The sequence below is a fragment of the Populus trichocarpa genome, chromosome 8 (genome assembly GCF_000002775.5).
Source record: "Populus trichocarpa isolate Nisqually-1 chromosome 8, P.trichocarpa_v4.1, whole genome shotgun sequence".
Classification (NCBI taxonomy): domain Eukaryota; kingdom Viridiplantae; phylum Streptophyta; class Magnoliopsida; order Malpighiales; family Salicaceae; genus Populus; species Populus trichocarpa.
The window spans coordinates 7,367,953-7,436,786 of record NC_037292.2 but is presented as its reverse complement, the minus strand read 5'-3'; the positions used below and the strand labels follow the sequence as shown (position 1 = coordinate 7,436,786).

At 34.8% G+C, this 68,834-nt stretch overlaps 8 protein-coding genes, 1 long non-coding RNA gene and 1 other non-coding gene across 17 annotated transcripts; 6 read left to right on the top strand and 4 right to left on the bottom strand.

Annotated features, from left to right (window-relative positions):
* The first annotated feature begins 1,148 nt into the window (after positions 1-1,148).
* LOC7483928 (leucoanthocyanidin reductase) lies at positions 1,149-3,208 on the top strand. Its single transcript, XM_002312343.4, has 5 exons — positions 1,149-1,517; positions 1,622-1,762; positions 1,882-2,119; positions 2,485-2,688; positions 2,800-3,208. Exons 1-5 carry the CDS (start codon positions 1,314-1,316, stop codon positions 3,069-3,071), a joined length of 1,059 nt encoding a protein of 352 aa, XP_002312379.1. The 5' UTR covers positions 1,149-1,313; the 3' UTR covers positions 3,072-3,208.
* A 29-nt stretch (positions 3,209-3,237) lies between these two features.
* On the bottom strand, positions 3,238-13,662 carry LOC7483927 (uncharacterized). 2 transcript variants are annotated; one of them, XM_024607095.2, is made up of 14 exons: positions 13,156-13,662; positions 10,997-11,087; positions 10,780-10,864; positions 10,499-10,568; positions 9,122-9,191; positions 8,621-8,690; positions 8,175-8,220; positions 7,838-8,084; positions 7,529-7,734; positions 7,333-7,407; positions 5,717-5,777; positions 5,499-5,579; positions 5,301-5,380; positions 3,238-3,385 (listed from the first exon to the last, which is right to left on the bottom strand). In XM_024607095.2, exons 1-14 carry the CDS (start codon positions 13,269-13,271, stop codon positions 3,349-3,351), a joined length of 1,335 nt encoding a protein of 444 aa, XP_024462863.1. In that variant the 5' UTR covers positions 13,272-13,662; the 3' UTR covers positions 3,238-3,348. The 2 variants fall into 2 exon arrangements, with proteins under 2 accessions (XP_024462863.1, XP_024462862.1); XM_024607094.2 differs by lacking the exon at positions 3,238-3,385 and adding an exon at positions 4,695-4,965 and having other exon boundaries at positions 13,156-13,650.
* A 3,213-nt stretch (positions 13,663-16,875) lies between these two features.
* Positions 16,876-21,242, top strand: LOC18101496 (uncharacterized). 4 transcript variants are annotated; one of them, XM_052454877.1, is made up of 5 exons: positions 16,876-17,284; positions 18,988-19,242; positions 19,322-19,961; positions 20,057-20,626; positions 20,723-21,242. In XM_052454877.1, exon 3 carries the CDS (start codon positions 19,485-19,487, stop codon positions 19,941-19,943), a length of 459 nt encoding a protein of 152 aa, XP_052310837.1. In that variant the 5' UTR covers positions 16,876-17,284; positions 18,988-19,242; positions 19,322-19,484; the 3' UTR covers positions 19,944-19,961; positions 20,057-20,626; positions 20,723-21,242. The 4 variants fall into 4 exon arrangements, with proteins under 4 accessions (XP_052310837.1, XP_052310836.1, XP_052310834.1 ...); XM_052454876.1 differs by adding an exon at positions 17,849-18,224 and having other exon boundaries at positions 16,878-17,284; positions 19,322-20,626; XM_052454874.1 differs by having other exon boundaries at positions 16,878-17,284; positions 19,322-20,626.
* Positions 21,243-22,614: 1,372 nt separating this feature from the next.
* TRNAI-AAU (transfer RNA isoleucine (anticodon AAU)) lies at positions 22,615-22,688 on the top strand. Its single transcript has one exon. It is a non-coding gene; the product is annotated as a tRNA-Ile (tRNA).
* Positions 22,689-25,033: 2,345 nt separating this feature from the next.
* On the bottom strand, positions 25,034-28,011 carry LOC7483926 (transcription factor bHLH30). 2 transcript variants are annotated; one of them, XM_024606192.2, is made up of 3 exons: positions 27,618-28,011; positions 26,851-27,442; positions 25,034-25,962 (listed from the first exon to the last, which is right to left on the bottom strand). In XM_024606192.2, the coding sequence occupies exons 2-3, from the start codon at positions 27,424-27,426 to the stop codon at positions 25,480-25,482; spliced, it is 1,059 nt and encodes a 352-aa protein (XP_024461960.1). In that variant the 5' UTR covers positions 27,427-27,442; positions 27,618-28,011; the 3' UTR covers positions 25,034-25,479. The 2 variants fall into 2 exon arrangements, with proteins under 2 accessions (XP_024461960.1, XP_002311433.1); XM_002311397.4 differs by having other exon boundaries at positions 26,851-28,008.
* Positions 28,012-35,226: 7,215 nt separating this feature from the next.
* Positions 35,227-38,077, top strand: LOC112328421 (uncharacterized). Of its 3 annotated transcripts, XR_002983316.2 has the most exons (4): positions 35,253-35,434; positions 35,549-35,682; positions 36,267-36,392; positions 36,495-38,077. It is a non-coding gene; the product is annotated as an uncharacterized LOC112328421 (long non-coding RNA). The 3 variants fall into 3 exon arrangements; XR_002983315.2 differs by having other exon boundaries at positions 35,227-35,682; positions 36,112-36,392; XR_002983314.2 differs by having other exon boundaries at positions 35,264-35,682.
* Positions 38,078-43,646: 5,569 nt separating this feature from the next.
* LOC7488337 (aspartyl protease family protein 2) lies at positions 43,647-45,255 on the bottom strand. Its single transcript, XM_002311396.4, has one exon. The coding sequence runs from the start codon at positions 45,221-45,223 to the stop codon at positions 43,763-43,765; it is 1,461 nt and encodes a 486-aa protein (XP_002311432.4). The 5' UTR covers positions 45,224-45,255; the 3' UTR covers positions 43,647-43,762.
* Positions 45,256-53,842: 8,587 nt separating this feature from the next.
* Positions 53,843-55,910, top strand: LOC7483925 (transcription factor TCP12). The gene has a single exon (XM_002312342.4). The coding sequence runs from the start codon at positions 54,301-54,303 to the stop codon at positions 55,660-55,662; it is 1,362 nt and encodes a 453-aa protein (XP_002312378.2). The 5' UTR covers positions 53,843-54,300; the 3' UTR covers positions 55,663-55,910.
* Positions 55,911-58,781: 2,871 nt separating this feature from the next.
* LOC7487586 (uncharacterized) lies at positions 58,782-61,828 on the bottom strand. Its single transcript, XM_052455306.1, has 6 exons — positions 61,718-61,828; positions 61,460-61,522; positions 61,293-61,372; positions 60,465-60,573; positions 59,751-59,910; positions 58,782-59,572 (listed from the first exon to the last, which is right to left on the bottom strand). The coding sequence occupies exons 1-6, from the start codon at positions 61,718-61,720 to the stop codon at positions 59,046-59,048; spliced, it is 942 nt and encodes a 313-aa protein (XP_052311266.1). The 5' UTR covers positions 61,721-61,828; the 3' UTR covers positions 58,782-59,045.
* A 1,764-nt stretch (positions 61,829-63,592) lies between these two features.
* On the top strand, positions 63,593-66,880 carry LOC127905639 (CLAVATA3/ESR (CLE)-related protein 12-like). Its single transcript, XM_052455103.1, has 4 exons — positions 63,593-63,602; positions 65,417-65,497; positions 65,828-65,964; positions 66,340-66,880. The coding sequence occupies exons 1-4, from the start codon at positions 63,593-63,595 to the stop codon at positions 66,742-66,744; spliced, it is 633 nt and encodes a 210-aa protein (XP_052311063.1). The 3' UTR covers positions 66,745-66,880.
* Positions 66,881-68,834: the final 1,954 nt, after the last annotated feature.

Below are 68,834 nucleotides of genomic sequence, written 5' to 3'. Positions count from 1 at the left end.
TTACAAGGTTGTCTGCGCATGTTATATAATGAAATTAAAAAATAATATTTACTGTTCATGCACCCTATTGTTTATTGTGTTTCGAATGTAGGCTGAGAAGAAACAGCTCTTCGCTGTTTTTGTGAAGAGTGATTCACTCTTAACCTTTTACGTGAATAGTCAAGTCACCTTTTATTCTTCTAGCTGGATTGCCTTCGGTTTAAAACTAAATGTATTGAACCGGGTCTGATCTAATAAAATAAAATAAAAAATTTTATTTTTTATTTTTAATTGTATTTTATTCAAAAAACTAGTATTTAACATTATTTAATGACACTACATAAATTAGACGGAGATCGCTTAATGACGTAGTATTTGCAGAATTTGATCGCAATCCCAATTTTATTCCTGATGATATTTTATATGATGTTGTTGCGCGCTTAAGAAACCAAGAAAACTGTAATCCTTGTTGGATGTATTTCATACGTGATGGAATTGTAGATAGTTTAATGGAATAATAAAAAATATTTTATAAAAAATATTATTTATTTCATGATGTAATAGAAATTGTTAAATCTACAATATTTAAATTAAAAATCATCAATATTAATAAATATTTTTTTAAATTATTTTACAATTATAATTTCAACTATAATTTCAATCATGTATATATAAATACCAAACCAACCTCGAGTGAAATCCAGCCACAGATGCCAGATTAGCACATAAAAATACAACTCTTAAAAGGACGCCAGTCAATGATTGCAAACCCATTAATTACTTAAATTTTAAAATTTAATCAAAACTCGATAAAAAAAAGAAAGCTTACAATTTGGTCATGCAACCTCTGATTCTTTCTAAACTAGGCTGTCATTGATCGCATGGAAGAACCAACTTGCAGGAGACTTTGGGGTTGGAGTCCTCCTGCACGAGTTTAGCTACCCGTCAGTGTTGAGAAGAGAGCTAGGTGACGAAGCTAAGAGTCAACCATGCTTCAATAGCACTAATGGGCTTGATCTGGTGAGATGCGTATCACTTCATTAAGATAATAAAAAGTTAGGCCAGTTTGGACTGTTGAAGGGCAGCTGAATCAAAACTGCTAGGACCGCAATTAATTAATTAATATTCCCGTAACATTCCCTATATAAATGTATCGTAGTAACTGCACGATTATATCTCAAAATTGCCAATCCTTTTCTTCTTCTCAGAAACTGTGGCAATTTCTTTCTTTATTGTTTACACACAAGTCCATTAATTTTAAGCCCTCCTCTTTTATGTTTATTAATTAAATCCGGACGACAGAAAAGCAAGAAACTATTTATATAGTTGCAAGCATGACTGTTTCAGCTTCTATCCCCACAGCGAAGAGTCGAGTACTCATAGCCGGAGCAACTGGTTTTATCGGTCAATTCGTGGCCAAAGCTAGCCTAGACGCCGGTCGACCAACCTATGTTCTTGTCCGCCCTGGCCTTGCTGGCTGCCCTTCCAAGTCCAGAGTTCTCAAATCTCTTCATGACAAAGGAGCCATAATTTTACATGTATGTCTCATAAGATTACTACAATGTGAAATGTTATATTTTCTATAATCATTCAACTCCCCCCTCTAATAATTTCTGGCGTGTGTTCTTTCGATCATATATAGGGGTTGATTACTGACAGGGAAAACACGGAGAAAATACTTAAAGATCACGAGATTGACATTGTAATATCAGCAGTTGGGGGTGCAAATGTATTAGACCAAGTTGCCCTGGTAGAGGCTATCAAAGCTGTTGGAACCGTTAAGGTAGTAATAATATTTAAGTTTGTTAAGATTCTCATTTTATATGTATAGAAATAATTTCGAGTGAGGAAAATATAAGAAATCAATTTCATTAACAAAGTGGGTGTTTATTTATGTTGCAGAGATTTTTGCCATCAGAGTTTGGGCATGATGTAGTGAGGGCTGATCCTGTAGAGCCAGGGATGCAGATGTACAATGACAAGCGTGTAATCAGACGGCTGATTGAGGAGTATAGGATACCCTACAACTATATTTGTTGCAATTCAATTGCTTCTTGGCCTTACTACGACAACAAGCACCCTGCTGACGTTCTGCCTCCTTTGGATCACTTCAAAATATACGGTGATGGCACCGTTAGGGGTACGCCACTCCTGTCTGCAACACCTTTCTTCTTCTTCTTCCTCCTCCTCTCCGGCTAAACAGAGTGTTTTTAATATAGATAGATGTTATTTTTTAAAGTGATTTCTACTTGGAAATATATCGACCTATCAGCTATATTAAACCTCAATTTTTTTTTTAGAACAAACCTTAAGGGCTGGAATGGGAGCAAAGGCATAATATTAATGTTTTTTTTTTTCTTTTTGTCGTAATGATATAATTTGAAAAAGGGTTTATAATGGGGAAAAATATAATAACAATTGAAGTGAATTTCATGAAAGAAAAAAAATATAGGGGACTTGTGCTCAGTAATGAAATGGCTCTGATGTCTATCATGATCCATGCAGCTTACTTTGTTGCTGGCACTGACATTGGGAAATTTACAATGAAAATTGTGGATGATGTGAGAGCTATCAACAAATCAGTTCATTTTCGACCATCCAGCAATTTCTATAACATGAATGAGCTTGCATCTCTGTGGGAAAAGAAAATCGGAAGAACCCTCCCTAGAGTTACAGTCACTGAAGAAGACCTACTTGCTATTGCTGCAGGTCTTCCTTCTAATTCTGGTTTCTCTCTATGACATATTAATTTTTAGTTTTAAAACATATAAAACACTGCAAGTTATTTTTGTTTTTGTTTTTGTTTTCCCCGTTCGACAGAGAATAACATACCAGAAAGCATAGTTGCATCATTCACACATGATATATTCATCAAGGGTTGTCAGTCTAATTTTTCAATCAATGGCCCTGATGATGTGGAAGTTGGCACTCTATATCCCGATGAAGCTTTTCGTACCTTGGATGAATGTTTCGATGATTTTGCTCTCGAGTTGAAGGACAATAATAAGGATCTAGGCAGTAACGGAAATGCTACTCCAAATCATGTGGTCGAGTCACTGGCTCTATCAGCACCCTGTGGTTTGTTGGTGTGACAAAAAATAATCATGGCCTCTCTTTTTCTTGGACGACAAGTGCTTGAATAATGTTGCTAGGCAACACCATTTGCTTGTACGATTTACTTGGATTCCCATGATTTGTTGAAACAGTAATGGATTTTTATTTATATTCATTTTGCAGTGAATTTGCCATTGAAAGATGCCTGCATTACCATGCTCTGTGATTTTCCTGTCATTTGGTAGCAGCAACTGTAAAACCCGATTCCAATATTGAAAAAGAACTTGGATTATCGAGTCAATTAATCATGCTTTTCTAGCCCATGAGTTGATGATTAGGGCCTGACTCAAACCTGCAGGCAAAAATCGGATTATTAGGAGAAATTAGAAGACAGAAAAACCCAAACCAAATTAGTCCCGATAAGAATAAAGGAAAGCTCCAAGGACTTTTAAGAAAATACAAATAATATTGCCTCCCTCTCCCAAGACAAAGAAAACCAGGGACCTATGAGTTCCTCATAAACAAAGAAACCCTTTGCCTATGGGTTTTAAATCCGTATGTGAAGTCATGCAAGAATGCCAAGACTCTCGAAATCCATTGGTGTCAGCAATTTCTCTTGCAAAAAGCTTTCAAACATCCATGCCTTTGCAGAGATCCCTCTGGCAGTGAATCAAGTAAGTTTGCAATCGAACTTTTGGGTTTATAAATAACCAATTCTCTTCCGTTGAAGTTTCAGGAAATGAAATATGCACAGAAAGTGAAAATATTGGGAAATAATTGAAAGGTAGAGGTCAACCCATTATTGCAAAAAAATAAAAACAAAAACAAAAACCTAGGGCACTCTGCGAGGCCAATGGAGTCCTCCTGACAGCTTATGCTCCTTTGAGGAAGCAACAGAGTTATGGAGAGTGGAGCCCTACTGAAAGGGACTGCAACTGCTAAGGAAATTGCGTGGCTCAAGCACTCTCTTTTCTTAATATTTACTAGTTATTCTAACTGTAAAATTGGATGAATATATACAAAATACAAGAACAAGACTGAATTGATTGGGTCTAAAAACAATTGTGCCTTGGGCGGGCCTATGAGGAAGGGGTGTGTGTGATGGTGAAAAGTTTCAACAAAGGAAGGATACGAAGAATAACCTTAGATAGATTCAACTGGACATTTAGCAAGGAAGAATCTTGATTTCGGTGATGATTGTCAATTGGGTCTTGTTTGGAAGCTCAAGTAGAAGAGAATCAAAGCAAGCCAACTAGAACCGCCATCTAAGTCATCAAAAATCTTTATGTTTTTTTACCAAGTCAAATACTCTGAATCCTGAATTTTACAAAGCCCTATTTTACAACTATGTGCAAAAATACAAACTGATATGAATTGAAGTCTCCTTGTAACCCCCCCGCCTCCACTTAAACAAGCATCCAGGTAGTGTAGAAGTGGAATATGCAGTTGAGATTTCAATCGCAGGGCCATTCATCTGGCAGAAAACTAGAAAGATCAAGAACTGATAACACCGGACGCTCATGATCATCCAAGCTTTCTTGATGTACTTCTACTGACGATTTTCAGTTGGGGATGTTACAACTTGAGTAATTACATGTATTCAGTGTTACGGCATCCCTTTGGACCACCATATATCGCACCAACAAACAAGAAAAAAACACTAAAAGAAAAGGTACTTTCATAGTTCATCAAATTCTGTCGAGGTATATTTACAGTTCCTGGAAAATGGTACAAAACTACTGTAACATTTGAATTGAGGACACCACAATTGTAGCTTCCAGTGCGTGCTTCATCTAAAATCACAAGCAGCAAGGGAGCCTTCACTATTACACATCTTATGGATACAACTGGAACTACACATCATATACAGGCAACCGCTCTTCAATGGGGACCCGGCAGATTGGACATTTTTTACATTTCTCGCAGCAAGTGCTGAAGGCAAATTGAAGAAGATAATAACTAAAGGAATCAACACATTTAAACAGACAATTTCTACTTAATGTGAACATGGGAAAGTTACGGGGAAAGCACATTTTTATTTTATTTTTTAACAAGCAATGCTTCTTTTACTTGTACATGACATGAACAACCATTATGAAGGCAATGGGGTTAAGCGACAAGCTAGCTTTGTTCCTTGCGGCTAAGTTCCATCATCAATGAAAAGCTTCTCTCACCAATAATCTTAATTCTTTTTTATTTTTCATTCAAAGGTGTGTACTGTTCACAACATCAACAAATAACAATAAAAGAAAAGTGGATCCACATACCTGCAAAGGGCATGATGCCTGCATGGAAGCAGGACCACATTAATTTGTCCTTCAAAACATATTCTACATAGGATTTTGTCCTGATAGATACATCGAATCAGCACAGTGAGAACCAAAATAAACACTGAGAACATGACTGGTATCACAAAGATTAAAAAGAACATAAAAGACAACAAGGTTGTTCCCAGAAACTATTACATTTTGAAGCCTTTCATACTCCTCCTGGCTAAAATTTGTAATTTCTGTCTGCTCAATGAGCAAAGCATGTAATCTCCGAATCTGATATGAAAGAATTGAAGAGTAAAGTTGTATTTTTTTATTAAGAAAAGGCATAGTTCAGCAAAATAACAGTCTGGATTGATACAAATAAATCTAAAACTTGAGCCTTACTGAAAGGGCAAAACAACTGTTTGTACCTCATCAACAAGTTCAGTTTTGGGCTTCTTCTTCACAATTTCTGCTGAAAAAGTGTTGTAGCTGAGTAACAAGAGCAGAAGGAAATATTAGAAAAGATATAACTTAGCATAACTTCTGTGATCTAAAAAGAAATTATGCACAGTATGTACACTGCTCTAAATTATTCATCAACTGGAAGCACAAATTATGTTAAGGAACTTTATGGCAAGGCAGCTTCTCTAGCGAGCAAAGGCACTGCCTTCATTTTGGATGCCAGTCAAGAGTGGCCAACACTTAGTTAGGTGTGACCTGAATAGTGGCCACTCATGGCTGACATTGGGTCTAGTCCATGTCAATTTTCCACAGACAGCGCTTGAGACTGAGTTTCAGTTGACAACTGGTTGAATTTGATTGAATAGGAAGAGTGCCTTCGAAACTTTTGCAAAGGGCATTGTAGAATTTGCCAGCATGGCCAATGCACTCATGGTTTCAAGTCAGAGGTGCAGATGCAGTTGCACAGGTGTTACATAATGGTCACAAACAACGCATGGTTGCAGGGCTTGGGAAGTTGGGGAGTGACAATACCTGTGGTGATGGTTGGGTCAGGAAGGGATGGCCCTCCCAGAGCCACCCAACCCAACATAAGTATTATTCACCACCAAACGCAACCACACTTTGCTCACTTCATTGCAGCCATGAATTGTTAACATATTTTAGCAAATTGTCTTTTAATGTACACATTTTAATTGGTTTCACTAGAAATGACAGTTGAAATACTCTAAATGAATAGATGCCTTATTAGAATCAATATTTTTATGTGTCTTATCTCATCAAGTGATGTACATTTCAGCAATCTAGCATAATCATGCATAGAAGAAGAGATTGTAGCAATATTCTGTAAAAAAAAAAGATATGAATATTTTCAAGTGTAATGGTGTGATTCCAGAATCATGGCCCCATTAAACCATATGATGGAATGGAACCTTCCAATTCTGTTGCGCAACAGATGAATGCATTCTTATTGTCATAGCACAATACAGAACACTGCCACCAAAATTTGATTGGTAGGACCAACATATCCCTTGACCAACCAATGGAAATTTTGAAGCCTTGAAAGCCAGAAGAGTGGAAGATCCGTAAGATTAGGGGTTAAAGAAACTATCTCAAGACAGTGAAGCAATTAAAGTATATAACTGCCCAGCTCAGCAAAACCCTAAAGTTAAAACGCTATCAGTTTCTTTGACATTTAACTCGTCAGCAACAAGAAAATGTATGCATTAAATGTTTCTGCAATCCTCATGGCTGTGCTGTTCATAATAACACAATTGCAAATGAAATTTCTCCTCATTCTTTTTGCATATTTCAGAACCATATTTTCCAGTATCTCGAGATGTGTGTGCATGTCCAACTATGTTTGAGTGATACAAAGTGTATCTGTGTATATGATGCAACTCTGAATATGTTAAATGGAGTTTTAATAAATTCATCTCGAGACATAGAGGTAAAAGGAAGGTGAAGGCAATACTGGAAATACATATCCTTGGAACCTTCAGAGAATATTATGCCTCTGGATAGAGGAAATGAAACTAAAAAATCCAACAGAAAGGCATTGAATTTTTTAGCATAGAAAACATACCCTGGACCTCCAGCACAATAAAGTCTAGCCCGCTCTTCACTGCTACCCTCATCAATTGACCACCACCCCAGTAACCTGTCAACAGGACCCAACCATAAGAAATAATTACAGCTTCATAGTCCTAGCATTTCATTGCAGGTGGTTACTGGTTTAGCAGGGTCGTTCAAACTTTATATTTACCAAGAAAAACCTTTACCTGGATCCACGGTACAAAAATTCAAAATAATCACGAGCTTTTGAAGTGACAGCAAAGTATCTACCAGAACCAGCTCCAATACTTAGTAAAAGGACAATCTTCTCCACCAATCTATATGCAGCAAACAAAACCCCAGCTCCTTGAATCAACAAAAGCGGAGCAAAAAGAATCAGAAATGGAATATGTTCAGCACCAGGTGGAGTTCCCTGAAATTGATGGGAATAAAAAGGAAAGGTCAGTTTTACTATGAACCTAACTTGGGAAAATTTGAAAACAATCATCGCAAGGAATTGCCAACACCCATGATACCTCCAAGCGCATGAAAAGCATGATCTGGAAACCAATGAAGGGAATTTTCAAAAAGTGTCCACCGATCTCCTGAGGGTTGCATATTCCACTGCTCTGGTGGTCATCTTCATCTGATACCATCAAGCCTCTATTCCAGTCAACATATCTACTTGTTGATGATGAACTGGGTCCTCCATTACGGGAATGCCTATGAATTACTGGATTATACCACTTTGTGCAAACTAGAAAGGCAAAGCACTCTGCAATTCTGTCAGAGGAGTAATTTGATTATTTCAGCATGCACTAACATGAAAAATCAAAACCAACTTAAGTTTCTGTTTACAGAAAGGGATGATACCCATAATTTATAAACAAGTCCCACCAACCAAGAACTACCAAATCACCTGCAAGGAGCACCCGTAATTAGAGAAAAATAAAAGACAACACAGCATGATAGCTGTTAAATGCTAATGACCAAGGATATATTTGCCATATGGTGAATAGGCACCTAAATACACGCTGCCTTTTCTCTCTCTAAGAAAATTGATTCTTGAAATGGTTGAAATGGAGGAAATGGGAACAAAACAGTGAGACCAATTCCAAGTCCGAAATTAAAAATGTCCTGGGTTTCACCCCCACATCCAGGCCATGTCGTGTAGTGTTAGACAAGGGTGTCTTGAGCTAATAGTGAATAGTCTAAAAAACACAGTTTGGAAAGATTACAGAAAACTAGTTTGAAAGGTGTTGATTTTTCCTGTCACCCAGCACAGAAAATAATTTTTTGATGGACAATAAACAACTCACCACATAACTTGAGAAGAGTGAATATGGTTGCAGCAACGAAGAAGACCATAGATATTGCAACCCAGAAGTGCTAGAAACCAAAAGATAACAAATATGTCATCAGACATTCCGAGGGAAAACCAGTAACTGAAAATTCCCAAACACAAGCACAAAAAATATTCAAAAGCAAAAAAACTTCATCATATCTACCACAATATTTGACCAGGGAAGCATTCAATAACATCTACTTTATGCGAGCATTTGAGGAAACAAAAGATATTAGGTACTTTGGCCCCTTGTCTGTTTAAATCAAATTAAGATTCTGCTTGTTGCACCTTTAATAACTAGAACCTGAACAAGAATGTCATTTATTGCACCTTTACAGTCATCATTTTCTTAAAACAGCAAACTGTACATACCCTAACTGGATAAGCAGCTGCCCAGCAATGGCTAATCAATCACCATTATATGCTACATAAATCCTAAAATGATTTGTAAATTCAAAAAGAACTCTAAACTTACAGGAAGAGTCTCCCATATTGCTTCATCGCTCATGCTTTCTTCATCTCCAGGCATTAAAGCTCTACACATCCTAGAATAGAAAATTATAGAAAAAGAAATACATCAAAAAATTGCTTGCCAAGGAATACTTTCGTGTGTGCATGGACACACTAAAACTACAACTTGAAGCAACGCTATAATTTGATCCTAGAACCAACCCCTCCCATGTACCACAAAAGCTAGAATGTCTAAAACCTACCCATCATGCTCCAATTAAACATGGATTTGCAATCTGATTTTTCATGCAATAGTATTTTGGATAACCAAAAACCAGAAACATCAAAGTTCTTTTACTGGTTTTGAAGCAGGGGCGGAGTTGGGATTGAAAGATGTGGGGGGGCAAAGAAAAAGTTTCCAAGAAATGTGGGGGGTAAAATCTAAAAAGAAGAGGATAAATTTAAGCTAATAAAATTAAAAAGCATTAAAATGAATAATTTGAAAATATTAAAGGGGGCAGTTGCCCCCTTGTCCTCTATGTAACTCTGCCCCTGTTTTGAAGCATTCATAACTAACTGGATCAAGGAAGAATTTTTGGCCCAAAAGTTTAGAGCACAAAATTTATAGTTCTAACCCAAAAGGGAAAGAAAAAAATAGAAGAAGAGGGTGAGATAGTTGCTTGTCATTGCTTAATTTTCTTGAGCATGTTCATATAAATGTCTTGAAACTTGATTTCTACACGAACATGAAGTGAAAACAAGTCTTCTCATCAAAGCATAACTGCAAAGCCAGCTAGTAGCACTGCACATACGCATTCTTTTATACACATTAGCGTGCATTCACCTTCTCCTACCGTAGGGAATCCATAGTAAGATCAAGCAACAGACTGTCCTGCTGCATCCAATCACACAAATAAATACATGTGTACACCAAATGAGACAAAGCCCAAAAACCAAACACCAACTACCTGCCCTGTGAATGCTAGCATACCCCCTCTAAGTGCATGCCACCTATGACTATTGCCATCATCCCATATTCAGGCAAGGTGGCATATTCCTAAGCCAGTATTGCAAACTAAATGTGACAATGAACCACATCTCAAAATATTCTGCATGTGAAGGCAAGCAGAAAGGGAAGCAATGGAAGATGTGCGTTTGGGATATTCCTAGGTTGCTGAAGGAAAGACTTCTTAAAAATCATTTACTCTGCATTTGAACTTGCAATTAATCACAGAATTTGTACTTTCAATGATTTGTGCCATAGATATGTCCATAATAGACCTTGCAAGACTGGTGGAGCCAAAATTACAGAATACTAACATTTTTATGCATTAGCAGAATGATCCAAATAAGTACTCAGGTAAAAAAAAACAGAGAAAGTAGAGACTGAAAGATAGATTACCTGATGTTATCAATCAAAATTGCTGTTTCAAATGCTAACAATGGAAGAAAGACAATCTTCAAATTTACAACTGCAATACATTCAGAACACAAATCAAAATAATTAACTAGGTTCGGGCACTTTGAAGAAGTATTCTAACCCATGAACGCTGATAAACCTAAACCGAGGTTCATCAGATGCATAATGCAAATAAAAGATTGATGCAACAACATATCTGAATAAATGCTGGAAATCTAATAGTGTCAAAGATGATTATGTGATTAAGAATGCTTCCTTTTTACCATAAATGCTCTCGAGATGTATACAGAGTAGAATTTCAAAAGCAACAAGCAATGGCGTCGCCATGACAGCATGACATGGTGCCCACTGTCCATGAGAAAGAAGATTTTAGCACTTTTAACTACTGGTTGGTAAATCATATTCGAATTCCCCTGGGGAATCCTATAACAAATTGTCACACAATAAATATAGCTCAAGTAAGTTAAAAATATCCCATACATGGCGATCATGGGGCATTGACGGAGCAGGTAAGGAAAACCGACCACGTGCAACAACTGCATGAAATAGCCACAGAGGTGCAAATACAATCCTGCACAATATAACAAAATCCCAAGACTACTGAATAGCTTATAAGGAAAAGAAAATAAATCATTACAAGGTCAGATGCAGGGTATAACTACTAAATCCATGCACTTGAACATGGATGTCATCCAAATTCCATATGGTTACAACTGAAAATATTTTGTGGGAGATATTACATTTTCTTGTCCTCGGTGCTGTTACAATACATGCTTGAGCGTATAAATTAGTTAAAGAAAAAAATAGAGATGAAAACACAAGAACGTACTTGCATTTAAAGAATCAAAATATATAGATCTCAGGAAGTTGTAAATAATAGAATACTTGGCAAAATAACTTAAGAATGAAATTGAACATTGCAGCTCACACTTTTTAAGCACATGTAGGACCATCTTATAGGTAGTGTTTGGTATTTGTTCCAAGATAAAAACCAACAACAAAAAAGAAAAGAAAAGAAAGGAAAGGAAAAGGAATATAGGACTAAGGCGGAGTTGTGTTTGGTAATCATGTACAAGATAGAGTAAGCGTCTTTGTATCATATTTGGTTGATGGTGTACAAGACAATATAAAATGCAAAAAAAATAATATTTTACCCTTATATCATTTTTTCTTTATATAATACATTTGAAACACTAGATATTTATTTACATTTCATTATTATGCATCATTTACTTATTTAATAATTTATTAATAGTAATATTCTTTTCATTTCACATCATGCTAAAAATAAATTATTAATTTTGTAATTTTTTATTTAAATTTTGAAAAAAAATATTAATTCAATAAATTATTTATTTATTAATTATTTTTACTTTTAATGTAGTATAAAAAAAAATCATTTATCTGGTAAATGTCTAATAAATTGTAATTTACTTTGGTTAATGTTAATTTATTTTTTTATTGGTATGTGTTAGGAATTATTTATAATCTATTTTAGCTAGTTAATTTTATTCAATTTTCATTTGATTGAATGATAAATAAAGTTGTATAATAAAAATAAAGTTTTATTTGATGATAACATTGGCTGGAATTGTGACCGGATTCCATCCTATCAAAATTTTCTCTCCTTACTTTCTCTTCTCTCTCTCTCTTCTTAATATTTTTATGATTTTTATGATTTTTTCTTTTATATTTTTCTTTTTTTTTTCAAATTCAATGGTGGAAATTAAATGTTGCAAAATTAACGGTCCAGATCTTAAGTTGGGGATAGAGATGAGAATTTTCAAATGTTTTCAAGGATACTTATAGGGGAAAAAATATGACTTCTAACCTTCTTTAGGGACAAAAATCGGCTCAATTTCTATTTCGAAGACGAAGATGAAAATGAGGTTTTGTTCCATCTCTACTACCAAATAGGTTTTTATTCTAGTTGTCTCCGTCCCTTCTGTTATGTTAAAATAACCAAAGGCTTTCATAGGTTCCAGAACTGGAAACCACAGTCGTATTTCAAATTAAAAAACATTAGCAGAAGCACCATATAGCCTGTTAGGTTTCACATGGAAAATTGAAGTTTAAATTCTAAAGGAGAAACCACTATTATGGTTCTCAAGGTCAAGGTGATTATAGCTAGCGAGTAGCATTGCCTGGCGTTAATTTCATTTTTTCACTAAATTGAACAAAATACTGTTTATCCATAAATGGCAATAGCTAAATTGTTTCCACATGAATCTAGTTTACAAGCACAACATAATCCAGTAATCCACACTACACCAAGCACATACATATAAGGCAAAAATTATGCAAGCAACTGAAAACTAATTGTGAAAGCAGGACTTCATCAACATTACAAGATGTACCATTCAATGCGTGTATTCATTTGAACAGACAATAAAACGGACAAAAACCCAAAGATTTTCACAAAGTATTAATCTCAATCAAGCACTCTAAAAAGCCCCCTTTACACAGTGATTAAACCCGAGATGTTAAAACAATCACAAATTCACAAAATAGGTCATCAAGAATTCCCATAAAACACTAAAGTTTAGAGCTTTCTCAAGATATTCACTTTCTCAGCAGCCAAACACAGAGAGAAAAAATATTAAAAAAAAGGGTTACTAAAGAGGAAAAAAAAAACTGACCACCAATAGTAAGAAACAGCACGGTCTAGCTTGAAAGAAAGCAAAAGCGTGAATGAGAAAAGCAAGGCATGAGCTATAAGGCCCTGTGATGACTTGGCGACTCTCCTCCAGCTCATCACCACTCTTCTTTGAACCAGCAGAGAAGGAATTTATAAGGCAAGTTCCAATTTCCGGAGAATTGACTCCCTTTCTATTTCGGATTTAGCTTGCTTGTGTTTTCGGAAGAGGAAACTGTGAGCGAGAGAAAAGAATTCGGAAATTACAGAGTGAATGAATCATGAATGGCATCGAAACAGAGACATTTTTGTCGTCATGGCTTCACTTTCACGGCAAAACAAAGTGAAAGAGACATCTTTTATATTGACGGAAATAGACATGGTTTTTTGGTTTAATTACAGGTCTGTTTTCCGGATTCGTGGGAGAATGGTCGGGGTAGTTTGGTAACGAGTGATGAGAGAAAAGGGTAAAGAAGACAAAGTCGTTGGTTGAATTGAAAATAACCATTGCAACTCAAAAAGTTCCTGAAGTGTATTGGCAAATGGATAATTTCCCGTTTCATCTTCCGTTCGTACCAAGATAATGAAGAAATATATATATATATATATGTCAAGTTGCAAGTTTAGCACTAGGAGTGATACAAGCTAGTTGGTGATGGGAAGGGATTATCAATTTGATGATTTATTAATGGAAAGGGGAATCATTGTATGGAGTAAGGTGTAGGTGAAAAGGTGTAAGGCACCATCAGAAGTGCTTGATTGAAGGATGATGTGACAGATGAACATCTTTGATTGCTTTCAACTCCATAATGATTGCTGGATCGGTTAATGACTTTGCTTTCCATCCTATCATTTTGAATTTGATTCAAGCAGTTCATGGCAATTTCTTGAGTATTTTGACAGGACATCTCCTTATTCTTAGAGCGTTTGTGCAAGGAATAATAAGGTTGTTTTTTTAAGGCTTTTTTTTTTAAAAAAAATTATTTTTAATATTAGCACATTAAAATAATTTAAAAATACTAAAAAAATATTAATTTAAAACAAAATAAATAAATAATTTTATATTCTTTTAAAAATACTTTTAAAATATAAAAACAAACCGAACATATCTAACTTGAATGAAATTCAAAAATAAACCAGTCAATAAATTGATTTTATCAAATTCTATCAATCCCATCTATCTTGATTGAATAAACTATGAAATGTAATAAATAAATAAAAATAATATTATTTTAATTTTTATAAAAAATAAAAATAATGTTAACCCTTGTTATTTTATGGGTCGGATCCCAAACCAATAACCATATATATAAACTAGTCATGACCATTAAAAAAATCAGGAAAATCTTAAATTTCACTCTCCAGCATCAAAGATCGTAATTTCATTTTTTCTAGTCAATAATTCACTGCCATTAATGAATATTCAATAATGAAAACCAATAAACATGGCAGGTAGATTACTTTCAGTGTTCGTTTGCAGAGTTTTGGTAAGGAAATTTAATTTTTCCTGACAGTTTAATTCTAGCAGCGTTGAACATATTCCGACGCCACAGGCTCTCATTTGTAATCCAACAATGTCCGGTACGAGAGTTTCTGTGTAGCTATAAAATATCATCTTGCATTTAATATTAGCCTACGTTTTCTTAAAGGATTGTTTTTCTGAGAACATGTCGAACATGAAGGATTATACACCTAACATTCAAGGTTCTAAACGGATCAATCAAAGATGGTTGAAACTATTGGTTTACATGTAAAGGTATAAATAAGAGTAAAGTGTGATACTGTATTTGGTATAAAAAAAAATTCCAAAAATATCAGTATTTACATATTCCTAGTTTAACTGGCTGGGTTCATGATAAACTAATATTCAAAATTCTTCTATTGAAATATTTTGATTTATATTTAATTTTTATCATATATAATAGGAATGATGAGATTTAAACTCGTAATTATTTTATTAACAATACTCTAATACCATGTGATCAAAAAATAATTTTAATTCAAAAATTTTAATTTTTAAATGAGATTCTAAATTATAATTTATATTATTATCTAATAATTTCATATTCAATTAAGCTCTTTGGAAGACAATAAAATTATTTTTAAAATCTCTATAATTCTTCTAGAAAACTTAAGGCAAAATTGGCATTGGCTCGAGTTGTTTCATAAATTTATTTTCTTACTTTTTTATGTGAAGGCTCCTCATTATAGTTATATAAAGTTAGTATTTAAAAATGTAATAATAATTGTTTTTTATTTTTTAAAAAATTATTTCTATATCAATATATCAAAATAATTTAATAACATAAATTTTTTTTTTCAAATTTTACCCAATAACATCCAGAAAGGATCTACCCAGCAATCGCAAGATTATGGCCTGTCGGGCACGTCTCATCGGAAATCAACCTGACCTTTGGCAACGGGAAAAGAATAACGATATTGAATTCAACGGCGCCAAAAGCATGGGCAAATCCTGGCACGCCACCACCTATCAATTCAAATCCCGGCATCCTCTCCCGTGGTTTCTTTTTTAAAAGTACAGTACTTACAAGGATGTTATTACCACCGCATACCACGATGCTTAACTTGAAAGGTTTGGCTTAAAGTTGAAATGCAGCGTCTTAGATGCATCCAGGGGAGTTTCTTTCGCCGCGGACTCTATAAGATTCTCACTGTTAGGAGATCCGAAGGCCAAAGGGAAAAAGGAAAAGATCACACACAAACACAAGCTTTTAAATGATTTTACCAAGTCTGTAATCTTCACCATTACGTTGTGTTGGATTTGAAGTTAAAATTTGAAGGTTTAATAACTGCTAATGCATTAAAATGCAGGAAAAAAAATGAAATGTTAAGGATATTTGCTTGGTGTGGAAAAATTAAGTTTAATGATGAGATACAATAAATTTTAAAACAAAAATAAAATTTAATAAAGTTGAAAAATAATAGATAATCATAGAATGATTGGGACCTAATATTATTTTTAGAAAAAAAAAGGGAAATGAGCCAAGATTTTAAAAGAAATATTTCAAACAACATTTTGCCTTTTTTATATCTTGTTAACCTACCCCTGTTTAGGTTAACATCTCAATGTCATCAGAATAATACAAAATACTAAACATAAATAAAAGAAAAGAAATGTTAATCCATTAATAGTGATAGTTAGAAATTGGATAGTGGTTGTTTTTTTAAGTATTTTTTTATTTAAAAATATATTAAAATAATTTTACCTACATAATAACCATGAAAATTTGGAACTTCTCAGATGAAGAAAAACATCAGTACTTCTTCATCACTTATTTTACACTCGTCTTGTTTATATATATATATATATATAGTTTACATCCTCATACACGTACAATGACATCGACATAGTTACCTGACCTGCGGCAACTAGCCTCTTCCTTCTTTCATATCCTTGGCCGCAACTATAGCGATATACTCCCGTGGAGCCAGGCAGGAAGTTTCTTAGCTATAGCAGTTAGGAAGACGTCCTCCTGGGTTGCCAAAGTTTGCATACGTTAACTTCATGTGATGAACTTGAATACATAACTTATTAATTTGTTTTTATATAGAAATATAAGAACGTTGGTTTTGCGTGGATCCTCTAATGCTACAGTAACATTATAAGATACAATCTACATGAATTTATGATCTAATGCGTTGTAGTAAACACATCAATATAACACACTACCATGCTAACAAACTTGCACATGAAATAAATTGATGGTTTATATGTTAATTATCTAGCCACCCACGTATTGATGATCAATACAGATTATCTTTTATAAAAGTGATCTACAATAATATTATATCATTTTGTATCCAATGTTATCTGATTCTTGTCAAGAATCATCTTATAATTAGTCATATCCAATTTACTCTTCACGCGAACAAAAAAAAGATGGACTGAAATTACATTTATAAAATTTGAAGGTTAAGGAGAACAGTAAAATCCCCTTGGAGATGTGGCCACACTTGCTTCTCTTTTAGTTTTAAAAGCAGATGGGAATGGATGGAGATTAAACCCTGAAATCGATAAGTCCACAAAACCAAATCAGATGCTGTTGTGTGGTCGAATGAAGTTCAAATCTTGACTGAGAATGATTTTGTTGAAGATTTTTGGTGCTTTTGAGGTATGTTTTCCTCATCACTTTCTCCCTTTTAAGTTTTTTTTGTTATGGTCCGTACGTGTGTTGTAGATTTCAGGCAACGTTAAGTGTTATCCAGGGTTTGTTGTTCAAGAATAATGTTGTGTGTGGATTGTTGACGGTCCTTGTTCTTCTTCTTCTGTTTTTGCTGCTTCACCTAATTTAAAATAATTTGGTATATTTTTTACACTATAGAGGATGGATTCAAAGATTGTATGTATTGGGTTTTCATTATGGTGGGAGATTTGAGGTTACCACATCTTCTATCAATGAACGACTTTAGATTTCAATGTATCAAACTTTAAGGAAACTTGGGTATTTTAAGTTTTCGGATGAATTTAAAAAATCAATCAGGTATCAACAATGTTGGATACATGCGATATTTGATACTTAGGAAATCCTTTAAATCTGGGCTTCGTTTGTTATCTGATGATGACTGTTTTTATGAAGTCATGAGCACTCGAGGGTGTATGGACTGGTTCATATATATGCAGAGCTTGTCCCTCTACTTGTCAATGACTTAGATGGGTCTAATGATTGCCCCAACAGGGAAAAGGGTCAGTTTGGACAAAATGGTGGTGTTGGTCTTAATGAAGGTGTAGGTGAGACTTTTAGTGAGGGTTTTGAGTATGCTGAAGACTGTGAAGTATCTAATGCTACCGAGGGTATGGATGCGTCTGTCTTGGGGAATGTGTGGAACTATCTGATGTTGGTGCATGATGAGGAGATTTTAGTTATTGTGCGTCATCTTCCACTGCATCCTGTTCTTCAATCGAGTTTGTGCAGCAGAGTCATTCATCAGATGATGATGATGATGATGCAGATGTTGGTAAAGAGGGTAAAGTACCAGGATATGAGATTGACCACTCAGCATCATCTGACCCAGGCAACTATGATAGTTCTGACAGTGAAGAAGAAGATACAGGTATCAAAAGGAGTAGTAGGTCAATTACATATGATCCTGATAATCCAACATGGCTTGTCGGTATGGTTTTTAACAATGCTGATCAATTCAGAAATGTTGTGAGAAAATTTATTGTTAAAAAAGGATATGATTTAAGATTTCGAAAGAATGATTCAGAGGAAGTTAGAGCGTGGTGCAAACCAGGTTACTATTTCATGCTTTATGCAAGTAAAAATCAAGAAGAAGTTTTCCAGATCAAAACCTATAAGCCAAAACATAAATGTTTCAAGGTGAGCCATAGTAGGACAGTGACAACAAAAATATTAGCTGCACATTTCAGAGAAAGAGTGCTATCTCGGATTTCAATAACAGCTAAAAAATTGAAAGAATTAGGGGGTTTATTTGGTAGTGTAATGAGGTGTGGTTGACCACAGTTTCGAAAGTGTTTGGTTAAGCAATATTTATCACAATTTTGCATGGATACTACTGAAAACTCTATTTTGAAATCTCTTAAACCTACCTTTTCAAACTACAACCATAATACCAAACACGCACTTAGTAAAACTCAGCTAAATGTCTGTGCCTCATCGAGTATGTTGAATAGGGTTAAAAATAAGATAATAGATGAGGAGCATGGTGGTTTAAGAAATGAGCATGGTTTATTGTATGGATATGCTAAAGAGTTTGAGATGACTAATCCTGGGACAACTACTGATGTGAAAGTTGATAATACTAATTTGAAGAAAAGGCCAATATTCTCATGAGTTTTATATTTGTTCTGAAGCATGTAAGCAAGGGTGGAAGGCTGGCTGCAGACCTGTCATTGGTCCTGATGGATGTTTCTTGAAGCATTTTTTGTAAAGGACAACTGTTATATGCCATTGGGAGAGATGGGAATAATCAAATGTTCCCCATTTCTTGGGGTCTTGTGGAATTGGAGAGTGCAGGTACTTGGAAATGGTTTTTGGATCATTTGATGGCAGATCTTAATGTTGCCAATGAAGGTGAAGGGCTCACAATCTTCCCTGACGTGAAAAAGGTGATTTACGTCACATTATTATTTTGTATATAAGTTATTATTTTTTGACTTTTTATTAATGTTCTTTGGTCTTTTGCAGGGTCTTCTATCAGCTGTTCATAAAGTACTCCCAAATGTTGAACACAGACATTGCGCCAGACACGTATATGCTGCCTAGCAGAAAAAAATGGAAGCTTCAGTTCCGGGCATGTGTTAGAGCAACATCTGTAAACAATTAAAAAGAGTTTGAAGAACTTGATAAAATGGGTCATGTAATAGTGCAAGATGTCTTAAGAGTACGGAGAGCAGAGTTTTTTCAAGCCTTTTTTTTCAGCACAGCCCCACAATGTGATGATGTTGGCAATAACATTATGAAAGCTTCTAATGGATGGATTCTTGATGCAAGGGCCAAACTAACTGTAAGAATGCTAGAAGAAATCACAGTTACGATTATGAATAGGATACTTGTGAAGAGGAACTGTGCATTGAAGTGGAAAACACCAATTGCTCCAGAAGTGTTTAAGATATTTGGAAAAAACAGAGTAGAAGCAGGTGATTGGGCTCTTGAATATAATGGAGATGATGGATACGAGATTATCAAAGGTGACATGAAGCATGTTGTTGGCCTTAGAAACAAAACTTGCATGTGTAGAGCTTGGATCTTACAGGCATTCCATGCCCTCATACAATCACTGCAATGTACATGGAGATGTGGTCCCTGAAACTCAAATAGCACTTTGGTATCATAGTGAAACATGTCTAAGTACATATTCCTTCTCTTTAAAACCTGTTAGAGGTCAGACTTTTTGATCTCCCACTGAAAATGCCCCTCCAGAAATTAAGAAGAAGCTTGGATGACAGAGAAGAAATAGAAGACAAGACAAAGAGGAGCCAAGGAAGGAAGGAAAATTGTCTAGTAAGGGTGGCTACAAGACATGCAAGAATTGCGGTCAAGTTGGGCATAAAAAAGAGGAGTTGTAAACAACCTAAAAGAACTCGCCAGGTGTTATGTGCAGCTACTGGCCTTGATTTTGAGTTATCTATTTTATAAGTTACTAATTATTTTGTCTTTGGTAGGAAACTAACAGAGATAGTGGTGCAACCAGCAGTAATAAACAAAGGTCTGAAACTCCTATGAATGTTTTAAACTCAAGCACACAATCTGACGTGAATATTGTTGGAAACAAAAGTGAAGAAGAGCAAAATTCTCTATGCATCAAGTTGACCAAGAAAATGTTAAAGGTAAAAGGAAAGAAAAGGTCATTGACAATCAAACAAGACAGGAGAACGTTAAGGGAAGAAAAAGGGTAGGGCCCCTGATGTTACACCACAATTATCTAAAATGCAGAAATTGAATGGGCATGGAGTTTATGTTAGCACCAGAACTGCTGCGCGCATTGTTAATGTAAGTCCATTAGCTTAGACTCATGAAATAACTTATTAGAATAACTATTTCATAACTAACTCTTGTTTTGCAATGCCACTATTCATTTCCAAATAGGATTATAATACCAGGACCTTTAAAAATGAAAAATGCTGATACCGGTTCAACGGTCCGTCAAGCTTCTACAGCTGCAAAACTGAATCAGCCAGCACAAGGTTCAACTATGCATAAAGCTTCACAGAATGCAAGCTGGAACCAAGCATCAATTACCAAAAAGGTTCAATCTTATTTGCAAGGTGTAGCTGACCATGGATTCCAGTTATGATCCTTGTTTTTGATAGACATGAATGTAATGAATGTTACATTTTGTGGGTTTTGTCCTCTGATGATATGCCCGGTATCATCATCTCATCTACATTATACTGCCATGAAAACTTTAGATTGTTTCGGGTGCGAAACAGAAGCTTAAATTATTCTTTGTAGGTTGTTATGCTGTGACTTCACTTTTTCCTTGTTGGATTTTGTACCTGATTACCAGTTTGTGCCTTGCTACTGTGGTTTTGTTTTATTTATTTTTTGTCTAACTGTAATTTACTTGATAATTGCAGTTTTTGTCACCTGATTTTTTGTATTTAAATGTTCTTGCCAATATCATCACGTACAGAAACTTTAAAGAAATTTGACATTCTTTCCAACCAGTTCAGTTCCCACTGGTGAAATCTAGAATTCATTGGAGATTTGCAGAGCGTCCGTTACATCCAAGTCAAGCTAGGCAAGGGTGCTGGTGGAGATGCAAAGCCAATGAATGTTGTTTTCAGCGTCCACATACCCATCAATCCTTGCATTTGGAAAAGCATTACATCTACTGTTCATGGTAGGAAAAGCTAATTGTGTATCCGTACCATTTACTGCTGAGGGTGACTTGGTTATAAGGAACAGTGGATTTGACTGGACCATTTTCGACAATTTAATGACTTGATTTTGAAACACAGATGCTCTTCTTGCATCAGGTTACAAAGGTATCAATTGATTTGCAAATCATTGAAATTCATTGCTTCTCGAAATTGACAAGGATGCTTCACGTCCACGATTGCACATAAGAACTCCTGTCGTGTCCTGTCCTGTCCTGTCTTTTCTCTCGCACCCATCACCAGAACCGACATTCCGCGATGAAGATGACGAGGTTAATAGATCATTAAATATATATATCATGTTGCCTCAACTCAATTGGTTTTCCTTGTTGATTCGGGGATTTTTATCACTTGCTTCTTTTGATCTCAAAGTTTGGGAATTAGGGATTTTGCTTCTCAAAGATCCTTTCCCCTCCGTTTTTACAACTAATGGGGTTTTTGTTTGGAGTTTGGTAATAGTTATTATTCATTGTAAATTTTGTTTATAAATACAATAAAATAATATTTTTTTATTTTTAAATATTTAGTTTTAATATTACTATATCAAAACAATTAAAAACTATTAAAAAAAATTAATCAATTTTTATTTGAACCACACTTCCAAATAAGGGTTAAAGAAAAGCAAGGGTACTGTTATATGTTATACACCATAGGATTTTTATAAATCTTACTTACTAAGATAAAATATGAGAGCTCTTCATTTTACATGTATAATTTGAGAGTTATTTTATTTCATATATTAATCAAATGTAATTATCTTAAAATAAATAAAAAAATATTTGGCAAATAGAAAATTTAGTAATTGAAGAAATTTGACAGGTACAAGGATAAAATAATAAATTAAGTGCATACACATATCATAATTTTACTTTCAAAATAAAAGTACAGTCAATTTTATGATAACCTAACTATAATTTAATCAAATCAGAGTTTCTTTGTCAATGCAAACATGCCATTTGGTTGATACATAACCAACTCTCGATCATCAAGTGCTTCGTTAAACTAAGTGATACGAGAGCTGTTTGATTAGTTATTTATCTCTTGCTCAAATTATTATTTTATAATATTATTTAATTAACTCGAAACCAACCACCAATTGGCCTATTAGCTCAGTTGGTTAGAGCGTCGTGCTAATAACGCGAAGGTCGCAGGTTCGAAACCTGCATGGGCCATGACTTTTTAAAAAGAAATGTTTTATTACTGGGCTTGTTCTGTAGTTTCTCCAACATAACAGGCCCAATCCAACAATCTTGTTTTATCTCTCTTAAAACTATCTTGATAAACCGAACAAATAAAGGGTTTTTTTTTTTTTTTTGTAATTTAAAAGAATAATATCATTTGAAAAATATTTGATGAAATTATATAATTTGATATTGTAGTGGGAAACATCCATTAAATATCACGTTTTACACGCATCACATTGATTAAAATTTAAATAAATAAAAAACAAGAGCAACACACGGACTCTCTCCTCTCTTTTAGAAAAAACCAATCATCTCCCTCAAATATCTCTTAAAAAACTTGTTTAGATTATATCCTTAAAATAACTAAAAATCAAATTTATTATAGTCTTTAAACATCTGATATTTTTATGTTGAAAATTCACTGTTTCTTTTGCTGCCATCAACTCTACCGCCGCTACCCTAATTATTCTTGTAGTCCTATAATTATTGTAAACATACTACATTACTATTAATTTGTATTTGGTTTGGTTAAAATCAAATAATTGTTTAAGTTGAAATTAAGGTTTATGGTGAATTTAGAATTTATTAAATCAATGATAAATTAGTTAAAAATACATTCAATTAGAGTTTATTTGATATGCTTGAATATGAAAATAAATTGAATTAATTATTTCAATTAATTATGTGTTGTGTTTAATTTAAGTTAAGTTGTCGAATTAAAAATTTTGTGTATATTATTGGAATCGACTAATAATTTAGTTAAATATGTACAAATGTTCATGCAATAGAGCATAAATGTTTGTTGAATTATGACGAGTTATATGTTTCACTAAATTGTTAATAAGTTGATTTAATATTTTTTTAAATTAAATTAATTTACTATAAATTTGCATTTGATTTAATGCAATTGAGCATGCAAAATATTAATTGATAATGTATCATAAATTACATTTAATTTTTTTATTAAGTTTGCATTAATATTAAATTTTAGAAATTTAATTGATTTTACTATGATATTATAAATCAGGGATGAAGTAATTTAATATAAGAAACTGGGTTGGAAAAAAAAAGAGCAAATAGGGGTGCCACTTCCCTAAAATTACTAATATCATGATTTTTCATGTTTATAAAATCCAAACCATTATCGTGAAATCTAAATAATAATGATTTATAATTGTTAAAAAAAAGTCAATTAAAAGCACATCAACTTATAGAAATGAAATCTTGATTATTAATACTAAGTCATGATTTGTATTTTATAGATATATATATATAATAAAACATATATACAACAAGGTAACCTGGGAGGAATCCAACAAATTATTAAGCCATGCAACTGTTATTTTTGCATTGCTTACTTAATTACTAGTGCAATAATCTTTGAGGTATACATATTTTCGCAATGCTCTTCATGCATATAGAAAACACAAAGTTGGGTTTTTTAAAACTGAAACTTAATACATGTAGACTAGCAACCATAGGTCACATAGACTATTTCGAAATTGGATTTGGATGTGGGGGTAATTGTTTTTCAAAAAAAAAAAAAACATTCCATGGTAATTAATTTCCATAACTATAATTTTTTTTATAATTAAGCAACTAATTTAGTTATTAAGAACATGGCTAAGCAGGAGAAGAAAAAAATAAAATTAACATCAGATAACTTAAAATACAAATATAAATCAAGCAAACTAACTCATTAAAAATAAATAAATCAAGCAAGCAAGTGTAAATCTACGAAAGAAATCTAAAATGATGCAACTAAATTCAGTTCTTCCTGACCAAATAATCCGCTATATAATTTCTTTCTTTATGAATATATGTGTAGAATTCACGAGAGAAAATTAAGGTTTTGCATTATTCGACAAACCATCGACCATTGCAACTCGTATATATGTCTTTAATGAAATTCATAACTAAACGACATCGATTCTAGTTGAAACGAAAACAAGGAGCACAAGAAAGAAGTCAGTCAAACACAACAAGTACGTATTACTAATAAGTGTATGCACATCCCCTGAATGGCTAAATTGGTCCCTTAACTTATTTTGTGACCCTCAGAACATGAATGCAGCATTAGGGTTTTTCTTTTCTTTTCCTTTTCTTGTTACCCTTGAGAAATTAAAACAAGATCCGGAGATGACTGAAGCAACATTGTACTGCCAGGAAGAAGGTGGTGGTGGTGGTCAGTAGGGACGTAGCACATGACGGGAACAACAATATCGTCACCATGCATCATACATGATGATCCATAAATTCCACCAAACTGACGACAGAGAGAGAATATAAACAGGTTAATACTTTGTTAGCAAGCTAAAAAACAGCTAAGGATCTTTTTCGTAGGAAGAGAAACCTTATATTAAAAGTACCCATGGTAGAAAATATATGTGGGCTAGCTTCCTCTTTGATCCTGATTAATTTGAATACAACTTAATACATATATCCATCCTCCTTTCTGCCACCATTTCTTTGTTGTCTAGTGCTTGCCCTTCTCCTCCTTGTGTGATTTCTACCCACCCACCCCTTTTCTCTCTCTGCACTAACATCCGACAACAAAATGGAAAGGTAACCCCACCAGGCACCAGCCCGCAATATATCCATTCTCTCTTCTCTACGTACACCATATTATGTAGTGATGTAAGTCCGAAAATACACACCAATATACCGTCATTGCCTCTTTGTTCACCGGTAAAAACTACACAAAACACACCAAAAAAGACACACCCACAAGGAAAAAAAAAAAAAAACCAGGAAAGGTACTCATGGTCTCTTAGTAAAATTATAGAGACCTGTGTTGTTGTTGAAGGACATTGATATTGGTTCTTTGTCTCTTAACACTTCCTGAAGAAGACTCGTCACCACCTGTCTTCTCCATAACCGATTTCAGTGCTTCTTGAATTGAGCTTATAGAATATTGCAGTGGTTGCTGTTGCTGTTGATGATCATTGCTATCACTTGATGAATCTTCTTCACCAGCAATGAACAAAACATTCTTTACACGTCCACCAAGTGTCGTGATCTCAGCTTTTAGTGTTCTTAAACGCAAAGCTTTCAAGGTTTTTATTAGGTCAGGCAAGAGATCAGACCTATCTTCGCAGCAAAGCGATGCTTTGAGCACAAACTTACCATCTTCATCAGCTGTATCCACTGTTAGCTCATCCATTTCTGTTGGTACTGGACTTGTTTCGGCTATCAAAGAAGTCTGGCGTTTTAACTCTTTAACATGTTGGATCACTTCTGCTAGCAGTGAAGCTTTGTCTGTCTGGGCCACAAACAAAGGAAAAGAATCAGTTTCATGCACGTTAAAGTTTGTACTTTACTCATAAAAAACATGAATTAAAAGAAAAGGAATCAAGCTATAATGATCATTTTGTAGGTTGAAGGGCAAGCAAACATAAATTATTACATGTAAAAATTAACTGTCTTTCGGTGTTTGAAAAGAAGAGATACTTTGGGGATATGAAGTTTTTATTCGTTCTTTTGATGCATGACTCAGGCAGGCATGAAAGTAGGTTTCACTAATGGTGTGGGGTTTTGAAAGAGGATTAGGGCACGGGGTATCTATAAGTGACTGACAAGAATGCTAGTTTTGTCTGTCTTTATATCTTTTCATTCTCCACTTAATTGCTTTGTCTGGTAACCGGCAAGAAATTTCCATGGAAGCTTTTCAACATCTCTTTGGTTCCTCTTTATCATATCAACTTAGCGACATTAACGCTTATTCCCTTTTAGTTTTTCTTTTCTTTCCTCGGAACTAGCACAAGTCCCAGAAGGAGAATACACCAAAATTAAGAAAAGAAAAAACAATAGGACGTAGCAGTATTCAAAGGATGAAAACAAAAGGATAAGCTAACCAAGAAAAAATGTAACTGCCTTTCTTATATCTAAAAAGTGAATATATTATGTTTTGGTGGCATCTATATTATCAGACCAGCCATCTAACTAGAATCTTCAGCAAGATTGAAAGACATCTTTAAAAGAAAAAACTACTTGTTTTACCACAAAACAAAATGACACTACATAATTATGCATTTTTTAATATATAAAAGAAGAGCATGCTGTTTTATTTAAGGGTTTGATATTTCATATGTTAATTTAACACTTCTGTGTAGGTTTTCAAAATTTGGTGATGATATACTATGATACTTACTTTGGTCGTGCTGGGTAGTAAACTACGTAGCTTGGCAAGGTGGTTGTTGATTCTCTCTCTTCTTCTCCTCTCAGCCTCACTGTGACTCTTAGAAGCAGCAAGAGCCTTAGCATCCATGATTTCTTGAGCAGTCATGTTGCTCAACTCAGCTTGCAACCCGAAAGGAGCTGAACCGGGTTGAACCACTGGTCCAAGAGTTTCAGATATAATCCTAAGATGATCACTTGATGTACCATCATAAGCAAACTGAAGGGAAGGAGATCTTCTATTGAATAAACCCCCATATGAGGAAGGTATTGGAGGAGGGATAAGAAATGGGTCATGGTCACGAACTGGGTGATTTGAAGTGAAGTGATCTGGGTTAAAAGAGTGGGCTGGAGGGAGAGGCCATGGTAAGATCGGTGAAACTTCAGGGAAAATCAATCCTGATCCTCGTGCTCCTCCATAGATATCACTGCTTTGTTGTTGGTGGTGCTGTTGCATTTGTTGGTGGTATTGAAAAAGTAGCTGCTCTTGGTAGTTTTGGAGGTTATGGATTGTTTGCTCTTCTTGGTCTTCTTCTTTAAGTCCACACATATCTCTCTCTGTCACTCTACAGTAAAAAAGAAAAAAAAAAGATGGAAAATTCTATTGCTATGAAATTGTAATCATATGGATCACTTCCTTCTAGCTGTGGAGATATATGAGGGGGGGGGGGGGGTTGTACTGAGTTTACTTTTCAATTGGGAGAAGAAGCAAAAAGAGAACACAAGGAAATAGAGACAGACCTTAATTCTGTACTGATTTTCAGTAATCTAGACTCTTTTATCTTTGGTGGTGGTGGAGATGGTAAGGGAAAAGCCGAAGAAAGAAAGCAAGTTTCAGGCTTCTCTCTCTATATATCAAAATGAATGACTCTCAATATCTCTTTCAATTGGGTAGGTTTTCTTTTGGATGGAACAGCCTTTGTGGAAAGGGTGTGGTGATGACCCTTTTTATTCTAAACTTCAACTATGTAAGCTTTCCTTTTTCTTTGGTGTTTTGTTGGTATCTTTTTGGTTCCTTCGTTGTTTTATGCTCTACTTCTGTGCTGATCTGCTCCTCTTTCTCTCTCCCACCACTCTAAATATATAGACTCTGTAAGTACTGCTAAGTCTCCTTTCCTTTCTTCTTACGGCATTCTCCATCCATCCATCCATCCAATCTCTGTAGCCATCTGGGGTGGGCGTGGGGATATCTCTTTATTTATTTATTTATTTTATACACAATGTAATATATAGCCCCGGCCCATGTAAAATATCATTATTTTGTTGCTTTGTGATTGGTTCAAACTGTATAATTACACTCTGTGCAAGTGCAGTTAATTAGAGAGAGTGACTGAGTGAGTGGGGGGGAGATGGGAAACACAAAAACAAACACAGTGGTTAACACAGATTGTCGACCGACCAAAGACCGAAAAGGCTGATAGTTTTTTTTTTTTTTTGATAAGCAAAAAGGCTGATAGTATCATCATGATAAAAGGCTTAGCTCTGTGTGTGTGTGTGTGTAAACCCTGTGCTCTTTTTTCTTTTTTTGGCAATTAAACTTTATTAATTTGTAGTACTACAGATTAATTAGGAGTAGTAATTTTTTGAGGCTAGCTCATGACTTTATAACTTTGATTAATTACCTCGACCGGTCAAGCCTCCCACGTTCTTCCATATTTCCACGCCACCCTTTCTGCTTCCCCAAGACCACGTAATCATTGTGTCTTCGATCACACTCCATCTCTTTCCTTCTCTGTCTAGCTAGGTTTGCTCTCCACTCCATAAGGTTCTTGGTTTCAGTTACATGTATATTCATAGCTGTTATCGGTCCTTTTGAAATTTAGAGGAGCCCTTTTCAGTTCTGGTAGGTGTAGGAGAATATTAGGGTACCTGTATATTTTGATAGTGATAAATGGGGCCGGGTCAGGGTGGCTCCTTTTCGCTGGGGCATTTTGGAAAAGAAAGTTGCTATGTGCTTCAGTTCTCTTCTTACAGTCCTTGAGTGGCTGCAGCTGCATTTCCTTTTCATATGTGTGTGTGTATCAACTTGTGTAATGTATCCACATCACTGTGTTTTGTTTGAGGAAAAATTCAGAGCATCCTTTATAAGATTACAAGGATTTCAGTTCTTAGAAGATAATAATACTAATTGGACTAATGATTTATCTAGGTTTCATTTACCTAGAGTCCATTACAGGGAATCTTAGGGTCTGATCAGGTTTGCTATATTATATACTCTAGTTGGTTAAAAGATTTTGTTTGGCGTTGTTGAGCTTCTCATGAGTTCATGGTTTGATTTCTTTACTATATTTTTGGAGGTATATTGCTTGAGTGAGTGCGATATATCATCACTGTCCATTGTCCAACATTAATCCCATATTTATGTCTCAAAATGAGATTTGTTTAATTGGAGTACAAATGTAAACTGTGTTAGTTGTTGCTGGTGGTAACATTTCTCAATTATAACTTTCAAACGCCAGAAGCACGATGGAATAATAGATGTTTCTAATCACTTTTTAAATGCGTGGGCACGCCAATCTAGATCAGCTTCTAATCACTCACTGCTGTCTCTTTATCCTATGCCACGAGCTCCAATTTTTTGCTGCCACTGGCTTCAAGCTGGTTGGGCCTAAAGAGGTTCAATCCTTCTGTTGAACCATAATGGGTTCACGTTAAAAAGAGCAAGAACGAAAACACAAAATATAATGTAATGTTTCTGTGCACTCGACCTGCAAGGTCGGGGTAATTACTCAGTCAAATAAGCAGCCTGGGTCTCAGAAAAGTAAACACAAAAATCATACAAGCAACCAGCCTTTCATTTCCCTTTTCAACACAAATAGTCTGGAGCAAGATACCGAGGAAGAGATTTTTTTTTCTTTTCTTAACTGTTATATTCTAAATCGGCTTCTTTTTAATAACAGTTAGAAGAACATATATATTAAAAAAATGAATAAATCCCATCACAGACCAGCCATCAGCAAGCCCTTTCCTAATGCCTCCTTTTGGTTAATTGCTTTATCTTCATTCCCTAGCTACTTCTTAGGTACGGAAGAAAACACTCTTTACCTCTTCAGGCCTGTCACTAGCGGCCAGTAGCCACTACTTTCTTCCATATTGTGTTACTATTTGCTAGGGATAGGAAAACTCAGAGAAGGGCTTTTAGTATTTTTTGGATCCAATGTAGTCACGCATGGTTGCTCTGGTCCCCATTTCTTTTATATACTTTTCATCTTTTGTAATATCACACATTTTTTATAATGTGGTGTTTTTTTAAGTAGCTTATTCAAACTTCCGATGATAGCTGCACCACCCACTAACATAACCCACGAGACATCCCTTTTTGTGGGGTTATGATGACATCAATCCCACCCTATCATGACGTTTGTTCCTCAAGACATTAGTGCTCATGCTTCTCCTTCATCTTTGCCTTAGCGTAGAAGGGCCTTTTGGCTTGTGATGATGAGTGCTGTTTGAATTCATTCGCATTTGGCACCAATGATTCCCCCGTCTCTTACCATATCATGCCAAGTCACAAACCAAAACAAGAGGAAGAAAAATCGAAGCCTTAATTATAAGATCTATTCAGGTTGCAGACCATCGTCTTTTAAAATTTTATTTTCCAGTATAAATACTTATTTAAAAGGACAAAGGCATCCTTGGAATGAGTAAAATATCAAACCTAGATGACATGAGTCTGGTTTATTTCTAGACTTAATATTTTTAGATTCAGTTAAATATTAAACCCAAATAAATTATTAGACTCAATATTTTTTGATTTTGATTAATTATACACTGAACTCATTCAAGTACATATTATCAATCCATTTGTATCTATCCTAAACTCTTATCTTGTGAAGGCTTGCTTCTTTATCATTGGATAAATTGAAAAGGATAGAAAATTGATTTTCCAAACTACCATTAACAATCCAAGCATCAAGCTAAAATTAGATCATTTTATCATTAGCAACTAACAGATTGGTGTAAATGGACAAGTTATCAATCCCAAGACCACGCACTTTTAGGACGAACAATTATCAATCATCTAACATTACATAACTTATTACCTTCCTCTTTCCCCGACCACAAGAAGGATCGCAATTTCTTTTCAAGTGTTGCTGCTGTCATAGCATAAGGAACAAAGACAAATAGTAAATGGACAAGTTACTTAGAACTGATTTAATTAAGCACAACCTACCTCCAATGGATAAAAATCTACCCTTCCATAAAGCCAATGTAGAGTTGATGTTATGGAATATAGTTTCCACTTCGATGTTCTACATGAGCTTGCACCAATAGGAAGACTTAGATATTTGAAAAGAAGATCTTCTTGCTTGCATCAAAGAATTCTAGTCGTGTAATCACAAATCTGATCTTTTATATCAACACCAATAATACTACTTTTAAAGAAGTTATTCAGACCTGACACTAATTCAAAGCTAGCATAAAAAGATAAATTAAACAAGCTCGACTCTAATATTATGGTATCAAAACCTAAACGTCTAGTTTATGTACTTATTAATAACAGGGGTGTCGAAGATCCTCTCCATAATTTACATTATAAATTACACTAAACATATTATTCAACTAGTTTTTACCTACCACTCCATTAGAATAAATGAAATCAAAGTATGTGCTAGATTCTTTCCGCAGCCTAAGCCAGGTTATATTTATATGACACTAATCATATGCACCTCGATTATACCAACTTTTGTGGACCGTTGCTCATAAGAAGTTGGGATGTCAAGAATCACAGCAATAATTGAACGCTCAGGTTCATTAACAAGCTATAATGTCCTTGAATATCCCTTATGATCCAAGACGTGTGGTCCGTCAAATGTTTTTAAATAATTTAAACATGGGACATACACTAATCATCCTACTAAATATTATTTTTGATTGGGAAAATAAATAAAATAAAATAAAAGGGCTGTAAAACTTCATATTTTTTTCCCGTTTTCATTACAGTTAGCTCCAGGTTTTGACAGTGCTCGATCGGTTCAATTTGGATAGGATATAATTATACAAGACGACGTTGATAGATTAATAGAGTTAATTAAGAAATTAATTTTTATTGAAGAGAAACCCTAGGTTTCAGGACGAAATTAAACAGCTGGACAAGCCCCAGCTTGCTCTTTAGAAGTTCCCAAACTAATTTATGGTTCGAACTGAGAATATTGTGTGAGCTCCGACAGCAAGTTAATAGTATACAGTTTGTCCCGCAATCTTACTGATGAAATTAAAAGTCCTGTAAGTTTTGGTGGCACCAAGCATGGCAAAGATACGTAAAATCTTTAGTACATAATAATTCTCTCCAACTCTTAGAGACGGGTTTTCTTTTTATTTTAGAATTATTACACACATGGTTGGTTTACTCCTTGTTCTAGCTACTGTACTCACTTTACACTAGCTACTGTACTCACTTTTACACCCCAACTGGCCCGTGAATTTCCCTTTCTCAACTCTCCATCTATCACACCAGTTTCCCAGTACAAAACTTTTTGTAATGCACAAGACAAATGGGCACTCATGCCTTCCACTAAAGGGTTAAATGGATTCTCACCAAGCTTATCGGGGTCTTCAAAAGGTTATGTATTTATAGTCCCTCTTACATTTGAAGCCACGAGCAGGTAGATTCATGAAATCGAACCCGGGAAATCTCACCTTTTTTATTCAGGTTTACTTCAGTTTTTATTTATTTTTTGCTGATTCGTTTTATTTCCACTCGCTTGAAACAGCTAGCGGTAACATCTCAAGCAAAGGTTACCACTTACCAGCGCTATGCTAGATAATCAGGCGTTCCAAAAAGCACTTTCATGCACGTAAGTATATGTCTGTACAATTGTATACACATAGCTCAGAAAGGTTCAATAAGAGTAATTAGAGCAGGAAACACGATGAAGTGACTCAAAGCCTGGTTCCTTGCTGCTAAAAAAATCAGCTTTCAAATTTATCAGTAAACTTTTCCATAAAGTTTACTGCCACGAACCTGTGCTACTATAACATTATGCGAGCCTCAACTAGAGAAGTCTTGTTGCATCAAAAAAAAAAAAACAAGTCTTGACTCCCCATCCACCAACTTGGAATTTGAGAACAGTAAAAGAACCGTTACCAAACAATTAAACAGAGATTTTCATCTTCTTCTTGTTTTTTTATAAAAAGGGAAAGAAGAGAAAAGAAAGAAACCGGCGAGAATGTCAATTTAAATCAAGCCTAACAAGACATCAAAGAAGAGTACTAGTGGTAGTGGACCTAGACTAGGAATCACAATGCATGCCACTAGCTAGTAAGTATTAGATCTTTATGTCCTTGAAAAAAGTAGAGAAGGATCAAAATAGTCTACATGACTAACAGGTTTTGGACGGTCAAAAAAAAAAAAAAAAAGAGTTTCTGGCTTTAAGCCAGGAAGATCTTTCCATGGGACCAAATAGAATCTAATTAAAGCATTCCCTCAAGATCTCACAAAATTCAAACTTCTCTAGCATGCCTTAGTAACACAAGCTTCTTCTTCTTCTTCTTCTTCTTTTGACAATAATCGAGTGATAACACAAGTTGCCCTAATCATGGATGAACAAGGTATATTTCGTTGTCTGGTAGGAGATATATTACCACTCCCTTTTCTCTTCCAGAGTCAAAAATAACACCCGTATTTTCAAGGAATTGTGTCCCCAAAGCGGGACAGTGCACTCAATTATACCTTTCACCCCCATACGTCTCTTTCACTTGCAAGTACAGAAAATGGTCTGATCATCATTTTTCCAAAGCCGAAAGGTAAGCTGATCAGTCCCACTAAATCATATGAGATCAAACGGAAGAAGCTTAATTAAAGCAAGATGTAGCTAGTTGAAATATGGGAATCAAACTAGTTATGAATAATAAGCAGGTAGAAGACCATATATGTTGACTGAAACGAATTCTCTCATGTGTTGGGAAAGCGTTTTAAACCTTTTCCATTGATTGCTGAATGACAATTAATATTTAAGTAATTGAGTAATCATTCCATTATCATCTTCACTGTTGAACTTTCTTTTTTAACCAATATTAATGAAATTAATTAGCTGGACCCAACACTGATTTAAAATAAAGGGAACTGGAAAACTACTGTGTAACCTTTTTGTTAGTCGTCGCTTTATTTTTTTAAAGTTTTCATATTATTTTAATTTATTATTGTTAAAAATAAATTTTAAAAAATAAAAAATATATATTATTTCAATATATTTTTAAATAAAAAATATTTACTGCCATTAAACCAGGCATGCTCTTAAGCGGGCCGGTGACCTTGAATACCTGAATTATAAGGGTCACACCTAACATATTTCTTTCTTTTTTTTTCTTTTTATGGACAGCCATTTATTTCTTTTTTAAATTTATATAATCATTTTATTGGATAAACTAATTACAAGTTCGCATGCTGGATATGTCTTGTTAAGGCCTTTTATCCTTCCTTTTTTCTCATAGATGAGTGATTTTTTTTATAAAAAAAAAAATGTTTGCGCTAGCTGCTTGTAATACCATGTTAGAAAGACTCTTAATTTTTTTAGTGTAAGCAAAGCTATTTCTGCGTAAATCTTTTAGTAACATGCTTATATAACAAGACACGAGTTATATTTCCATGGAAGCTCTGAGCCAAACTTGCAAACACACACAAAAAAATGAACCTATCGTTCCAGCTACTTCTTTTTTCAAAAAATAATCATGTGAAACTGTGTTGGTTTCTGTAGATTTATTTATATTATTTAGGAAAGAGAATATTAAAAATGCTATTGTTTTAATTAGGTTTAATTATTATTCAAAAAGTAAAAAAGCAAAGAAGAAAAAGATATCTTTTCTATTAAATCCTAGTGCTACTTTAAAAAAAAAAAAAAGTAAATGTAAATGTAAATTTTAGTTTCAACTGTTATGAAAAACAAAGAAAGTGAAGAATAACACATAGCCGAAACCGAAATCCAAAACCGGCCCAATAGATAGCATAGGCCAGCGGGCCAGCCTAGTCCAGGTCCGGTCCCGTAAACGACGTGTCGTTCAAGTCCATCCCTAATAGCTCCTGGGGGTTGAATGATATAGCATCCCTCCATATCAGTCATTTCACAGCCCAAAACCCATATAAACAATAAACCAATAACATAATATATATATATATATATATATATCAGGTTTTCATATAAAATACTTTGTTGCTACTTCAAGTTTCATACCACCTCGAATATTAAAACTATACATCCCGCTAAGAAAAAAGTATTAAAAAAATTATAAATAATAAATATTCACTATTTGTTTGATAACGTGTTAAAAATAATTTTTACTTAAAAATATTTTTTAAAAATTTATTTTTGAAATTAATAAATATAAAAAAACATATAAAAAATTAATTTAAAATTTAAAAAAAAATTAAAAACACAATTGTATGCAATAACTAAATCTCCATCTACACTCGTCTAATTCTTATTTAATTTTCTTTAAGTTCTCTTTGTTTTCTAAGAAAATCAAATTAAATCCCCAATCCTCTAAAAATTCTTTTATCTTTGGGCTTTGATTGATATAACTGATTGGAGATTCTGAACGTGACTCAAAAGCCGCGGAAGGTACGGATCTCGTTAATTTCTCTCATCCCCATCCTCTTTCTCTTCAATTTTATTTTTTTGACGAGCACTCAAACTGCTTGCTGCAATGGACTGGATTATTTTGAACCGGTGTAGTGCTTAGCACAAGGTAGTTATCCAGGATTTAGAAACAATCATGGCCAAGTAAGAAGTAGAACAAGCATCTGCTGCGTTTAGGATCACACTGGAAGGAGACTGTATACCTGCTCTGCTCCTCGCTTCTCAGTCAGGTATTAACTGATTGATTTTGCCATGTTATACATTGCTTGTAGTGATTCACATAGAATATTATTAATTTTTTTGGCAAGCTTGTGATTTATATTGTGAAAAGCACTGCATGGGTAAGATGAGATTGAATAGAGCTACAAGAGTAATTTGGATAATACGTCATCTTTCAATTAGGAAACAAGCTGAAAAATATTAAAATAATAACCTGATTGAAGGTGTCTTCATTTTTTATGAAGAAATTTTGTTATTATCTTAATCAGTTCTTTGGTAAGCAGATTTGTTTAGAATTGTCCTATCAGGGGTTAGTTTTCATTTATTGAAACACGTTTAATTACTGTGAAATTTTTTCATGTTTATGAAGGGGTGAAACACTAAATATTTTTGACACTGGATTAAAATTCTCAGATTTCTAACTTCGTCTTCGAATGTAGAATACTTGGTGCTCGTTTTTAATCTCAATTAAGAGGAAGAGCTACAGAAGTGGGCTCTGAATGTATTTTCAATTGCAATGATTATGCTTTCTGTCCTTGAAATTCCATAGTTTATTAAGAAAATTGATGCTTTAAATCTCATTTATATTCTGTAGCTTGCAATTTGCATTGATATCTTCAGAGCGAGAGTTAGTTGAGTTTGATGGTTTGTACCATCAAAGCAACTGGGTTTTGAGAAAATAGGAAGTCCAGCTCGTAGGACCTTGCCATTCTCACATCAGGTGCAGTTAGGTTCTGCAGTTAATTTATTTCCCTTCCAATTTTCCTTGACTGATGCATGAACTACTATGTTTTTTTTAATCAATTCTTTTTATGATTTACAGGTTACCACTGAAACCAGCCTTGAGAAGATGGGATTAGAAATGCTTGATTCATGTAAACAGGTAAGATAGACTACACTATACATGTTAGTTGTCTATACAGGAAATAACTTTATATAGACTAGCTAACTCGGCATCCCTGATGTAATGATGTATATTTCAAGTCTCTGAATTTGCCATTTAGATTTATGAGGGATTTTATTATTCTACGGCTAATCACTAACGATCAATGGATATGCTCTTAAGCTAGTACTGCAATGTAGTTGAATTAAAGCATGTGAATTTGCTAGGTACTTGTATTTTTTTAAAAAAAAGTAAGCACAGATACACATTAATTTGTCAATTGAATTAAGTCTTTACTTGAACATGTCAAATACGGGGTGATCCTGCTATTAAAGTATGCACATCAACCATTTGCCTTCAACTAATTTATCCTACTGGCATATCTTGAGATTTTGTTAATGTTGAGTCTCCGTTATATTTTCTTTCTTCGTTTTGTTTTTCCTTTTATTTGTTTTTTAGGGAATGATGTGGGGACCCAAATCCACGTTGCTTTCCTATGGATATGGCCTTTGTATTGCATATGGGCTAAATTTCTAACAGAATATATAAAATCCTCGTGCAGACAGTTTTTTGAGCCAACATATTTTTTAAGTTTTAATTTGTTGGGCTTCAGTAATTAGTGTAAGGCTTTTAAAACGGGCTTTACTTGGTTTGTGATTAGCTCTCAAGCATTATGTATTGGCTTGAAAGAAAAGAGAGTCACAAAATGGTTACGACAGGAATCACTAACAAAACAAATGTAGAAAGACAAAAGTGTTATCGAATTTTTCAGTTTTTGTGATCTTTCATACAAAAACTTCAATTAATAAAATGACATTAAAATTAGCCAGATATATTCGAATTGAGCATGTAATTTAACTTTGATCAAGATTTTGTTTCATTAAATTATAAAAGTGTCCAATTGAGCATGTTATTTTTTCGAGAAAAATGCAACTGTTGCTGGTATAATTGGGGAAGGGTGTAGCACTGGAACGTGGCAAGTAGGCTGATCAAGAACACACAAGGGATCTGTAACCAAGATCATTCACACAAGCTCTCATGTCATGGAATCATGGGTTCATCGCGTGACAATGACGGCATTAAAAAGAACTACCGTACACATAGGAGATAAGATATAGTCTCCACGCCCCCATTCAATGGCCCATCTCCACCGCGAAACAATAAAGCTGGAATTAAACGATGGGGAGCAGCCATGGCAGCTAAAACGAGTACAGAACCAGCTGTCAAGATGGGGGCATCACTCCGGCTTCAGTAATTCCTGTCACATGATATCTATGGAGTCCCGGATCCTGCTCCCGTTGTCCATCCTCTCTCAACTCTCTCTTCTTTATTAGCCCCCCGTTTCTCCTGAAATGCAATAACTCTGTGCCATGGATGTTAGATTTATGAAGCTATCTCTCCAGGACGCAGACTCCTTGCATTGATCAAACTAAATAATAACCAAATCAAATCCAATCAACCTGAAACAAGTCATTTCTATCTCTGGAATCCCGACTGGACTGCGTTTAGAAGTGCATTCAAACCATATATATGTTTTTTCAGGTGTTATTTATTTTATGGTTTTAATGTATTCATATGAAAAATTAAAAAAAAATCTAATAAAATATATTTTTAATTGAAAAGTATCGTACCGTATATATTACCAAAACACTTCATGTTCATAATGTTTATTTTAGACAGGGAAGGGTGGGGGTTCGATTTATCCTGCCATCTAGATTACAGAGAAATATAGTAATTAATTGATAAAATCTATCGTTCTAGATGAAGGACCTTAAGTATCGGGATTAACTTGTGCATCTACTATGATATGTTCGTTATTATTTAATTCTGACATTCACTGCTTGGTATCCTCAATCCACAGGCCATGTGAACCAAATCAATTTACTTGTTGGTCCATCAAGTAGAGAAAATCACATTAAAGGGGAGTTACAACCTAGAAAAGAAGAAACATCTGCGTTTTACATTTATAGTTGGGACAATGCCAGTATTAATTACAAACAAGTATAAGAACTGGGGATGTATCCTCACATGTCGCTTGAGATTCAGTGTTTTTGAGAGTATGATAATAATTTTTTAAAAAAGTTTTTTTATTAAAAAAATATATTAAAATAATATATTTTTTTATTTTTTAAAATTTATTTTTAACATAAACATATCAAAATAATTTTAAAAATAAAAAATAATTTTAACTAAAAAAATTAACCATTATTTATACCGCAATCCGGAATTGACAGTAAAATCTGAAGGTGAAGTAGGAATTTTTTTTTTAAAAAAAAAAAACTTAATTCCGTTATTGTGGCGAAAAATCTTTATGATTCAAACTATTTTCTATACAAGCTAATGCAATTTCTAATAACTGGCTCTATGATTGTAATGTGAACAGTACGGAAGCTACTGAACTAATTAATGTGACATGAGCTAGTGGAAACATGATTGTATTTATGTTTTAAAAAAAATTAAATTTTTTTTATGTTAAAAATTAATTTTAAAATTTAATTTTTTTTGTATATTTTAGATCGTTTTGATACATTGATTTTAAAAATAATTTTTAAAAAATAAAAAATATCATTTTAATATATTTCAACACAAAAAACATTTTAAAAAATAACCACAATCAATTTCCAAATAGATTAACCCGTCACAAGAGATTATCTTTGGAAGCCGACTGCTTTACACTTTTTGATTAGTCAGTGGCTATTTCTAATGAAATGCATCAAAATATTTTAATTGAAAATTATCCTTAAGTTAATTGTATATTAATAGAGATTAATTTCTTAAAACAATATTAAATGCACGTTCTTTTAAATATACCTGGTATATTAAAAAAAATGAATTCAAAAAATTCAACAGGGATGGGAGTCAATCTACTTGACCACCAAATTTACTTCTCGTAATTATTATTAAAAAAAAAAAAAACATGTACTTGCTTGCCCAGTATTATGAAATATTGCTAACAGTCCAGTAAAAAAAAGGAATATACCTTTTACTTTACACTTGACAGTTTGATGTTAACTAAAGAAGAAAAAAAGTTCAGTTCAATAACGGATCTCTGAATCATGAGCATCTACTTAATTTAATATATAAAAAATATAAAAAATATTATACAAATATCAATTTAATAATTTTTTAAATAAAAAATATTTTTTAAAAATATCTAAAAATAAAAACAGAAGTTGTGTTATATACATAGTATTTTAAGATTGTTATGGTGGTTGTTTTTTAAAATATTTTTTATTTAAAAATATATTGAAATGATATTTTTTAAAATTTATTTTTAATATTAATATTTTAAAATAATTTTAAAAATATAAAAAATAATTTAAAACAATAAACCAGCACTGACCACGCCGTGCTGCTGTCGTTGTTAGCTTTGGTCAGCACAGTTGCATGACTTGTCTAGGAATATTGCTCTTCAGTGCCTTCAAATAAAAAAAATAAAAATAAATAAAAACACAAGAAGAGAGAGATATTTGGAAAATAGTACCGTTAAAGTGTTATGGACATCTTGTTTAGCTCGAAAGGGACAATCACGAGATTGTTGGATATCTACAGCACAATTGTTTTCTTATTTAAAAGCGCTACTTTATTTATTAATCACCGTTTTCATTTTTAAAGCAAAACACATCTATTTTAGAATACAACAGGTATTTTTATTATTATTATTAGATTAATATGAATATTCGAATTAGCTTTCATGTATTTTAATTAAATAAATATTTTAATTAAACAAGTATTTTTTTTTACATAACAGGTACCGTTGCTTTGCTTTTACGTGGTAGAGTTTAAAGAATGACATTTTACTTATTTTTTTTAAAATATGTTTAAACAAGTACCGAAAAATATCACCATTTCACGCGATTATTCAACTGTGAAACTTTCTTGTAGCCCAGCAGTGCATATATTAAATATAAACATCTTGCATGTTATTTACTAACTAGATTCTTGGCCCGTATCATGCCTTGAATTATATCATTTTTTTATAACCTTAAAAAAATTATGAAGATATTAAGAAGTAAAGAACTCTATGTATACTATCTAAAAAAGCTTAATCTAGGATTATTGTGAATTTTTTTAAAAGTCGGGTGCATAAATTGAGGAGGAAAAAAAAAAAAAAAAGCTAAGTGGCACCCAATCAAATGAAATTACGCCACACTAGGAGGTTAGTCTCATCTTGATGGTTTTAAAAACACCTGCAAAGATTATTTTTTTATTTACGTAAAATATTCGGATTAGCTTGTACATATTTTAATTATTATCTATAGATCTTTAAAGACTATTTTTTACCGGTATAAGTTGGTGTCCTTGGTGCTTGAAAGTAATGGGGAAAATTACTTGCTAGCATGTTTAACATCCTTGTCAACTATTTATTTTATATTTTTTATATTTATTAAAATATTAAATTGACACTCATACCATATGATTATTAAAAAAAAAAAACAAAATGAAAGTGCAAATAAACCCCTGGAGACAAGCTAGAGAAGTGTTGATTTTAATGGCAACACAATCATTAAACTTTGTAATGAAAAATTAAATTGTGAAAATTAAATTGTGAAAACGCTCATGAATTCAAGTTCAATAATATTTTTACTTTAAAGGACAATTAAGTATTTATACTATGCATGAATATATATAAAAAATCAAGTTATTCTCAGTTAATCCTACAATGAATTGTGAATATTGTGAAAATATCATATTACCCCTAATAAAAATTCAATTTTTTTAGAATAACAAAATAATAATTTTACTTTTTCAATCCAAAATGAAACATGGTATTTCTACCGTAATTTTCTCACAAAGTATTGCACGTGAGAAGATAAAATGATCATCCTTCTTTTTCTTAAAAAGTCTGTTATAATGCATAAATTTTGGTAATAGGACAACATGAGTAGTCGTGAAATCATTTTATTTGCCATTTCAGTAACATTCCAATATTCAAAACATAGTCGTTTTATATTTCCTCGAAACTCACCATCCACCCCACCACCAAAACATAGAAGCTATTTCTACATGCTTTTCACAATGTTACGTTTCTACTTTGTTTATTTTTGTAGACATGAAGCCGCAAGATAAAGAGAAAAAGAAGAGCAAAAACAGAGAAAAAAAAAAGGATCGTCGTCCATCAATGGAGAGCAGCTCCTTTTCACCATTAGCCTCCGTTGTTCCCATCATTGCGCTGCTCTTCCCCTTCATCTTCTTCTCCTTCGCTGTCTTCTGCAATCTCCACTATTCTGCAACGCGAACAATAGAGAGTGAATTAATTCATTGTCTACTGTTCACCTACAACGTGAACAGTGAAGAGTGACCGACCTCCGGAGTTTACACCGTTCCTCAGTCCGTCACCGTCGCGCTGCTCTTCCCCTTCCCCTTCTCCTTTGTTTGGGCTACTCTCCAGTGTTCACGTTGCATGTAAACAATGGAGAGTGACAACGTGAACAATGAAGAGTGACTGACCTCCGACATTTCCACCGCCCCTCAGTCCATCACCGCCACACTGCTCTTCCCCTTCTCCTTCATTTGGGCTGCTCTCCACTGTTTATGGTCAGACCGGTCTTACCCAAACTTAAATGTGCTAGACTGGTCCGACATAGTAAAATAAAAATATCCAAAAAATATTTTTCAAATATTGTGTTTATTAAAAAAATCAGTGTTTAACATTAATCAATGGCGCTTCAAAATTACATAGAAGGAGATCGCATGATGACATAACAGTTACAGAATTTGATTGCAATCTCAATTTTGTTTTGATGATATTTTACTTTATGTTGTTGTACGATTAGGAAGCTATGAAAACTACAGTTCTTGTCGGATGAATTTCGTACGTGATGGAATTACAAATAGTTTAATTGAACAATAAAAAATATTTTATATAAAGTATTGTTTATTTCATGATGTAATAGCAGTAGTTAAATCTACAATATTGAAATTAAAAACCATCGATATTAATATATATCTTTTTTAGTTATTTTATAACTTCAATTTTAAAAGTATTTTTAACCAAACACATTAAACAACTTTTTGTTTAACCTCAATTTTAACCAAACATATATTTTAACAACCCAACCTCAACTAAAAGTACTTTTTATAAAACATTTTTTTTTCAAATCACAACCACAAAAGCTATCACAATACCAAACATAACTCGCCAATCAATTTTGAACCGTGCAAAATGCAAACAATAATTTACACCATATATAGGAATTTCTAGGATATCATGTTCGATATCATTTGAATGGAAATATAGTTTTGGGTTTATACCATGTATATGAATTTTGTTTGAAAAAGGTGCAAATGTTCGAGGTCGCAAAGTTATTAATTAAAATTATAGCTGAATTGGATTGTTCGATTTTTTTTAAGTCTGTTGGCAAAGAATCCAAGTTGAATTATAATCGCAGAAAAATAGCTAGATTTTAATTTCGACATGCTGGAACAAAACTCATGCATTAGAATCCTGGTTATTTTTTTTGTTATTTTTCAAGGAATTTTTTTATTTAAAAATATATTAATTTTTTAAAATTTATTATTAACATTAGTGCATCAAAATCAAAGCACCAAGAAAATTTATTTTAAGTAAATAAAAAGATAAAAAAAATTTAAATTTTTTAAAAAATATAAAAACAATCAAGCTTTTAGATAGTATTTTTATTCATTATTAGTTTTTTACTTATTTTCTTTACTTTAGTTTTAAGTTCTGTTTGTCTGTAATTGATTCTTGAAATGAGGCTATCCTTTCACCAGTAGACACTGTTCCTTGTATCTGTATCTAATATTCTTTAGGTAATTTATTTTTGTATTTTAAAAATATTATTAATTTATATTAATTTTTTAATATATCCAAATTATTAAAGTTAAAAATAAAAATTTTAAAATAAAAAATTTATTTCAAAATAAAATAAACTTTAAAATCATATTCGCTGTTCATGTTAGAGAGTGTAACAGGCACAATTCTTACATAAAAAAAACTGCATTATATGAAAAATCTTTTTTTTTTCTCACCATTAGCCTGACTTCGTAAAGGAGGAAACATTGACAACCCATTTTAAATAGACAAAAAAATAAAAATAAAAATAAAAATAAAAATAAAATCGCATAATATCTAAAAACGATAATTAATATTAGGGGGTAGTATTTAACGACAGTTGATCACAAATTTCTCTGAAAAAGAAAAAGGAAAGGGAAGAATTACGAAACGAAAATGACCCCGTTTCGCATCACGAGACAGCACAACCGCGACGTGAAAAACCGAGCCGAGATTTGCCCCTATCAAACTCCAACAAAAATCCTTGTTGCATCAGATTCCCAATCACCGAAAACCTACCACTCTCCGCCTCAACGGGTTGAATCGCCAAACACTTGATTCCCTCGCTTATATCTATAAAATAGTTCCTTGGCGGCGGCGAATACAACGACTCACCACCGAGTTCCAAACTCAGTCTTGGAAATCTCGGTCTTGACACGCCCGTCACGTTCACACAAAGATCAAAACCACTCTGAGTGGACGCACCCCCTGGAGTTGGACTCGGTAGCTTCACTTCACGCTTAAACGCCGATAATATCTCACGGTAAGCTGGCTCTGTTAAGAAAGTTAACGTCGTCCCTGAGTCAATAACTGTCCCGCCGTTACCTAACTCGTCGAGTGACCACACAGAAGGGTCAATATGTAGTTTTACACCGTCAACAAACACTCCTTTAATGGAAATGTAGTAAAAGGTGGGGGCTTCAGGGTTAATTAACAACGGCGTGAAGCTCATCATGCTTTTATTATCCTTCTTAGTGGAAACGACGTCGCCGATCATGAGATAGCTGGTTGGAGGAGGCGAGAGAGTATAATCCAACAGGCAATAAGAGAAGCTGCGACCAAATCGACGGCCCAACTGAGAAGCAAACGAGATGGGCCCCCGGCCTAAGCCCATTACACCACTGGCCCCATTAAAACTCGACCCGATGAGACTCGGACCCGAAGCATGAAACCCGCACCCGAATGCGATGCTCTTCAGCTTCATTTCTCTACCGGAGCTTGTATTTAAGGTCGTGGTTTCTTTGGAAAAGAACCCAGAAGTTTTGGACCCATCAGAGTAGACGTACTCGTATCTACAGGTGCTGTGAAGGCGAGTGTGGTTGCAGGGATTGGGGTTGGGTTGAGGGACGAGCTGACACAGTGAGCTGAAACAGTGAGTTGGGGAGAAGGTGGTTGAATGGCGAGCGAGGAATGTGGATCCGGGCGGGTGGATGGAGCAGTTAGTCTTGCAAGCAGAGCATCTAACCCAAGTGAGGTCGCTCCCGGTATCTGCAACGAGGAGGAGGGTTTGAGGTGGGGAGCCAAGGCGGATGGAGACAAAGTATTGGCCAGAGCCGGAGGAAGCTCCGGACATCAAGGGGGATTTGGAGGAGGTTCGACGGTGGTTTTGGTGGCGGTGGTGGCTGTGATGGAGAAGAGAGAGACGTTGGAGGTCTGAAGAGAGGGATTGGAGTGGGGTAGGAAATGGTGTTTTGTGGAGTAATGGGAGTTTAAGGTATTCCGTCGTGGAGGTGGAGAGATCCACGAAGGCGAGTAAAAGGAGGTGGAAGAGGAGGGAGAGAGACACCATTGTGCTGTGCAGCTCTGTGTGTGTGTTGTGTCCGTGAGAGAGAGGAAAGCAGACGCGTTGTTTGGATTTAAATGACCGTACCATAATTAAACTGGTGCCTGTTGCTGCCGCTGCTGTTTTTTTTTTTTTTAACAGCTGCAACTTTTATGGCACTGGGAATAATTGGCTGTAACTCGATCCCTGTAGTTGTCTTGGAGTGATTAATTAGTTTGGATAGTATCACAAACAATTTAACAGTATCTTAATCAGCTTTAATCACCCTCCATGCAGTAATTTCTCCTCAAAATCCCTTCTTCCTTGAACGAATTTCTCTCTCTTTCCACCACTCTTTTCTTTATTACATTTTTCATAAAAAAAACAAAGTCATTGTTTATGTACGTAAGAGTGCTATATGAGGCACTGCATCTAACAACATCAACATAGTTCTTATGATTAATGGGCAGGCTTCTATCTTGAGAAGCAATAAGATTCGATTGAAAAAACAACATAAAATTGACAAAGAGACTGAATCAGAAACAGATTCAAAACAGAGAAATTGATTATTCGGTTTATGAGACTACGAGGACTAATCGATTACTTCTGTTAATTACAGGGACTAGAGCTATAATTTAACTCCAACGTAAAAGGGGGACACATAAGAGTGGAAAAGGGCGGGGGGAGAGAGAGAGAGAGAGAGAGTTCGTGGGTGGTAGAGCGACAGTAGTTTGGGGCTGGTGGGTGTGCCTTTTCTTTCTTGGCATTTACGCTCGTGACATTTTGTGGGATTTAAACTGGTTAGGAAGCAAAACCTTTAGATTTAGCATCCAATGATGTCCCTAGCCATTTAACCAGCCTATAGGAAGTCGCCACATGGAAATCCCAGCTGGACTGTTTTTTTGTGATCATTTGCTGGGGGCAGAGCAGGGAATGATGTGTGTGGTGGCATTTACGGAATTTCTGGGGGGAGACTGACCATTGCAGAATACACATGCATTCCATAAAAGCTGCACTAGCCTGGACCTTTCTTGGTTTCTTTCTTTGGTTAGGGCTCAACGAATGATTTCATTTGTTCACATGCTGTTTTAACCGTGTGTACATGTAATTGTTTCTTTCTGCTATGTAATTTTTTTTTATTTTTCCTACAATTTTTTATATTTTAAAATCATTTTAATATACCAATATCCAAAAAATAAATTTTAAAAAACTCATCCCCTCCCAACATGCCGCAAAAACAAACTAATGTTTCAAAATAAAGGAAGGGATCTTGGGCTTTAGTGACACTTCATATAGGGGCCTAGTTATTCAACCTCACGCTAAGAACGAGCCCAGTATCCTAGCCCAATAAGGAAACCAGCCTTTTAGCTACATACAATCCAGGGCCCCGTTTTCATTTCCTTTGTTTTGTTTCCCCCCCCCAACATTAACGATATCTGTAAACCAACTAAATTATTCCTCTGAAGTTTTACCCTCACAAATACATTTACAAGCAAGGATTTTCTTTAATTTTCAGTATTTGAACTCTATATATATATATATATATATATATATATATATATATATATATATATAACCAAATTTAAACTTACTATATAACTGATTTTATACTGTCAATTATATCAATGAGTTCAAATTCAATTTATTTTACTTATAAATGCATCTTGAGTACCTCGCTTTTGACGTTTTATAGACTTTTATTGCAATATTCAGATTCCCATACGAAGGAATCAGCATGCAGGTAGGTTGAATAAATGCTTATACATCTATAATGAATCTAAGATAGATTGATTTGTTTGTTAAGTACAGATTTACCCCCCCCTCTCTCTCTAAGTATGTGGAGCACATGAGAGAGAGAAGCACGTGAATAGAGAGACAAGTCCAATTGCCTGTGTCTACCTTGGCGGAACATTGCAGGGAATAAATCTCTATATATCTAGAGATTCTAGACTAGGAAAATGACAGTGAAGTAACATGAACACTGCTCGCGAGCGCCCATATCTATGTAACTTAAATTTCAATATTATCTTCGTATCATCTCAATTTGATATCTTTTATGATCTTCGTATACTTTTTTTAGTTATCTGTAATGTTTTCGCGACTCTGTGTATTCTCAAGCTGAATAATCAGTGGATGATAATTAATTTTGTATAGATAATATGCTTTCAAGATGATACTTGTAAGACAATTCCTTACATCAAAAGAATACTTTTCTAAGGTAAAAAAGAGAAGAAACGAAAGACTACCAAATGGAAAAACATTAAAATAAGAAAAAGAGAGAGATCAGAGAGGAGGCCTTGTCATGTTTTTGGGCCGTTATGGTAGTGCAATCCATGCACACGAACCACCAACCACCGCAGCAACTCTCAGTCACAACCTCAGCAAATACGCGTTTGCGAGGCTAGAGTGGATGCTGTTGGGGTTTCCGGCTCCCCCATGCGCGGACCGGGGGTGTACTGATAGTTGCTCAACGGAGGGATAGGCACACTGGGACACAATATTTAACGTGGTTCGGCAAAACCGCCTACATCCACGGGAGAGTCTATATTATTGAGATATATAGAGAAAGGATTACAACATATATGGAGGAGGAGGATCACTTCACTCTCTCAACTCCCAGCTCTTAACTGCTGCAATGGCAGCAGCTTTGCTGCCATTGCAGCTCTCTTTCTCTCCACTCTCTTGCACACACTCACGTTTACTCTCTCTTTGCTCTCTAAGATCATGCCTCTTTTATAGGCATCCATGGTGCTGCTCCACTTGTTCTGCTGTCAAACATGGCTGCAAGGTTAGGCATGGTAGGTTGCCTAACCATTGAAGAAGTGGCTGCCAATAGTCAATGGTTGGTGCCAACCATTTGCTGTACATGCAATGGCAACAACCCAACAATCACCCCCTTTGCCATTCATGTGGGGCAACTATCCTCTTGCTTCTTCAGCACAGGCTTACATCTTGCAGCTCTTCCAAGCTTACCATTCCAAGAGCATATGTGGTCGAGTTTACAGGTATTCGCCAAACCTTTCAATCACCAGAGTCACCAAAGCACACCTTTTCTCACACAAAAGGATCACTACAACCAGATGGTCTGCCACATCACATCTGAAGAGTGTTAACGCTTGTCTCTGGGACACAACATTCCCCTTCGAGCGTATCAACCATGCTCGGTCCGGAATGAATCATCAAGCCTTACACCAAGGCTTACAACACTCCCTCAAACGGAATATTCCCAAGTGCGACAGTCATTATCTGAGTATCTCAATATGATCACGAGCTCACCACTCTTCCAAGAGTCTACTCATCCAGGAGTTGCGTCTGCCCTCTGTTCCATCCTAGGAACCACGCCTTACTTCTCCGTGAGTCTCTCGCTCTTAGTCTCAAGAGTCTAGGTAGCTCTCCACCTTCACCTATGGGGGCAGCCCATTAAAGGTTGATCCATATATGTCTTGATACCGAGTATTACAATGCCTTCACTGAGCTCACCACCTTAACAAGAGTCAACTTGTTCCGGGAACCTGCGCATGCCCTCTGCTCCTTCATAGCAGTCGCGTCTTAATGCTCCACAAGTCACACACTTATTGTCCAAGGCAAATGTCTTCTAGCTCATTGATCTTTAGCATGAGGGCAATATCCATGAAAGTCAATCCTGCATCTGTCTCCATACTCATCATAGCCACTTCATTGGCTATCCATCTGTCCACTCATATCTAGCTATCACATTGGCTCTGGGGTTGTTCTGAACTTGGGCTCCTATCGTGGCCCATACACCTTCTCTAAGGTGTCTTCGCCCGTTGTCATGGGGCGGTCTGATTCGGGGCTCCTATCACGGCCCACACACCTTCTCTAAGGTGTCTTCACCCGTTGTCATGGGGCGGTCTGATTTGGGGCTCCTTTCATGGCCCTCACACCTTCTCTAAGGTGTCTTCGCCCGTTGTCATGGGGCGGTCTGATTTGGGGCTCCTTTCATGGCCCTCACACCTTCTCTAAGGTGTCTTCGCCTTTCATAGGCGGTCGCATCCTCCTTCAGCTGAGATGCTTCAAAGTGGCTCCAAAAATTCTCTACCATCATGTGCACTATGGGAGAGATTACTGCCACTGATTACATAGAAAGAGAAACTTGCGGTATACTCCTCGCAATCCTCCACCTCGATTTCTATGTTTGGAGCTTCTGTGTCTTTCTGTTTGACAGCTCCACCTACACCAACTCACTTTGGTGTCTTCGCCTTTCATCATAGGCGGTCGCCTTTCATCACAGACGTTTGCACCCCCTCAATTAAGTGCTTCTACAACAGCTCTCTTTCCATCATTGCATGCATTGGAAAGGTCTTCGCTTGTTGTCTTCATCAAGAGCACAAGAGACTTCTTGTTGTACAAACTTTAACAGTCTCTGCTCTGAGCTTCATCTGGGAACATTTCTTCTCCTTGCACCTGTTGTCTCATTATAGTACCTCCTACGGGTACTCCTGCACAATCTCTGTGTGCCCTCGTGCAATTTCTATTCTCCAGAATTTCTCCCTATTCCTTGCTTATGTTTGACAGCAGCTCATCCTGTCATAACACCTGTCCAAGTCAAAATAGGGTGCCAATCTTTATCCCCTTGCTGTATTTCTCTTCCATTATCAGGGTCTTCATCAATTCTCCCCTTGAGAAATCACAGTCACCGAATCTAACTTCTTTAGAGAAATCACCACTCCATCAGATCCTTGAACATACGGAACCCAATTGTTCCCTTGTGCCGTCATCCTGCTAGTCTTCAACCGTTTCATTACAAACTGTTATATATACGAAAATAGTACCGTATGGATAATCCTTCCACTAAGCAAGTTCCCAGGAAAGATTGGAGGGGTCACACTGGTCCCGCTTAAAACCCAATCTCCTAGCCAGAACTTCTTAGGCCATATCTATCCATCGTACTGTCTTTCCGTATATACAACCATTTGCTAGCTTTGTTGCGGCTTTCCTTTACAAGTGATCTGGAATATACTGGTTTAATACATGATTTCTCAACATCTGGCGAGACTACCAGTGCTTAGATTCGTCAAGATTGGTCTTCATCAATTTTCACTCTACACCTCTAATTGTCCACATGATCGGGTGTCCAGAGTGTCCCAATTTTGCCTTCCTTCAAAGCAATTAAAATTCTCCCCACTTAGCAGTTTAGCACATATAATTGGGTAAACATGTGCACCTTATTCTTCTTCATCATCATCGACCACCACGATGACCTTTAGATGCCTCCTAATCGGGCAATCTCTTTTGTTAATTCACCACCACCACTTTCGGTCTCAAATCTCAACGATCGGACCGTACCATTGCATCCGGAACGATCAAATTAGCTGGAAACAAGTCTGAAATCGTCCAAATCGCATTTCAGACGGCTAAGATTTGATCAAAACAATTCTGGCCTGATCAACGGCTCAGATTCAATCTCAGATCCGGTTGCACGTAGGATCAGCTACACTGGATCCTGTACCTCGGCTCGCGGCTCGACTCGGCTCCAATTCAGCTCGGCGTGGCTCGGCTCGCAGCTGGTGACGTGGCAGGTGGGTCCCAGTTTGCTGACGTGTCGATGATGTGGCTGCTGACATGGCATGCCTACTGTGCATGCTGACATCACACTTACATCAGGCTGATGTCATCCCTGGCATGCCTACTGTGCATGCTGACATCACAATTATGTCATGTTGACGTCATTCATATCCGGGTCAGCCATGTGGGTCGGGTCAACTGGTATTCGGGTCGGGTCAGCCCATCCGGACGAAGAAGACGCGTGGGGCGCGTCTGCGCGCGTGGGCAGACGCCTTGCCGGAGAGTGATGGAGAGTGCGGCCATGTCCGACGTCCGATTTTGACGCCGTTTTCACCAGTGGCTTCGTCTCGGCCTCGTCTACACAGTGGTATAGTCAAAACACCATTTTGAGAACTTTCATTTTTGAGCAAAAATCAAACACCCCTCTAAACCATGTGCTCTGATACTAATTGTTGGGGTTTCCGGCTCCCCCATGCGCGGACCGGGGGTGTACTGATAGTTGCTCAACGGATAGGCACACTGGGACACAATATTTAACGTGGTTCGGCAAAACCGCCTACATCCACGGGAGAGTCTATTTTATTGAGATATATAGAGAAAGGATTACAACATATATGGAGGAGGAGGATCACTTCACTCTCTCAACTCCCAGCTCTTAACTGCTGCACTTGCAGCTGCTGCAATGGCAGCAGCTTTGCTGCCATTGCAGCTCTCTTTCTCTCCACTCTCTTGCACACACTCACGTTTACTCTCTCTTTGCTCTCTAAGATCATGCCTCTTTTATAGGCATCCATGGTGCTGCTCCACTTGTTCTGCTGTCAAACATGGCTGCAAGGTTAGGCATGGTAGGTTGCCTAACCATTGAAGAAGTGGCTGCCAATAGTCAATGGTTGGTGCCAACCATTTGCTGTACATGCAATGGCAACAACCCAACAGATGCTGCTATGACAAGGAAGAAGAATGGATAGAAGCGGTGTATGTATTCAACACTTTTGAAAACCAGGTGCGAGGGGCTTGACGAGAGGAAGAATGCCGAGTCTCCTTCTTGGTCACTAAATATTATTCTGAGGATATTGGAAGATGGGAAAGACGGTGTGCTGGCTGGAAAGGCCCAAAAACCGCATCCTGAATTCTCATCTTACTTGAGGAAAATTACCGGAGCCTCTATCCAGAACTAACCATGTAATTTTATGGGAGATCACATGGTCAACTCTGATAGATCGGAGCAGAGAAGGAATCAATCATTATCAAAGCCATCGATTTCAAAGAAATCAAACTCTGTTGATGATTTCAAGAGATCAACAACAACAGAGTGATGGTTTTGCGGCGAGGGGAGCCCAGACCCTAAAATCAGGATCGAGGATACGAGGTTTGGGCTTCAATTGTTGTTGTGGGTTGACAGCATACATCAAACTCGCTCAGCAGTCAGCTCAACGGACCGCTCTATCATCATAGAGTCATCTCACTAACATTTTTGCGCTAATTTAATCCTTGTAATGTCCAATTGCATCAAGACAGTTCATCATGTCTCTATTCCCTTTGTAGTATAGTTTTTTTTTTTTTTTTAAATATGATCTACCATTGTTAATTTTCAATTTATTTGTAAAATTCTCATCAGTATTTTTAATACAACAATATATGAAAATTGTGCTATTTTTGTTTTCTATTCATAGAGAATATTATTCTAGATTGACTTCAATTCGTGATGTTAGAAATATTTTTCTTTTCACCTTAATGAAATCCCATTTTTGTCAACTAAAGAAAAATGTTTAACCAATTATCGTTGAATTAAAAGTTGAAACATGTAAAAGGCACACCATGAATGTTTTTTAAAAGCTATCTCAATTAAAAAATTTAAACTAATAAATGAGTCATAATTAATTTTTAATATCAAATCCTCAACATGTTTCATCAAATAAATATATTTAAAGTTTATATGAATCTATCACTATAATTTTGTGCAAAAATTTAATTTAATGAGAAAAAATAAATGTCATAAAATTTGGACTTCTAACAGGTTAAAAAACAATTTACCAAAAAAAAACAATATTGAATAGGCTTTCAATCTTATGTTCAGGGGTTGATTGTTTTTGTGTACAGTTATACTTTAAAAAAAAATTATTTTTTTGTTTTAAATTTTTATTTTATTTTATTGTGCTGATATTAAAAATAAATTTTAAAAATAAAAAATAATTATTTAATTTATTTTTAAATAAAAAACTTTAAAAAACAATCATTACCTCATTAAGAAACATTAACTAAATATTTTCAAAGGTCAAGATAATTGTGGATTAGCATGCTGCAAATAAACTCATGATATACTCACAAAAAATCCATATATTGTTTTAGTTAAAAATAAAAACATATTCAATAATGCGAGGCAATAAGAGAAATGAAAGTAATATTTAGCCCGTTAGTTTGCGGAAAAATAAATTATTTTCTGATGTTTGGTAGTATTATGAAAAATAAACTGGAAAATATTTTTCAGTGTTTAGCTTTGTCATGGAAAATGAGGTAGAAAATATCTTATTAATATTTTTAAATTTTTTTATTAAAATAACGAGGAACAAATCTTACAAATTAAAAAGTTAAATGAGAATGAAATTGAAAAAAAAAATCTAATTTTATAAATTATCTCAAATAAAATAAATAACAATCAAAATAATGAAGATAAATCTAATAGAAAAAAAAGTTTAAAGGTGATAAAATTAAAATAATAATAATAATAATAATTTCATAAATTATTTCAAATAAAACAAATAACAATCAAAAGAATAAGGATCAAATCTGATAGATAAAAAATTTCAATTAATAAGGACCGAAATTGATAAGAGAAAAACAAATAAAATAAGGACCAAAATTGATTTAAAAATTAAATTAAATCAAATTCAAATGGATGAAATTAAAAAAAAAAGATTCAAAATAAAATATATAGCAATAAAAAGTTTGAGGATCAAATTTGATATAATTAACAAATAACATGATATTTTAAAATCTTTTATAATTTTAAAAAAATATTTTCTGTTCAAAATAAAAAAAATATTTTTCTAAAAACCAATTTAAATTTTCCTTTGAATACGTTAATTAATTTTTTTAATAATAAATAAATACAAATTCAAAAAACTACAAACAATCGTGCCTTGGTCGCCCAGTCAAGGGAAATTTTCCTACCCATGGCTGTAAAAGCAAGTTGGCTCAATTTTACATGGCCCTCACTCTACTGCTCCACTGAGATAATTACTTGTCCTTCTTTCCCCTCTTTCTCTAGCTAGGTTTCCTAGAGGTGGCCATGTCTACTCTGATCTAAATCTCATAAGCTCCTCAAAAGACCCTCTTCCACTTTCTCTGAGCAAGAATAGGCAGAGAAAACTTTCACCTGTACCCACGTGAATTGTTGCCAATGAATGTGGGCTAACTCTTCAATTTTGTACTCTTTATCACTCTCAAAGCGAGCTCCTCTTTCGTGCAACACGTTCGTGTACCTGCAGCAACAATCACAATTCACAAATTGCACTACTAATACTGCAGTTCATTATGCCTGAAAGAGATGAAGATAAGGCTTTTATCACTAATAAATAGAGGCTCCTAGGGCTGATTTTTCTTCGATCTTGCACCAATAGAAACTCCAAAAATAGCTCCTGAAAAGCAACGGTGTTTCAACTATGTTTTCTTCAAGTAGCAGTTTCAATCCTTTTGATCAATACGCTAACCATACCATGATTGCAGGCACAGAAAACCCTAGCTCGATAGAATCTTGTTCTCAAACATTCTTGCAGCACTTCCCCGATCCCTTTCTTGATGTTGATGATTTGCTGGTAGGTGAACTCTTATCACAACAGCAGCAGGAGCATCAGGAGGAGGAGGAAGTTTTGGGATCTAATACTGCGTTAGCAGTTGAGGCTCATGATCCGCAGACTATCCCTACAGCATCAAACGAGGAAACAAAAATCAACAATAAAAAGAAGAGAAGTAATGTTGATACTTCAAAGCAGCCAATTCGTCAAAGGCGAACCGGGAAGGACAGGCACAGCAAGATCCATACTGCTCAAGGGCCTAGAGATCGAAGGATGAGGTTATCCCTTCAAATTTCCAGAAAGTTCTTTGATCTCCAAGACATGCTCGGCTTCGATAAAGCAAGCAAAACTATCGAGTGGCTCTTTACAAAATCGAAGGCCGGGATCAAGGAGCTCACAGATAGTGTTCCAGGAGGGAGAAGAAGATGTAGCATTTGTGCTGACGGCAAGAGTGTTTGTTCCACTCCAGAGAGTGAGGTTGTTTCAGGCATCAAGCTGACACCTGAGACTAACGGGGACAAGAGAGGGACGAAGGCAAAGAATGACTCATTAGTGAGCAATCCTAAAGAGAAAAGGAGCAAGAAAGTGCACAAACCAGTCTTTAATCTTGTTGACAGAGATTCTAGGGAGAAGGCGAGAGCAAGGGCGAGGGAGAGGACAAGAGAGAGAATGAAGAACCAAGGCATAGACACGTCAAGTGATCGGTCTTCTCAGGCAAACCCTAACAAATTGGAAAAGTTTGAGTCTTCTGGCCCCCTTGAATATGGTGAAAATTTGGCTCCTGTAAACCAAGAAATGAGTTCTCCATTGAAGGTTGGTGATGTAAAAGAATCCAGCAATCATGACTTGCTACCACATCAAATGGATTATGTCAGCATCACTGGGAATTTCTTTTGGATCACAAATTCACCAAGATCGTCTTCGATTTTCGATTTCTCCGAGAGCGTTGCGCTTCCAGGTGGGACAAACTGCAAGGATGAGTTTCCAGGGTTTCCTTTCAATTCTAACATGACAAATGATAGAATCCAGTATAAATATAATGCACTGACGAACATGAAGCTACCACCATTAAACGCCCATGAAGAAAGCCCTAATTCAATTTTCGTGAACATGCCAAATCCCAATGATCAAAACTCCATTTCAATTCTCATGACCACCACCACAAATGGCAATGCAAACCAGTCCTCAAATTCCTTTTTTGCCGAAGACAACTTTGACTGCTTATATTGAATTAAGTGCCTAAAATCTTGTGTTTGTTGAACTCATGTCCAGGGAGTATTTTTCTTAATGGTGGAAGGAGAAAGAAAAGATATATAATTTCTTTCAGAGATTGTAAGCATTTCTACCTATTGGATTGGTATGTGTCAGTCTTCGCATTCTAATTCGTTTGCAATGTGTGTGTGTATTTGGAGTCTATTTATTGTATTGACTATATCTTGTTAATCTTCCTGCAATGTGATGGTTCTCGATCTAAAACAGCTATTAAACAGTAGTAGATGAGTTGAGCATAGCTGAACAATTAATAGCTCGAATGAGAAAAAATAAACGAGGCTACAAGATGGAAGTTCAGCCCTTAGAATACATGATGCTTTTGGGGGATCTGTATCAGCATATTACATTTGTTCGTGGAGAGACAACAATATTTACTGAGAGTTAGCAATCCATAGACTGCTTTTCTCTTCCACAAAAGTTTAAATGATCACCTTGAAGTTATGTAGTTGAAGGCAAATCGCAGCTGCAATGAGACAAAAAAACCAGGGAGATTTTGAATAAGCATGGATATATATATATATTTCAGCATTTAATTTTCATTCTATATAAACATCTCTCATCTATGGTGAAACAATCTTCCAACAAGAATTCCCACATATTTAAACTTGCATAGCTGGGCTAAAAATAGCGTACAAAAGTATTGTCCAATTTGGAACAGATGACAAAACTTTATCCTCCAAAAAAAAAAGAAAAAACCTATCAGCTAAATTAATTAACTGCAGAATTTGACAATGCCAAGATTTCCCACTAAATTAGAAACATTGCCTATTTATTGATATATTTTTTATATACAAGCTAGTTAATGAACAAGACAGCGTTTATTCTTTTATGGAAATGAAGAGGGAACATATGGTGGTATCAAAAAAAGCTTTTTGGAGAGCAGCTCGCAGGTAAAAAAAGCCTCAAGTACTGGAGTTGATTTCAGAATTCTACAATTTGGTCACAACAAATTTCCAGGAAGCAATATCGGCTAAAGCCAATGGTTTCAGATAGAGATATATCTATCCATTTTTTTCATTTCTTTCTTTCCAAATCTCATTTCTCTCAGCAAGTTAGCCTCCGGTCACCAGTTTCAATTCCATTACCACTGTGACAGAAAGAGGTAAAATGTATAAACTACGAAGAAATAAATTATGAATGCCATATCAAAATCAGTTTCCTTGGGGTTGAATGTTAAAAGACACCAATCTTAGAATGTCCATTGCTAAAGAGAAAAGATCTATACGGCTATTTACTCTGGTGTCGATTACTGTAAGTAAAAATCACATTACCTTTCTATCGGAATATTCTTGCATATAGCAACTACTTAATGAAAGGTCTAAGTAATCGATCGGAGCGCGCGATCTTCAGCAAAAGAACAATTGTAGATCATCAATGTTCACGCTAGATGAGCTTGGCCGGAATGCCATGATATAGACTGGGTGCAACAAATAATGAGTTTATAGATCTATCTATATATATATAATGCAATTACTGCATGAAAGTATAGCAGACCTCCACATCCTCCTATAAAATGATACTATATCTATATGTAGATGTTCGGACTAATAATAACCATCATAATTCGTGCTTCAATATATGCTCAATCCAGAAGATAAAGGCAGCTGATGAATGATAAACGAAGCTACTATCATATTTAAAGCAGTAAGTACAATTGAGGAAGACTGTCCAAGACAAGCAACAATGCTTGAGTAACTCAAGTAGTCATCATAGATAGAACCATCATTTTGGCAGTGAAATGTATTCCTTTAGTAGTCAACACAAACCTAATCAACCCAAATCCACTTAACTTAAGCGATGTATATATTTAGGGTACGAACGTGGTGAAACTTCAATGTATACTTTTCGCTTTGGTTAGTAACGGGTTCACCTTGATCTTTTGATTGTAATTAAGCCCCTGCAATATTAAATTGAGTTGTGTTTCTGAGATAAACAAAAAGAAAGAAACCTCCTGATACTGTTATATTAAATTGGATGTGAATGATAAGCTAGTAAAAGTCAACAATAATCAATGACAGTACCTGGCATATCACTGTTCGGAGTTTTTTTTAATAAGGGTTGGTTGTTTGCTTGTTTTGGCTCGGTTGCGTGATCTTATGGCAGTGTTAGGTGCATTGCTTACAGTCGATGTAACCTATGGTCTTAATGTCAGTGCTGTGCTACAACCGTATTGCTGTTCAATGACAGAGTTGTGATTGTGCAAGTTCTTTTCTTTTTCTTTTTGGTCGGACGGTGAATAAGCCAAAAAAATGTATGTAGACTAGATTACGAATGGAGAGATTTAAAAAGATGATCTCTGCCATTTTCGATTTTGCAGCCGTGCTGTGTAAAGTTGATGGCTCGGAGTTTATAAGTCTATGCAGTGTCTGCTGTACACTGATCCGGTGGCCTATGCACATCTATCTTTATGGTATCTGGTAAGCTGTATCAATTACCAGATCTTGAAGCGAATAAGAAGACACAGCATTGCTGCTTGACCCGAAATCTTCATTAGTTAATACATAGGCTATTGCACTGGGAGAGTAGTATGTATTCAGATGATAGAAGGAAATCATCATCCCTCTTATGCTTTGTTCAATTCTTTAATTAGAGGGGAAATGGAAGAAATTCTACAGAAGTATGGGCCCGGCATGTAGGAATAAGAACGGTATAAATGGCCCCGTGCATCTTGATCGCCTGGATTTTTCGTTTCCTAAATTCTTTTAGGTTTGGAATTTCCCTCAAATCAGGGAAAAGTACCCGCATATTTCCACTGTGATCCCTCTCTTTTGACATGACCTACCTAAATTCTCCAGAGCTGCTTTTTGTTTGACATAGATGCTGAACAAAAACAGGCGACAACGAAGGCTTCAAAACATTTTGAGGGGAGGAGATGGCCCAATAGAAGAACCAAATACAGCAAGATTCTTCAAGGACATTGATTGCCCTACCCTTTCTGAAATGAACAGGACGATGGCCTCAAAACGCAAAGAATCATTTCATAAAGGATGACAAGATAGAGAAGCAACAAAAGTAAACTCCGAGCTACTTGATCGAAAAGGAGGTGCGAGAGAGGGAAGAGGGAACAAACAGAAATCTTTGGTAATAGCCATTTCATTTCTTTATTGAAACAATAGCATACAACACTGGTTGCACATCCAATATAATAACTTCGTGTGGATCCCCTAGACTCGGGGGGCAGGTGAGGGGGGAAAAACCAAACCAAGCAGTAAATTTGTATGTACAGAGATCCAGAGCCTAGGCAAAGGATGGAAAGAACATATTAGAAAAATTACACACAACATGATCCAAGGCCTTAGGATAAAGAACACTGGCTCTTTCATAACATCCGGGAACCATACCTAAACACGTCTGGCATTCATGGAATTCTGCTTGCGCTTGCTGCAAGAAACCGTACCCTGTGACCATGATGATGGCTTGAAACCCCCCGTCAGCAAATTAGTGGCCGCAGCAGCACTAATTTTCCTTCTCTTGGATTCTAGCTCCAAACGTTTCTTATTGGACATTGAAGAACCAGATGACCCAGGAAATATTGAAGCAGCACTGATCAATGCTCGCTTATCCTTCCTATTTTTGTCAAACTTGGAAGAGAACTTTACATGAGCTGCAGAGACAGCATCTTCTTCAGTTGCTGGAAGCAAGCGTATGCCAAGACCCATTTTCCTGGAAGTGGACTCTTCTTCAGCAACTCTTTTCTTATGACTTCTCATTCGGGCACGAAGAGCCTTGTTGAGGGCATAGTCATCCGAATGCCTGGCATCAGATACTCGCTGAAGGCGGACTAGAACAGGCTCAGCTTCTTTCTTCTTCTGCAAATCCTCTTCCTGATGCTCAAGACGGTAAAATGGATCTGAAAGCTTGCCTTTCTCTGGAAAACAAAAAATCAGGTCAAAATGTTGGATCAAGAAAACAGAAAATTATGTGTTTGCATGACCAAGAAGAAATGACTGTCTTTGCCTCCACTTAACCAAGAGAAAGTGACACAGAGTAGTAATCTGCAGGACATACAAGTGTAGTGTTGTAAATTCATCAGAGTTAATGCCAACCTTCATCTGCAGGGAGTGCAAATGTTTCTGCATCCTCAACATCAAACTCCTCATTTTTTCGTTGAGCCCCACTAATAATCACATACTCGCAATTTTTTGGATCTGTATGGATAACAATTTCATGTTTGCAGCATGCAGATTTCATGGTAAAGCTCCATATCTGAAGAACGCAAGAACAAGGTCAGTCAACAAAAGAAATTTGCATCAGCAAAAATAAAGCAATAATACACAGAAATGCTATGAATAATCGCACACAAAATCTCCAGTTGACTAGCAGCTCACAAAAGTAATTGACAGATGAACTCTTATGTGGACTAAAAACATCTATAAACAAGACATCATGCCAGTAGGACTCAGTATGCTATCTGTATGCAGCACAAGCACATGTGCACGGGTTCACACACAAGAAATGCACCATTTTAAAACGAACTGCCATGGAATACAATTGTTTGATGCTAGGAGATGGCATTTCTTTCATAGACTAAAATCAATTACCAGCACGAATACCATACCAGCAGACACTGTATGTGCGCGTGCGCGCGCGAGCGCATATGAACGCATATGCGTACACTTGGATGTAAAAACATGTGAACGCATATGCGTGCAAGTGTGGATATGTTTCAATCATGCAGATAACAGAATGCGCTCCTTTGTTGTATTCTAGTTTTCTATACAAAAATTTCAGAAGCATTTGGAACCAGTTGTCAGAGTTACCTTTGTAGAATAATAATTTCCCACTTGCTTTTTCTCTGCATTGAAACGAACACCCTTTGCAATCATAGAATTGCAACCACCACACCATATATTGAAGGGCATTTCGAACCTGAAAAGCATGAAAATTACATCATACAATTATAGGAAGTGGAAATTGGGCAGCTGGTTAAGAAACAATTGAAGTACCCCTTCTAGGCTTATCATCTACAAAACGATCAATTGGTGATCAGCGATTAAAAACTGTCGAAAGGGAACCTCAGTGTAGTTTCTGGTTTTTAATGGCTAAGAATGATATGTTTTCCTTTTGCCCTCATTTTCATTGTCTCATCATGAACGCAAAACAAACACTACCATTTATTACTTTTCACAGTTATCAAATAAGTATTTCATGTGAAACATTGTCAAACTTTCATCAAGTTAAAAAAATTTAAACTAAAAATTTTCTTATTGTGATAACATCACGAAGAAATTAAGGAATCTTCCAATGAAGATTATCCATTAACCTGAAATGCTCTAAATCCAAGCTTTCCTCAATTATTCAGTTAACCCCATAGATTTGTTGCTAGAACAGACAAAACAACTACAACATTTAGCAAGCACATTCTCCAATTTCCAGTCAAATTACTTCTTTTACGGATGGAATTCTTTTCACATATTTCATACTCACTTTAGCAGGTGGTTTTTCAAGAAAAAATAAATTATCCTTTGATCTAAAGAGCTAAATTCTACAACACAACCAAAGTAACAAATGCCAGTGCTAACCCATCCGTCAGAAACTTCCCTCTATGCAATAGATACGAAATCTTGAGACACGGCCATAATTCATACCTTATTATCAAAATACCCTGGTCTAATTTTCTTGCTCTCTCCCTCAATGCATGTTGCCCATGGAATTTGTTCAAACCACCCTGAAAGTAAACAAAAAAAAAGAGTCAGCATCCCTTTTTTCTCTGAAATCATCTACATCACAATAAGATAGTGCCCGATTTCGTTACCTTTTTCGGGGACCATTCCGGCGGGTAGTAAAAATTATCGGCTCTAGCTGCTGCAAGAGAAGACTGAAAATACATCGTCATGAAACATGTTAGAATCGTTAAAAAAGAAATCAAGCTCATTGAGAATTTCAATTAAAGATCGTGAAAGTTTGTTCATTTACGACAATTGAATAGGAATCGAAACCCTAACATGGAAGATCAAATCATTAACAAAGAAACCCTAATTTTTCATGATTAGAGAGAGAGAGATTAGCGTACCATTTTTTTTTTTAATTCCGGCTATAGAAATCAAGATCGATTTGTCGAGCTTTCTTATTAGGAATTTGATTTTGGTAAAGTACCCGATCATTCACGTGAAAACGCGGTCGTCTATTACCTATTAAGTCATCCATAATGAAATATCTAGAGCTACAGTTGAATTACCCCTCTACCCTTCATCCTTCAATTTTTAAAACTTTACTTGAGGTTTAGAATGATATTTGAACACAATTAATTTATCATTTTTTATTTGTTTGGGATAATACTATCTTTTAATTATTTAATAATGGTGCAATTATTATATTTATTTTAGAGAATAAACAATCATAATTTTAGGTCTAAGGACGTAAGCTAATTTTATTTTTATCATAAACAGTTGAATTATACAGGTAATTTTACTATACAAATTTGTTAGCCTTGGTTTCAGGGACTTGATTATCATTTTCTTATGAATTTTTTGTTATTATTATTTAATTCTATGAGCATTTTTGTCTTTTTATAATTTTATGAACAATTGAATTCTTCTATTACCCTTGTTGTTCATTTTTTTAGCTTTGACTTTAAGGCGTGGTTGTAATTTCATAAGTTTTTTTTTGTTATTGTTGTTTAGTTGTAGGGGTATTTTTGGTTTTGTACACATAAAAAATATGGAGCACACGTTAGCGCGTTAGCCGCTCCGCTACTTTCAAGTGACGCGTGCGACTGACAACGGTGGTTACATTCAATCTTCCACCACATCATTTGATGTGTTTTAGCGTCCACATCCTTCTTGGGTGACGTGTATATAATAGTGAGCTTTGGTTCGACGCTAATTGGCTTTTCTTTCTTTTGCTTTCTTTTCCTTATCTTTTTCTTTGGATTACGTGTTGACCACGCAAAATATTATACCAGTCCTTTAATTTTTTTTTATTCGGTCTTTCTTTTTTTAATTGCAATTATTTTATTTACATTGATTGTTTCTGATTGGATTTTATTTTCGATTTCGTCCTATATTATTTGATTTTGTTAGTTTTTTTATCAAATTTGATCATCATTCTTCTAATTGCTATTTTTTTCAATCATTTTCATGATTTATTTGTTTTTCTTTAATTTCATATTTGAACATTTATTTTTATTGAATTTTTATGTCAAGTTTGATGCCAATTATTTTAATTGTTATTTTTTAAATCATTTTTTAATTAATTTTTTTTCAATTCCGTCCTTAAATATTTAATTTCATTTAAAATTTTCTTTAACATTTAATTTTAGTTGGTTTTTATGTTGAATTTAGTCCTAATTTATTTAATTGCTATTTGTTTTGTTTTGCATTGTTTTTTTTTATTAATTTTTTTTTTAATTTCATCTCTCAATATTTGTTTAGTTAAGAATCTTATTTCTTTATTTTTAATGTTTGCCTTTAATAGGGTCATCATGATCTCATGATCCTGGTCATAGATTTGAAAGATTAACTAAGGTTGACTTTGATATTTTTTTAAAGCACTTATTTCAAATATTTTTTTGCCGATATTTTTTCTACTTTGCTATTTATGGGATCGTTCCAATTTTATATCCTAAGTTATGTATTTGATTTGTTCACCTTGGTTGGCTGCCGGGTTCAGTCAAGTTTTTTTTTAATCTTTTTTTTATATGTTTCCATCATACCAGCATGTATCCATTCTTTATATTTCTATTCTGATGTGTTTTGCCTTTCATGATATTTTTTTATGGTGTAGATTTATCCATTTTCGTATGTATTTATTGTTTAAGCCATTAGTTTTTATGGTGAATTTATCTTTTATTTATTTAAATTTGTTTTAGTAAATATAGTCGAGTAAATATTTCATCTTTACAGTTTCTTTCTCGGTTGTTGTTAATGACTTTTTTTTATTTACATAAATGGCTATTGGTTTATTTAGTTAGATAATTGCATAAGTTTTTTAAATGACACTTAATTTTTCATGTAAAAAAACACATTAAAGTAGTCTGCATACCTAATATTTTTTTTTAAATCATAACCTGTATGTCAAATTCATGATTTTAATGCCTTTTTAGTTTTTCTTTTTTTTTTTCTGGAATTTTTTTTTATTCTTTACACTTTTTGTTTTTGAAAAATTATTTTACACAAACTAAGAAAATGATGTTTTACTGTAGCAATTGCAACATTATTATATTTTTCGGCTTTGTTAAAAATTAGTTTGAGACCTTATATATTTTTATTAATGCATATGATCTTTATTATATTTTATTATATGTAAACGTCGACTTTGTGATTCATGATTATATTTTTTACTTGAAGTAAAAAAATATATTAATAACACATACACATTAATTCTTTTGTGTTGGAAAAAAATTATTCAACCTGTAGCTAGACGAATTGAATAGACGCATTAACACTTTGTTTTTTACATTTATTGACACAAATAGTTCTCATAGGTTTTTTGATTTATAATTATATTTTTTTTAAAAAATAAATTTGAAAAACTTGCATATTTATTTTTTGTAAAAAAAATTATTCGACCTTTGGCAAAGCACGAGTCATATAATTAGTTTATTCTACATTCTGTTGGGTTCATACAAGTTATGAATCCTATTTCTAGTTTTTTTACTGACCAGGTCAACACATACAAGCCCATTAACTTTGGAAAATAGGTTGGGCCATAGTCGAGCTCTTCTTGTTTTTTTGTTTGGGAATTGCAAGGTTTTTTGTTTTTTTTTTGATGAGGTAAGGAGGTTGATATTCAATTTAGATTAGATAGCTCCTCTATAAATTTTACAAGGTGAAAACTTAGAAAAGAAAATGTAATTGGGTTGACAAATTGATGGACAACCTTCCACGTATTATGTCAACCCACCTAATATTGGATCTCACTCAAACCGTGCCCTGTGTGTGTAAATATATGTTTTGAAGTTTTTAGTGAAAAAGATTATTAGCTACTTAATTTTTTTATTTTTTTATGGTATTTATTTATGGAAAAGAGGATTTCACATATAATTATTATAGTGGATCCGAATTTAAATTATGTAAGGAAGCAGTGTCCACTGAGCAATTTGGTGAATTTACGCTATACATTATAATAAACATCATGAAATTAACATCGATTTCACTTCAAATAGTTCTGTAGTAATTTTCTATGATACGTCTTTGGATGTGATTTCAAAGAATTTATGAAGAAAGATATAGAAATTAGTTAGTGAAATTTTTTAAAAATTGTGTTTGGATTCACTTAGGTAGTTAATTATTCTTTAAAGAGAAAAAAAAATAGAAATATTAGAAATAGAAATCTTCACCTTAATTAATTTCAGTATAAAATAAAATAAAATAAATGTCAACGTTCTTTTATCATAACTAAATATGATCAACATTGAAAAGCATTAAAGTTACCACATATACAAGTTCATATGTCAGACATTGCTTGAATCAGGTTCTATATATTGTGTGGTTTCCCAAACAAAAATCACCTTCCTCTCTCATTGCCGGTGATTTTTCTTAATACTAAAATGATATTTGACAATTTTTCCAAGCTGAAATGATTTGGAATGGAATATTTTAACCTAGCTATCCATGCTTTAAACTCTCAAGAAATTATTCTTGTTGTAAATTCTCAAGAAATCAGCCTTGTAGCTAGTAATTAAGTAGCGTGCTTTTCTTCCTAAATTTTCTAAATTAAAATCTTGAGATTAGCATCATCTAAATACATTTAATTAGACGTGGGAGGTAAGTTTTAATTAAATCATCTAAAAAACCATTTAGTTTTAATTGGCACTCAAACTATTCAGCTGTATATATATATATATATATATGCTCTGATTAACTTTAAAGAAGAGAGTATTGTCTTGAGCTTGCACTAATTAACAAAAACACACTACTAGTTATATCTTGATTAATTTCTTCGCAGCCACAAAGATGAATGATGCAACATCAGCTAGAAACACAAAGGTCCCTGGCATATTATTTTGTTTTGTAGAGTATAGAATTGATTTCCAAACTCTTATATATATATACTGTAAGAAGAATTTTTGTTTTTTGTTTTTTGTTTTTTGAGAGAGAGAGAGAGGTCGTAAATTCATGAATTTGAACAAAACACTGTTGGATACAGTTCCGATACGTGTTGCTTTGTCCCTTACTTGTAGCAAACAGTTGCCACATTGCTTTGGTCATGGAAAATGTGGATTGCATATTCCCCACCCTTTTATTTAGTTGCAATTCACTCAAAGCTCGTATGGATCTTCTCTTCCACACAAGCACGCTTCCAGAGAGAGAGTGGAAGGTGAGAAAAAGTAAAGAGTTGATTTATACATAATATATATATATACATGGCAGCGCAATATTTATTTTTAAGGAATTAAAAGACAAACGTAATCAAACGTAATATAATTCGAGGTTTGACAATTGTAATTATAATGACTCCCGTTTTGTTGCTTGATTTCTAAGGAACTCTCATTGGGAAAAGGTTCTGCCCCCTCTCCTTTCTCTTTCAGCATTAAACTAGCATAAAAAGGTGCTCGCAAATCCCACATGAATGGTGAAAAATTAAATGAGCCCACGCAAACATTTTAATCCTCTCCCACACTGCTACATTAGACTCAAACTGCCGAACTTGAAGAATTACGCCGTCCTGCTACTAAATCTTCCCTCGCTTTAGCTAGCTCCTCATTTTCTTGCTCCATGCTTCCTCTTCAAACCCTTCTTCTCCTACTCTTCCTCCATGGCCTTGAAAATTTCTCACATTCCATGTGCCCTTCTTTGCCTCTACCTTCTCTTGCTAGCATTTCATGAGTTGCGTAATTTCAAGTCCAAGATCAACAACAACAAAGATCAAATCAACAACATAAGCAGTTCATCAATCTCTCATCACCCTTTCCACAATAGAAAAGTTCTTGTTAGCAAATTTGACTTCACCCCATTCCAAAAACATCGTCAACAACAACATGAAAACCCTTTGCCTGATGAAGAGGTGCATAAGAAAGCAGCTCGAAGTGAGATTGATCCGCGTTATGGTGTCGAAAAGCGCCTTGTCCCTACCGGTCCCAACCCGTTGCACCATTGATGATTTCTTTTCTTGCTCGATCGATACTAGTCTTGATGATTACTCAGGTGAATGAGAAAAAGAAATGATGGTTAGGGAGAGCTTTCATAATTACTTTGTATGATGTAATTACTCAGTATAATTTTTGCTTCTTCACCTATTCTTCTCTTCACTCATGAAGCCATAAAATCTCAGATTTTATAGATCATGGTGTATGATATTGTGAGTTCGAGCTTGTACATGTATATATCAAGACATTATCATTATATCACCAGAGAGAAAGGTAATACAGAGATTTTGTAGGTTTAAGTTCATGATTACAACGATGATGCTTTGATTCGATAAAAGTCACAACTAATTATTATTTCTAATAGTTTAGTTTATGAGATATCAAGGAAACATGAGTAGCTGTGACGGCACGGCAAGGGAGAAGGAGATATTAACCTAAAGTCCGACACCAAATAATAATGATAGTACTATTTTATAATTGGGGTTGGTAATTTGCTTCCAAGCTTTCCTTTCTTTGAAGATTAAGAAAAGCTCACACTTCAATAAATAAATAAATAAACTACATAGTCCATGCTCGTGCTTTTGCTAATTGTTTGGTTTTTTTTTCCTTTTTCCTTTTTGAATTGTATATACTACTTTAATTAACTGTTATAAATCCCAATCGATCAATTTGTGTTCTTTATCTTTCTCTCTTCTTCTTTTTTTCCTTTTACTTAGAGAAGCTGGAGCCCAAATAATTGGAAAACCTTCAAGCAATACAATATTCCGGTTGCTCTATTTCCATTTGATGGAAGTTAATCACGGCAAAAAGTGGAAATTTAGAGTAAAAATGCCCCATGACTTTTCTCCTGCTCGCATGTGTTCTATGTTCCCGAGGCCTGTGAATGGAGGAAGAGGAACCAACTTGTCTGCTTGCTTGCTGGGGATCAGTCCTGGAGTGTAATTTGCCATATGGAGAGCATTAATCCTGCTGGCAATTATAGATAATTCCAAAATTGAAAAACATATTGTATTTCTAACATGATTTGATAATTGAAAAGGACTTGCAGATAAAGATATCCTCTAGAAAAATCATCTCTGTAACCCTTGCTTTTTCTTTTCTTTTTCCTTTTGAATATAAACTAAAATATTACACAGAAAAAATCTTTTTTATAGCCCATGGTTTTTCTTTTCTTTTGAATATAAAATAAAATACACCAACCTCCGAGTATTGGGGTCGATTGTAAATTAAATTATCTGCATGTTGATGGTCACTAAACTTGCATAAACATCTCCTATATAAAAATGGGTAGCAGTCTTCTCCGAGCAGCAGTTGTGTGCTTTAATTTCTTTCTGGGTATATATCTATAGGCATCATGTGCATAATTAATATTACGATCTATTCCCTAATATTGTCCTATTAAGCTGGAGCTAGTTACACCCATGTAAAGCTTAATTTTCCACATCGATTAACATGTATCGAGACTTCTGTGGCTAATATATGTGCCAGAATTTCTGCAAACAATGATTTGGATTTTCCACATCCATGGAAGTATTACCAAATGAACACCAATATTATTATAAATTGAGCAAGAACGGGAGGATTTATTATATGTGTACTTTGACGTCGTAGCCATGTACACAGTTATTCATAGTTATTTGATTCAAGGGCGTACTTGTGTTGGATCAGGTATACCAATCCCATTGTCGGCTTAACTCCATTTGTGGAATCCAAAACTCGTATACAAACGAATCCTTATAAAGTTATATCAAACCCTCTCGAATACAGAAATAGGCATACAACTCAGCCCACGTTACTTGCCGGAAATTGCACTCGGTATTTTAAAAGAAATGGGAGAGATTGATTCAGCTTTTATGGAAATTGATTTTGTTTCAAGCCCTCACCCCCTCGATCGCTCCTCCCACGACCAAGAAAAAAAAATGTGAGTGTGATGGAGAAAATTATATTTTTCGTACATACAATTCTGAAGAATTACTTTCAGCTTGTTATTTGATAAACAATCAATTTTAGAGGATTGACTTAGTTATTGAGAAGTTATACTTCCTTTTCTTTTTTTTTCATTTCTTATTATTCAAACTTTGTAGCAAACATAAGTAAATAA

What these genes read in the sequence shown, in the direction of transcription:
- LOC7483928 (XM_002312343.4), top strand. Translation starts at nt 1,314, where the DNA reads ATGACTGTTTCAGCTTCTATCCCCACAGCGAAGAGTCGAGTACTCATA. An exon ending in CGGTGATGGCACCGTTAGGG is followed by an intron (nt 2,120 to 2,484) that starts GTACGCCACTCC and finishes TGATCCATGCAG; the next exon opens with CTTACTTTGTTGCTGGCACT. An exon ending in CCTACTTGCTATTGCTGCAG is followed by an intron (nt 2,689 to 2,799) that starts GTCTTCCTTCTA and finishes CCCGTTCGACAG; the next exon opens with AGAATAACATACCAGAAAGC.
- LOC18101496 (XM_052454877.1), top strand. Translation starts at nt 19,485, where the DNA reads ATGGGTCATGTAATAGTGCAAGATGTCTTAAGAGTACGGAGAGCAGAG.
- LOC127905639 (XM_052455103.1), top strand. An exon ending in ATATATATATATATATATAT is followed by an intron (nt 65,498 to 65,827) that starts GCTCTGATTAAC and finishes CCTTACTTGTAG; the next exon opens with CAAACAGTTGCCACATTGCT. An exon ending in TTCCAGAGAGAGAGTGGAAG is followed by an intron (nt 65,965 to 66,339) that starts GTGAGAAAAAGT and finishes CCCTCGCTTTAG; the next exon opens with CTAGCTCCTCATTTTCTTGC.
- LOC7488337 (XM_002311396.4), bottom strand. Translation starts at nt 45,223, where the DNA reads ATGGTACGGTCATTTAAATCCAAACAACGCGTCTGCTTTCCTCTCTCT.
- LOC7487586 (XM_052455306.1), bottom strand. An exon ending in CGGAATGGTCCCCGAAAAAG is followed by an intron (nt 61,373 to 61,459) that starts GTAACGAAATCG and finishes GTTTACTTTCAG; the next exon opens with GGTGGTTTGAACAAATTCCA. An exon ending in GAAATTATTATTCTACAAAG is followed by an intron (nt 59,911 to 60,464) that starts GTAACTCTGACA and finishes TGCGTTCTTCAG; the next exon opens with ATATGGAGCTTTACCATGAA.
- LOC7483925 (XM_002312342.4), top strand. Translation starts at nt 54,301, where the DNA reads ATGTTTTCTTCAAGTAGCAGTTTCAATCCTTTTGATCAATACGCTAAC.
- LOC7483926 (XM_024606192.2), bottom strand. Translation starts at nt 27,426, where the DNA reads ATGTGTGGACTTAAAGAAGAAGACCAAGAAGAGCAAACAATCCATAAC. An exon ending in TACTACCCAGCACGACCAAA is followed by an intron (nt 25,963 to 26,850) that starts GTAAGTATCATA and finishes TTTGTGGCCCAG; the next exon opens with ACAGACAAAGCTTCACTGCT.
- LOC7483927 (XM_024607094.2), bottom strand. Translation starts at nt 13,271, where the DNA reads ATGAGCTGGAGGAGAGTCGCCAAGTCATCACAGGGCCTTATAGCTCAT. An exon ending in ATTTTGATTGATAACATCAG is followed by an intron (nt 9,192 to 10,498) that starts GTAATCTATCTT and finishes TTTCTATTCTAG; the next exon opens with GATGTGTAGAGCTTTAATGC. An exon ending in CACTCTTCTCAAGTTATGTG is followed by an intron (nt 8,221 to 8,620) that starts GTGAGTTGTTTA and finishes TGCTCCTTGCAG; the next exon opens with GTGATTTGGTAGTTCTTGGT.